General features: G+C 34.1%; 2 protein-coding genes across 2 annotated transcripts; both read left to right on the top strand.

The window, feature by feature from the left end:
- The first annotated feature begins 57,284 nt into the window (after nt 1–57,284).
- Nucleotides 57,285–58,429, top strand: LOC149778795 (uncharacterized). The gene has a single exon (XM_089938378.1). It carries the CDS (start codon nt 57,356–57,358, stop codon nt 58,427–58,429), a length of 1,074 nt encoding a protein of 357 aa, XP_089794504.1. The 5' UTR covers nt 57,285–57,355.
- Nucleotides 58,430–60,109: 1,680 nt separating this feature from the next.
- Nucleotides 60,110–62,119, top strand: LOC149778794 (latrophilin receptor-like protein A). Its single transcript, XM_089938523.1, has one exon. The coding sequence runs from the start codon at nt 60,464–60,466 to the stop codon at nt 61,757–61,759; it is 1,296 nt and encodes a 431-aa protein (XP_089794649.1). The 5' UTR covers nt 60,110–60,463; the 3' UTR covers nt 61,760–62,119.
- The last annotated feature ends 9,970 nt before the right edge of the window (nt 62,120–72,089 follow it).

The following is a 72,089-nucleotide window of genomic DNA, read 5'->3' as shown; positions in this document are numbered from 1 at the left end:
CTATCAAACTTAATCATCCCATATCTGATCCTAATCCAATGTAATCGTCCAGCATCTGATCCTAATCCATAGTAATCGTCCCATATCTGATTCTAATCCAAAGTAATCGTCCCATATCTGATCCTAATCCAATGTAATCGTCCCATATCTGATCCTGATCTAATGTAACCGCCCATTTCTGATCCTGGTCTAATGTAATCATCCCAATCTGATCCTGGTCCAGTTTAATCTTCCCAATCTGATCCTGGTCCAGTGTAATCTTCCGACCTCTGATCCTGGTTCAGTGTAATCGTCCCACCTCTGATCCAGGTCCAAAGTAATCGTCCCACATTTGATCTTGGTCCAGTGTAATCTTCCCAATCTGATCCTGATCCAATGTAATCTTCCGAATCTGATCCTGGTCCTGTGTAATATTCCCACGTCTGACCCTGGTCCAATGTAATCATCCAATATCTGTTCCTGGTTTATTGGGGCAGATGCAATTATCTGTGCAATGTAGTTAATACTTTTCTTGTCGTGTACCCTACAAATATGATAAATTGTTTCTTGCATACTTACACACAACAGATGTATACTGAAAGATATTTCACGTTATTGGAAAGCACTAATTATAGAGATAGACAGAGATATGTTCCAGATACATATATAAATTTCATGACATGGAATGATTTTAAAATCGACATCATCTTCATCATCGCCACCATCATCGCCAACTCAAATTGTTTCAATTCTGAAAACAGACTGTTTTGATTATATTTATGGACCTACATACCTTGCAGCAAATAAATCTACAGTACATTCAGGTTGTCACAGTTATCAACCTATAAGTGAATCACGTGATTAGTGTTTTGTCCACGCAAGCACTGGAAGACGACAACCCGATGTTGGGACATTTATATATGGTGAAATGTAATCATGAACCTTCTGAGTGAAATTGTGATTTAATTTTGTGCTCTAGAAATGAATTCTTATGTTATCAAGCAGCACGACAACATGTACACTTCTTGATATCACCTGACAACTGCAGTAACAGAGGAAGAAGTACAAAATACTCAAAGGCTTCCTATTGCCTCCAATTTACACTAGATCAAACTTTTGAATAGGGAGGATACTCGAGAAAATAATATCAGCAGCAGAAACAACAAATCATTCAATTAAAAGATAATTATCTCTATTCAAGTGCACCTAGCGTCCGAGGGGTCTAAAGCGCTCTCCGTTACGGATCACTACCATCTCACCTCTGTCTGCGTGGGTTCGAGTCTCAGATTCAGCCAATGTGGGTATGTGCGAAAGCTTGCCAGTAGCTTCCCGTGGGTCGGTTGTTCTTTCCGTGGTTTTCCCTGGTTCTTCCTCCACCACTAAAACTGGCCGCCATGTATGGTCTATCGTGTGCTAAAAAATGGCGTAAAACCCTACAACAAAAACAGCATTATCTTCACTCTTAGGATTGAAATTATTGCAATCAAGGTAACGGAAAGCATTTTTCTTTGATTTTGGTTTCTTTCTTCGTTTTTTTAAACAGCTTAAATTAAGGACAATAAAGTTTCGTGTAATGTGACATCCAACTAAATTCTAGGCGCTTTGAATCTCAGGTGCTTGTAGACCAGAAGTCTGGATGTTTTAGTCACATGCAAATTGATTGTGTGTGTGTTTGTGTGTGTGTGTGTGTGTTTGTGAGAAGAATATACTATTATTTAATTGCGTTAAATTAAATAAAAACGGGAACTGGTGTCTCTATTCAGAAATTTAGCAAACTATAAATCGTGTATGACAAATAAAGTAACAAATTTAAATGTCTATAATTGGCATAATGTTATCTACTTTGGAAAACAAAATTGAGTCGACACCGGTTTTTAAGCCGTAATAGGCAAACACCTTACCTAAATGAAACCTTGGAGCATTTTCCACTTTAAAAAGTATTCGTATTTCAGTTCTACCCAGCTGTTTTCTAGCGATGATTCAAAACTTTGGATTTCGGTTCGGTATCGAAAATGCGGAGTGAAACGATTTGTCTGTGTTATACATTGATACTTAGCGTGATAAAGAAACTGAAAGATAATATATTGATATGCAGAGGGAATATGGAGGCAAATGACTATAATTTATTCGTACCCAATGGAGACTAAAAGTTTTTAAAAAAATTAAATATAATTGCTTTGTATCAATTTTCCTCAAATTCACTACCTTTTGCATCGATATATGAATACAAAAGATAAATGTTGCTAAAACAACGAATCATTTTATTCCTATTCACGCGATCGTCTACCCAGATATTTAAAACAATCTATAGTATGTGCATAATATTTCACGGCATAAACCAACCCTACATTTATCGTATGGCATGAACCAACCATACATTTATCGCATGGCATGAACCAACCCTACATTTATCGCATGGCATGAACCAACCCTACATTTACTGTTATTGGCGGAAGGTTCTTTGATACAACCATTCATAGTGGTGGAAGATTCTTTGATACAATCATTCATAGTGGTGGAAGATTCTTTGAGACAATCATTCATATGCACGGAAGATTCTTTGATACAATAATTCAAAGTGGGGGAAGATTTTTTAATACTGTCATTCATAGTGATGGGCGATTCTTTTAGACAATCCTTCATAGGCACGGAAGATTCTTTGATACAATAATTCAAAGTGGTGGAAGATTTTTTATATACTGTCATTGATAGTGATGGACGATTATTTGATATAATCATTCATAAGGGCGAAATTTCAACCCTACAATCATTCATAGGGGCCTGGATTCTTTGATACAAATTTGATTGGCCATCTTTAGCATTTGCCATTCATCAACTTAACCACATTATATAGCACCCATAATATCAACCTAATCACATTATACAGCAACCGAAATATCAACTTTACCACGTTATATAGCAACCGAAATATAACGACTAACCACAATATATGACAACCGAAATATGAGCGAGTAAGCACAATATATGCCAACCGAAATATCAACGACAAACCACACTATATGGCAACCGAAATATGAACGACAAACCAAAATATATAGCAACCGAAATATCAACGACACACAACAATATATAGCAACCGAAATATCAGCGACTAAGCACAATATATGGCAACTGTGCGACGACCGATAAATCCAGTCTAAAATCACGTCTCTTTGGAAGTAATAACACCGCAACTTTAAGTTTACAATTGATGGTATAAGTCAGGCAAATTCGTCTAAAAAGACATAAGTAGAACCTGATGTTCAAAGAATGTCTGGTAAAGGGGCAAAAAGTACAAATTACCTTTTGGGATCAGGCGAAATAGTTTCCAAATGTTCCTAAACACAATTTGAAGAAGAAAGAACATAAGACCAGACAAGAAAATGCCATAGGAAAACACAAATCAGGAAAAAGACAAAGTAAATATAATGATGGTAGAGGCGGAAACTAAGATCTTTCAAGACGTCAAGATATAAAAGCAAGGCTTGTATTCTGGATCAGAATATTATATCATTTTTCATTAAATTAAGATGCTTATGAACCAATTCTGTACGCGCCATGTCAATCGGATTTTGGGTGTATTGAACTGACCATGATGGAGAAAAGGAGACAATAAACACAAAATCTCTTCACAGGTTTGAAATGGAAAGAAGACTATTTTTGTTCAATAAATGTGTCCACAGGAGAGTTTCTCGGGGTGCTGCAGGATATGCTTTGGAGACAAGTAACTAAGGAAATAAGGAATTAACATTTCAGCTGAGTTGGGAATAGTGGAAAGAAATAAAACTTGTAGGCAAAGTAAAATTCCAAAGTTGAGTACCAGTGTTTGAATTCCCATGTAATGAACATAATTTTAAGAGCTTTGATAGGTTTCTCACATAATGCAGTCTCAATCGATCATAAAGCAGTATCTTTAAATGAACTGGGTTTCTCTGGGGCAATATTCTTCGCCATTCCTTTTCCAATGAATAACGATAAAAGCAAACACTACCTGAACAGAGCCTATGCAGATTCAGCCACTAGGAATATTCGGGTACATTTGTAGTTTACTCATATTGCGCAAAAGAAAAAAGGGGATACCATCGTATTGCACATACATCCATATTATTATTATTATTGTTATTATTATTATTATTATTATTATTATTATTATTATTATTATTATTATTAATGAACTTATTATCAGCAATACTATTTTCGTATTCTATAAAATTCATTCCGGACATAGGGACAAATGCAAAATATACAGACAATATCTGCCAAAGGTTGCAAAATATTTTGTTTCCTCTCTGGATTTCTTCACGCAAATACAAGAAAGTACTCAGGTGATATGTGGTGTTTAAATATTATTTATAGTGTGTTATATTATTCTTCTCTACTGTATAGTATGTCTTATTACTCTAAAATGTAATATAAGTTGCTTTTTATTTTGTGTAATTTGTTCATTGACTGTTTGTGAGGATGTACTTCTAGAAATACTTGTCGATGGTATTGTCTTTCAGAATTTCATTAGAAGCAAGGGGAACATGTAACGATTATTTTTTCAAGATCGCACACTACATTTTATACTTATATCATTCAAAAGGAATAATATTTCTGTTCCACAAAGGAAAGGCAAAATTATACTTCAGCAAAATTGTCCTTTGTAATTTTTATATTTCAATGCTGTTTGTTTACGTTTCTGTGTGCGAGACAATACACAGATTATTCACAAGGAAAGCGAATATACATGCTGCTGAATACGATACAACCAAGCACAATGTTTGGAGAGTTTCATAAACTGCATTTTACTTGTTTATTTAGTTTATTTATAGAATAAAGTTTGCATTTGCAGCAAATTGGCTGACATAGATTAGTGGACATATTTCAAAATTTCAGCATGCAAAATAGGTTACTATCACTTTTCAGGAAGTGATTGGAACATAATTTTGTTACAGATGAACCACGGTCAATACATGACGAACTTTTTTCAGCATGTCCTGTCTCTAACAACACATATGCATGGATATATGTCCTGTCTCTAACAGCACATATGCATGGATATATGTTCAAACTAATATGCATCTGTGAACCGACTAATGTCCCTCAACTGTTAAATGGTAAATTTCACTCTTGGTTATATCCATATTCCTATGGATAACAATTATCAAGATTAAAAAGTTTCTAGAAGTTATATCCGTATTCAATATATTGCAAATTATAAAGTTGATTGATTTATTATTATTATTATTATTATTATTATTATTATTATTAATTCAGTATTTGTGTGTATATGCGTGAGATAATTTAACATGCTGCGGGTGGTGTCTGCCTGACGTATCTAGAGAAGTAAGGGTAGGAGAAGTTTTATCCATCAATAGTGTCATTCTGGTTCCTGACATGGGCGCGTATCTTTATGTGTATGTGTATGAGTGTATGTATGCATGTGTGGTGTGTGTGTGTGTGTGTGTGTGTGTGAGAGAGAGAGAGAGAGAGAGAGAGAGAGAGAGAGGGAGGGAGAGAGAGAGACAGAGAGACAGGGAGAGAGAGATGAGAAATTTTATATATTCCATAGAATCAAAATATTCCATCGTTGTCATGTTTGGTACATTTCTTTGTATTTTTGAATAATTTAAATATATTAACGTTCAGCAAGAAGCTATGCAGGGTCCATATAAATCTAGAAATAGCGGGAGATCAAATATCTTGAGAACAAGGATTAACAGTGTATACTTTCTTATAATGTATAGCAGTTTTCGACATTGTGAAATAATCTTTGCAGGACGTGACCGTAGCTATTAACACTTCCAAGTCTTGGAATGTTTAGATATGGAAGAGTAATGTCGCCCAAAGATTGAGAGAGAGAGATGGCGATAAATGTACATTATAAAATGTGCGTGTGAGTGCGAATATCGTATTTAGACTTAAAACCAACTCAAGACATGGGCACTTAATTTGTATATATATTCCTTTAAGATATCACAACATAATTTCCAAAACACGTAATGAAAACCACATCCACATGACCTCTAATCTTGGTAAAATTTCATATGATTCAACTGCATTACATATATAGTCTTATCTTTACCAAGAACAGACCTAGCGTTTTCAAAATAAGTTTCTTTCTTAACTGTCACAGAGTTGCTTTTTGCATAAGCCTCGTATATTTTGCATTTGTCGAATTTTGTACAAAACACTATTAGCTACTGTTTTGTAAAGTGGCAGACAGCCAACTTAAGGAAGGCACATAATGAACAGTTTTCGAGGCTTTCATGAAAGGCGGCACATTTAAGTCATCAGGTGGATCCAACGTCTCTTTAACCAATAGGGTAATACATTGTAATGTCCGGTCATTTGTAACATAACTAGTTATTACACACACACACACAAACACACACAGAGGTATATATATATATATATATATATTAATTGTAGCATGTTTATGGTATAGTTTGAAATATGAAAATCTTTGTGTGCCAGTTTTCAAAGCGGCAAAATTTAAGAAACATTGTCTTTTGCTTTTACATCAGAAATTTGACCAGGCAAATTTTAAATACAGTAAGTCATTACGCATACCAAACAATATGTAGATATGATGTCTTCTTTTGATGAAGAAATAAGCTCAATATTTGAATATTGTTCACACAGAATAGAATCCCATCCTTGTTATCTCACCTTTTTGAATTGAGTGGATACTGCATATTGTTCTATACGTTGATCGTATCGTCTTCCTGGAGTTAATCAATACAAATCATAATCTTCCACCTTTGTCACGCTTGGTACATTTCCTGCATTTTTAAACATTTTTCAGTTTCCCCATATGGATGATCCAAGATCATCAATTGTGTGTTCTTATAGAGGTAAACGTTCCGTCAGGCTATTAATGTAGTCACTAATAGTATTTATTAAAAATGAATCTTTTTGTCCAGACTTTTACATTAAAGACATATCTGACTCCTGATATTTGTGTCCGTGTGTCTGTGTGTCATTGTTTACCCTAATACCCACTTTTAAATATACGATAATGCAACATTCTCATTTGCACCTATGCTGCTCACCGATGTAGCCTCAACGTTAGAAAAAGTCATTTGTATCCTGCCCTACACCTATGTTCCTTGGCCAACTGTAATTGATAGAACTTTATGCTCAGTTTCTCCTTTGTCTGTGCTATTTCAAGCCATAGCAAGATCTTGTCCTGGTGTTAGATTCATTTCTCAATAAGAGTTCCTCCTGCAAGACCATAATAGTAAGCTGCTTCAGAGCATACAAAAATAGAAATAACTCATTGAAATCCGCTTTTTTTCCTTCTGATAACAAGTACTATCACAAATGTATCCTGGTATATTTAAAATGGTGAAAACAAACTAACACATTACATTATTCCTAGTTTAAGTAGTAGAACGTATTTGAACAATTTGCTAAGACACTAGAGATGAATTACAATCTCTATTAAACATATTTCCGTTTGAAACAATGGTTTCTTCTCCGACATCGAGAAGGACGAATTTGTTTGATTAGTTGCTGCAACATTTAAGATAATTACAATTTTGTCTGTATCGAGCAATACCAGAATGATCTACAATATTTTCTTAATTATGAAAACATTAGTTTCAGAATCAGGATCAAATTGCTATGTCGAACCAGACGATATCAGCGACTGAGACGCTCTATGCTGGGATTAGTGCCTCTTACCAATAATGTCTCGTTTCCCTAATAAAAATGACTGACTGGTTTTCACAGTAAAGGCAAATTGTTGACTTGACAGATTAAATATGATCTTAACGTAGTGGACTGTCAACTTCAGCATAATTGAAAATGATCATGGCATTAATGTAGATTTTATTTCAGTATGTCAACAATGTTTCTAATTAGTACTTTGTAAAATAGCACTATTTTTTTGCAAAAATACGATACGTTGCTATTTCTTAATTTTAATTTTATCCCTATCTTGTAAGCGAAAGTGTATTGTCCTATTTATTTTAAAAGATTGAAATCATTATATTTGAAGTTAAAATTTGTATATTTTAAACGGTTTACTAATTTCATTAACTTTGTTGAACTGACACCATGGTCAAAGATGTATGTTAAAACCAATTTGGTTGGATTGGAGAGACACTTTACTTTTACAAGAGCACTGAGTGACTGTTGTCGACACACTTAGCTCTCAGCTGACTCTCGGAGGAAACACATATGCAAGGTAAAGGTCATAATGACACGGAACGATATGAATAATAATTGGAATATAATATGAATTTGAATTTCCAATGAAACTTTGAAACGAAACACGATGTATTAGTTTAAATGTTAAAATTGCCTAACCTTTCGTGGACGCAATGAGCGCTTATAATAAAGATATGAGTATGATATTTTGTACAGTCGTTTATTTTATTCGGAGAGGGGGTAGTTTTCTCACAGATGAAAACATTTAGTATTGCACAAAAATTAAAAATTCATGAGAATTTGATTATATAAGTTTGCATTGTATCAGTAAGACTGTTATATATATATATATATATATATATATATATATATATATATATATATATATATATATATATATATATATATATATATATATATATATATATATAATGTGTATCTAATGTTTTTGGTGGTGAGGTTTTCCCTACTTTATTTTTGTCATGATTTTGGGATGTTTAATAAAATTTGATTTTAAGGTCAAGCTTTGTTTTTGAGCTTAGACTATTGTCTATTTGATGGAACTGAGCATTACAAATTACCCACATCTAGGGAATTCCATGGCATTATGTTGCAACATGGTCCAGGTTACAGTTTCAACATAAAGATACCTTTTGTTTACTTTCATAAAGTCTAGTGAAAATACAACATTGGTTAATTACGTAACAGATTTGTACGAAATCCATCAAAGTAAAATTTCTGATACAATCCACAATATAATGTTTCCTTTATGGAATAATATTCGCAAGAATGTTCCCTGGTCACTGAACTAGGTCAGAGTCGATAGTGTGTGTTCTAGGGCGGTATAAGTACACGATAAAATTTTGTTAACTGTAATAACCTCTGCAACATGATATAGATGCAAGATCGTCTAACAGTATTTCAGAGGACATCGCCACTGTAATTCAATGCTGAATCTAAAATTGTATTAATACTTCCAGCCATTCAACTTGATAAAGAAAATACATACTGTTAAGTTATTTAGCCATTCAACTGGATAACAAAACTTCATATTACGTTGGATGAAATTATTTCATACTGTTGTAAACAATATGCATAAGAGTCACCCTAGAAACTCCCATAATTTCCTAACTTTACCTTGTCTTCTCCGTCGCAATGGGTAAAATATTTTTCCTTCTGTTGACTGCAATTAATTGCGGCAAGGGCCGTAACAGATTTATTCAATATACGCCTTTTACTTCACCGCATTTGCAACATTTTATTACAACCATATCACATTGCTACACCCAAGTCCCTTTATATATACCAATCCATTTGCGATGTTAATATATTGGGTTGGTTAAGGATGGCCTCCATAATCTCCTTTTAGGTGAGTTTAGCTATATCCTTGCTCTGATTTGGTTGTATTTAAAGGTACCTGGTTATTCACCTCGCTCACAGCCTGGTCTACTTTCAAATTTGTAAGAATATTTGTTGTCCATTTGACTACTGTCGATCCAACACCATATCACTGCAATTATAATAACAAACTGGCATTTTGCAAAACGTTTCTGCCATCCTCGTTGATTTATTCTCCTTGTCTTATGATATGTCATGCCATGATATTTTGCAAATGTTTCTACCAGTCTCGCTTATTTGTTCTCCTTCGTTTGTGTCACTATCGGCTGTTATAGTAAAAACTTGTTTTGATGTTTGATAATTTGTAAAAGAAGTATTTTGTGCTCCATGTCTTTCTTAAATTCCTGTTTGATTTTATATACTTTTGGATGCCTTTGCATTTACCTTCCCGTTACAGATAGAAAATAATGTTTTCATTAATTTGTTGTCTCTTTTGAGATATGAACTCCATTATAGTCATTTGGGAAATTTTGGATTTGCACAGGGCAGTTTTTGAGCTGAAAATTGGTCTTTGAGTTCTTTCACCATCTAATCATACTCGCGTATGACATTTGAAATGTGATATACTCATTAACTTCTGCTCACTAATATGTATGGTGTGAAACTAATTAATATTTTCCTCCTGCGTGAGGTTTCATGGCACTGTTATGAGCACTTCTGCCTAGTTGATTATTTATCATCCTTTCGGCACCAAGGACATAGACAATACTAGCTCACACAGAGGGTTATTTCATTATTATTATTATTATTATTATTATCATTATTATTATTATTAGAAGTAGTAGTAGTAGTAGTAGTAGTAGTAGTATAAAAAAATAAAACAGCCTTATCAGTAGTAATTATATCATTTTTGACAGTGTTGTTCAAGAGGGAGTGGGAAAAAAGCAGCAGCAACAGCAATGTCTGCAACATAGATATTAACAGGAAGATTTGCAGTACTACAACTATGTAAACAAAGTGCTTATTTGCTTAAATCGCCTGGTGCACTAGAACCAAATGATTCAAGATGAACAGAAGATGTGTACTTCAGTCTCTGTCTTGTTATCGGTATTCGTTACTTGAATTAATGACTTTTCATTTCGTATAAATGTCGCAAAATTTAATAACAATATACTAACGACGGTACAAAGAGCGAAGTAGGCTCTTTTACACTGTTCACCTTTTTCGCAATAACGAAACACACTCATTAAACTCATTAAAGTCTCTAGTATATATTTCAGAGAAATTTTGAACTGCGAGAAAGTTAGTTGCCTTCAAAAGTAAAGAACTTGCTGACCATTCAACTAGTGCATGATCTCACTAAACTCATGTAAGACAATCTCTGTTGTGATGTTTACATTTAACTTTCCTTTCTTTCTTCAGATTCAAATACTTGTATACTGACTCAATATACAAAAACAGCACGTAACCAGGAATGCAGAAAATCATTGAAAATAAAAAGTTACATGAATTTTGAGCCGCCCTTCTATCGCTGTACATCAATTAACTCCTGCAAACTAAACCAAATAAATTTTTAAAAGGTACGATATCGTTGAGTCGAAATGTACAATATACAGAAATATTATGATTAACCATGTGCATCTTGGATTCGCAATGACAGTAGACAAAAACTCGCATTAATTATGAAATACTCTAATCTTCTACTACAAAATGGGATAAGTGGAAATAAAAGATATAATAGATTAACGCTCGCTGTTAGAAGCAAGTATAAGCTAGTACCAATAAATTCGCTTTCAACTAAGCGTGCAAATGTAACATTCAATAAAATAACGGAATATATATATATATATATATATATATATATATATATATATATATATATATATATATATATATATATATATATATATATATATATATATATATTTATATATATATATATATAATTATGAATACATGATTATTTTTAAAGGATTGTTGGCAGGAAATTAAAGTTAGATGATTATGTGTGGTTCCAAAAATACAGATGCCAATTGTTAAAATCGTAACAAAGAAAAGAAAGAAAAACAACAAAAAGTACTGGATAAGGAAGAAGTATTGTCAATACAAAATTTTTCTAAGAGCACAATTCAAATAGCAGCCTTGCTTGCAGACAACCTATTGCGATTGATATGTACTATGCGAATTGAAATTGGTATATAGTGACTTCAATCCAAAAGTAAATAGTATGAAAACATACCTCCTTGAACCAGTTTATTTTAGAGTCATTATGGGTATTTAAAGTTAAATGGCCCCATTCACTGTTAATGTAATAGATGTGTTTATAGCCCCATTCACTGTTAATGGAATATAAGTGTTTATGCTCATTTAATATAATTGACTATTTCCATACTATAGTAACCGTTAAAATTGGAAAGAAAAATATAATCAATAACCAAGATTTTTCCCCCTCAAAAACTGCAAAAACGATAGTATTGGATCCGTTAGCATAAATGTTATTGCTACTGCCAGGATGGTGGGGGCATTATGGTGTGAAGGTTGATTGTGATTTCAGATAGTTACGTTGTTTGCATAGAGCTTTCATTTGAACTGAATATAAATTAAATGTAATTTACTATTTACATTTAAATACAATTAAACTAAAATATGTCATTCTACTCTCTATCTTTCCACCCAAAGAATATATTTCTTCTAATCCGAGACCGATAATTTTTTTAAAGAGTTCTGCTTCTGTTCTGTAGGCTTCAAATTCACATTTAGAAATATTATCACCATTGCCTGAACGCAATATTTCCAGCTGTATTTTATTCAGTACCTTTGTTTATAAAGTTGTTATTGTATTCATATACTGAAATATTGAATTGTGTAATTTATCACCAGGTTTCACAAACATAGAAAATGAAACAAAAATCAATTTCCCACATGTTTTGTATCTCAAACTGTCTCCCCAAGGGTGGCCGGTTATTCAGTTTCATATGCAAAAACTAATTATTAAACAAGTTCCGAAGCTGATTCATACAAATTGAATGTTTATTATTGGACCAATTCAAAACTGATGACTGGAAATTTGAGGTCATGTCATTGTAGAGAAAATGCATAGAAACAAAATGTTTTCACCCAGTTCCAGGCAGGTAGCACAGGACTGTAAGGATACAATCTATCTGCCCAAATTAAGTCGAGGGTACCATCAAACGGGTGGACGGGAAAACTCTCACCAAAAACATTTTTTGAAAAACAGGGTGTCACTTCTAAGTTCTAACCAGCCATATATGCTGGGATGGAGCTAAGAGGTGTCAAAACAAGATAGATAGGTGCACTTCCCATGTGAAGTCATGGGTTGCTTATTATTATCATTATTATTATTATTATTGAGTAGACATTTGTTGCTTTCAACGATGTTTATTATCGTATATTTGATTGGAATATTTAATGGATGGATAAACGTTTCATTGAATAGCCCTTTTTGCACATGCATATGGTTTGTCAGACACATCAAAGTTGATCAGTAATGCTAGAGACTAAAGAAATGAGAGATACACATTAATGTTTAACTCAGGAGATGAATCCGATGCCCACAGGGACGTATTCGGATTTTTTGTCAGGTAAAACGATAATATTTTCAACCAAATTGTCATATTTCATAGCAGGAAATTCGATTAAAATGTCATCTGAGTTTAAAATGGCTCAGCGCCATCCTAAGCATATCCTATTAATTTTGTATCCTTAGAGATACAATTTAGAGTATGAAATGACTTTATGCGATGCCATCCCTATGAAGTGAAGTGTATAAAAGCAGATAGCGGTGACGTGGAGGAGATGAGTTTCAAGCTTACATTCAGGTAAGTTATCTATAATGTCGTCGATTCATCTATCTCTCTCTCTAACACACACACACACTCACACATACACACACACACACATATACACACACATAGATTGGATGACTTTATTTTCTGACTCGTAAAGCACATTCATTCTTTGACAGAAAGAAACCATAGAAAGATAGTTTCTCGCCGCACATGCTTAACAACTCGAAACATTAGAATAGAATGGTGGTTCTTATTCATTGGACTATTACGTTGTTTGTTTTTACAAAAGGGTAATACCGACAAATCAAAAATGTCTCAAACTAAATATATTCAACCATTGCATGAATAATTTACAATTAGAACCAATTTCATCGCAATAAAACATAAATACAAATGTAAGACACATTTTATTTGATCAAACAAAGTTATTGTACAAAAGTATCGACCATTATTGGTTCTTTGTAAAGTTTAAACATTATTACAAATTTGTTGAAATCTGCAAAACACTGAATTGAAATACTTAGTTCGTATTGTTTCCCTGAACTTTTCTCGGTTAGTGTTTATAATGTGATTGATAAATTATTATTTTAAGAAATTGAATTCTCGACAAAATATTCAGTATTAGTTTTGTTTATTGTCACAATAGTACCATTTCTGAATTCAATAGATATCTATTATTACTGACACGCAATCTAAAACTGAGGTCTTATTTTCTTTCTTCTCACACTGTTACATTTTCGTTAAAAAATATAACCGCACTACGTTCTAGGTATTTTGTTTGTGTCATCTGAAAAGACTTAAACATCTGAAATCGAAGCTCGAAATTGAAACCATGGTCATTTAGTCTAATGTTCATGAACCATTTAGACATAGTACACAAAATCACACTAGGAAGAGAAACAGATATTTCTCTTATTCAATAAATATTATTTTTACAATCTATCCTTATCTGTAAATTTCCTTGTCTACGGAGTTCGTCTCTCATTTCTAATCCTTTTAGTCTTTTTGCCTAGGGTCAAAGACTACTTTGTATGGTATTGCAGTTGTGTTTAACCTGTCTATAAAATATCAAAGGTGTTTACAAATTCCGTGTCCACTTGTCGTTTCAGATTAGGATTTATATTGTTTTTACGACACTGTGTGCAGTTTCCGCTTATATATGCAACATGAACAACTTGCTATTACCATATTTTTTCTATTATCTTCTTTATATAATTTTCAAACTTCTTCCTATTTCTGTTTGTTCCATCCGCCAGGTAAGGTGGCTTATCTTTCTTTTTGTTTCATCTTTTAAGTATGATGTCTTAACTTCCTTTTTGTTCCATCAATCAAATAAAGTGGCTCAGTGCTTATTTCATTCCATCTGGCAAGTTAGGTGTCAGCTTTCTTTCCTTATATCAAATTAGTAAGGTGGCTTATATTTTTTCGTTCGTTCTATCAGGTAAGGTGGCTTATGCTTCTTTTTGTTCTATTAATCAAGTAAGGGTCAACTTTCTTTTTGTTCTGTGTATTACGTAAGGTGGCTAATATTTCGGTTTGTTAAATTGATCAAGTATGGTGGCTAAGCTTTCTATTTGCAGATATTTCAAGTTAGGTGTTATCTATCTTTTCGTTCCCTCTTTCAAAAAAGGTTGTGTAGCTTTCTTTTTATTATCTCTTTCAAGTACACTGGCATAGCTTTCGTTTTGTTTCATCTACCAAGTAAGGTGGCATTGGTATCTTTTTGTTCCATCAATCAAGTATGGAATCAGCTTTCTTTTTGTTCTATCTATTAAGCAAGGTGACTTCTTAAGACATATTACAATCAATAACTAAGTGCCGAAATAGACTTACGAAATGCATTGAGAAGGAATGTCTATTTGAGAAATTATTTTTGTAATCTAACGATATTGTTGGAGAAGGCATATTGTTTCCCGAGCTATTAAAAATGGTTTCTAATGATATAAAAGTTCATGTACATTAAGTTTGAAGCCAACGGTTACGAATAGTAGACTACACTCCTCTGCTATCAGTGTAGCAATGACAATCACATATTAGAATGTTGTACGACTTGAATAATTTCTTTTATATTGGTCTATAAAGAACCTGTCTTTTAGTTTTGATAATTATACACAGGCTTTGGGTATGGAATATTCTAAAACAGTTTGACTCGCTGACTGACTGAACTTCTGCCCATCTCCTGTACGTCCGTCCGTCCGCATCTACCTTTAGGTAAGTTTGTTACAGACGTTTCCAATTTAGTGATCTTTGGGTCATAAATCAGCCAGCAGGAGAGAGCAGTATACTATTCTCCACTTTAATGTATTAAACAAAATGGCACATAGAAGTTGGAGGAATAAAAAGAAACGTCTAAAATAATATATTCGTGAAATTATAAAGAACACACCACAATCCAACAAAGCCAAATTAAAAATTACTAAGCGCACTAAATTTCAAAGAAAAAACCCACAAAAACACGATAGCATCTTACTAGATCGGATTGCCTTATTGTTCCTACTGCAAAGAGCGATTTCTGAGATAATTGACGTACATTCCAGATGGTAGCCAAAGAGCCCGAACTATTTGTGGAAATATCATTTACCGGAAAAATTGACATTGCCGAAAAAACAATAGTTTTCCCCGGAAAAAATTACACCAGCTGATACTTCAAAAGATCCCTAAATGGCAAGAGTATGGTGTACACTCGTTCAAATCGTCCATCCCAAATGCCCAGAGGTTCTCTCCTTTCTTTTGGAATTGAAAATCGTTACAAGGAAGTTTTACTTTGACTGCTAGAGACAAAATGGATCACGCCGAAAGTGAATTATAACAGGTGGTAGCCCGAGGAAAGATGTAGGACCCAAAATTGGCGTAGACAAGTTAAAATGTCCACCCGGACTGACATAATTATCCAATATTCTTCCGACCATCCCACCCTAATCAAATTAAATGTGACACTGACTAATCTAGATAATATATGCGAGGTGGCAGTCTAAGGACCATGTAGGTCACGGGTATGATGCAGACCCGTTCTAATCGTCCACACTGACCTTCATAATTTTGCATGATCGTTCCAAGCCTCTCATTCTGATCAAAGGAATTGTCGCGGTCAATTTTGACATTGACTAACAGGAAAACATTAACTTTCCATCAAGAGTATGGTGTACACTCGTTCAAATCGTCCATCCCAAATGCCCAGAGGTTCTCTCCTTTCTTTTGGAATTGAAAATCGTTACAAGGAAGTTTTACTTTGACTGCTAGAGACAAAATGGATCACGCCGAAAGTGAATTATAACAGGTGGAAGCCGAGGAAAGATGTAGGACCCAAAATTGGCGTAGACAAGTTAAAATGTCCACCCGGGCTGACATAATTATCCAATATTCTTCCGACCATCCCACCCTAATCAAATTAAATGTGACACTGACCAATCTAGATAATATATGCGAGGTGGCAGTCTAAGGACCATGTAGGTCACGGGTATGATGCAGACCCGTTTTAATCGTCCACACTGACCTTCATAATTTTGCATGATCGTTCCAAGCCTCTCATTCTGATCAAAGGAATTGTCGCGGTCAATTTTGACATTGACTAACAGGAAAACATTAACTTTCCACCAAAGCGACACACGCCACTTCGCTAGCATCGAAGATCTTAAATGAGTGTATTGCGGTGAATTCCCATATAATAACAAACAATAGTGCCCAGCTTGGTTCCATCGTTCAAGTATAAACTGTGTACGAGAACGTTCCATTGTTCGTTGTGTCTTTGATTATAAAATCAAGCTGAGCCTTGTCGATAATTAATCGTGTACAACTTCGTCGATGATGCGATGAGGCTCCTTGTGTAAATTTGCCAATGATTTTCCTGTTTTCACTTCCTGGTGCTAGCACCTGGGGTGCTGACATCATAACTTCTTTTTGTGGCCGATACGAAATTATTGCTTCACTCACTGTCAGCAATAACAGTATCTCCGCATCAAGCTTATATCGTAATAATACTATTGGAACCCAACCACGTTCATATTTTGCACAGTAATCGTTAGGTTTTATCTCTAGATCGGGTTTATTAAAAGGTAGGGCAAACCAAGCAACCACAACAGGATGAATCCCCTTAGCAAATTCAAATGACTCAACGCATGCAAATCCTATAAAATCGAAATAGGGTTGGGGTCATTTTATATATACCGTAGTCATCTCATGATCTCATGGGTATACATATATAGATATATATATATATATATATATATATATATATATATATATAGAGAGAGAGAGAGAGAGAGAGAGAGAGAGAGAGAGAGAGACTCTAATATAATGAAAATGTTGTAAATGTTGACTGTGCTAGAGAGCTAGATGGACAATGAAGGAGGATAGAAAACAATCCCTGGGGTAGGGTCGAAACAACAATACCAGTAAAATCAATATTTTTATCACAATAATGAAAACTTCTTTCTATCATTGTCTCAATGATTTTATTAGATTTGCATCGGTTGTCTTTACAAGAAACAGGCACATTTTATCATTCGTGGAGCACATGAGTTTGCAATCCATTGGTTACAAAGGCGTCAGGACCCAAATATCTGAACCCACTGCATACAAGGGCGTAAAGATCCACACATCTTGCCTCCTTGCTTATAATGACATTGGACGTATCAGTAATCGCTTTGTTGACTGGATGCGAGGAAGGTGTGTTTGGAAAAGTTTAAAACTTTTGCTGTCAGTTAAATTATGACACCAAAATTAACATATTGCTTTTAATTTAACATTTATTGATTTGGATAGCTCCACCTCCATTAAATTAAATGCCAATTAATAAGATTACCAGACATGCACAGTATGTTAAATGGCGTGTTTGAATAAGGAAAACGTGTTGCATGAGTGGCACGTAACTCCAATTGAAGGCCAACAACCAGCATCTGAAATTATATATGTATACACGTACATACTCTCTAATAGCTGTAGATAAGTGTTTTAAAATGGCTACCACTGAAGCACGTATGTTGCTTTTGACCAATATAGTTTTGAAGTTTACATTCGTGTATGTCAGATGGTTCATAGCATTAAAAATATAGATATAACCCTCAAGATCCACAACAGTAGTGAGATGATACTCGAACAGCCACTGTGTAAATGCAAGGTCTGGTTATGCTTCTGTTATAACACTTTTATCTCGAACAGCCGTTATGGAAAATGCATGGTCTGATGAGGCCGCTTCTATTACAGGTCTGTTTTAAAACTACATGCGAAATGACAGCAATTCCTTGAAACATTTGAATAGCGGATGGAATGAAATCTCAATAGAGTAGATTTAAGTATCTGATAAAAGAACCAGCAGCACATTTTCAGCTGACAATGATCAGAGAACGTACTGTGAACCTAAGTCGAAAATGTAGCTCTTCTTTCTGGCCTAATCCCGCGCACTTTGATTGAATTAGATGTATAGAATAATGACCGGTATAACACTGGATATGGGATATATGTAAGACAATTAGATCCCAATTTAAATATGACAGATTTCATCACCTTTATCAATGCCAGTTTGCAGGTGAGAATACTAAAGATCTGCACGAATGAAAAAAGAAATAGAGGAAAACCCGTCTCTACTGGGCCTGATATTAAGTATCTCAGTTGCCTGTATATCTCTGTCTCACGTATACTTTTGTTAACCTTTCTTATCCCTCTATTCCTTCATAAACACTAGACTGATACTGGAAAGAACACTGTTCCTGCTTCTTATTTTTGATATGTTCATGACTCGGGTGATATTTATATCGTTTCGTATGTAATCAACTTAAGGTTGAAACAATACAACATGCAGTAAAAATATCTTCCAACGTAATACTAACTTTTCATATGACCTCTGTCTTTGCAACGCGAACGTGTTTGTTTAGATCGTTCCCTTGTCGCTAGTGGAGGAGGGGAACCTTCCTATCTACTTTCTTTAGTTTTTCATTATTTGATGGTACCGGTTCACCCATGCCGCTCACTGCTGTAGTCTAAATGTTAGAAAAAGTTTATTTGTATTCTCCTATTTGCCTAAGTTCCCTGGACAACTGCTGTCGATTCAGCTATTGTATCACTCTACTGTTCAAAACTAACCAGTTAGCCGTTGAAGAAATGTATGCTAATCAATTTATGCTAATGTCTTATTCAGTTTCTCCTTTGTCTGTGCTCTTTCCAGCCATAGCAAGATCTTGTCCTGGTGTTAGATTCATTTCTGAGTGAGAGTTCCGCCTTCAAGACCATTTACAATAAGATGCTCCAGAGCATACCAAAATACAAATAACTCATTGAATTCCGCTGTCTCCTTCTGATAACAATTGAGAATTTCCTACGCTATGACAAGTACTATTCACAAGTGTGCCCTAGTGTTTTTAATATCGAGAAAACAAACTAACATATTACATTATTCCTTGTTTAAGGAGTATAAATTATCTAAGCAATTTGCTAGGCCACTAGAGATAAACTACAATCTCTGTTAAAAATATTTACGTTTGAAACAATGGTTTCCTCTCCAATATCGAGAAGGACGAATCTGTTTGATATTTTGTCTATAAAATTTAAGATAATTACAATTTTGTCTGTATAGAGCAATACTAAAATGATCTACAATAATTTCTTAATCATGAAAGAATTAGTTTCAGAATCAGAATCAACTTGGTAAGTCGAACCAAATGTCTCGGTTCCCAAATAACAATGACTCACTGGTTTTGACAGTACAGGCAAATTGTTGACTTCACAAATTCGACATAATCTTAACGTAGTATGTCACTGTTTAAGTTTTGATTTTCTCTGTTTTATTTCACTTGATACAAACACATGCTGGCTAATCTTGTCATGTGGTGTATCTCGATGATACTGTAAAAGTGCATAGCTTAACACAGGTTTCGAACCCTTGCTATGAGCAGCAGCAGAAAACATGGCATGTACCACGAGAAATCAACTTTTTTTCTTCTTGGCTATATAATCATTAGGTACTAATGTGTAAATTATTAAGTTGGTAATTTTTTAATATTATTGTGCAGATTTACTAAACGTACTTTTGCGATACTAAGTCCCATGTTTGTTTAACGGTTCTAACAAGCTGCGGTTTTTATGCAATATGTCATAAGTATATAACGTGTTGTGGGCTGCATGTATGAAGAGAGCTCAGCAGCTTTTTAACTAATACTGCAATTACTATGAGCTTTTTTAAAAGTTATTTATTTTCTTTACGTTGTTTTTTACTGTTCTGTATATAGTTTAGGAATTTTAAGCAATATTTTGGACTAGTCCGATAACATAAGACACATCACGCAATATTTCTGTTGGGGGGCTGATTGGTCTTACTGCCTAACGAAGGGTGCTGTGTGGAGCGTTTTGATGTCGACTAACAGTGTAATGAAAGTCAAATTTTCAGAAATATCACACACAACTGGTAACCAATAACAATGCATTTCTACAAAGTAAAGTTATAATGTTTTTGTCAGACTTTACGTACCCTGATGTCTTTTCTCTAATAAATTCAAATTCTCCCAAAAGAATCGGACCTGTTTTCAAGTTTTGTTGGCCTACATTTCAGTTGGCTGGAAAGCTATGAAAGTCAGGAATGCCAAAATCGGGTTAAGCTGAAACATTATTCTTTAAGGAAACAAATAAAAATATGTTTTGCCTATTGGAACTGTAAGCAATGTTTCTTTTCATTCAAGAAACATATCCCCCACATGAACCTACTTAAACATACTTTGGCGTACCTCGACTACCGTTGCATTGCAACAAATTCAAATGTATGTCAATGGAACATGAAAATGTGTCCATTTGCTAGTGTCATATTTTCACTCCACCAGGATAAAGACAGCACTGTAAGTATATTAATTACACATAAATTAGTGAAAGAGTATCGATATAGGCTGCCAAGTGTGTGAGATATTCCTGAAACTTGGACTACTCATTCCGATGTCAATCGACATTGGAACACATATACATGGCCGTTATTTGGGTAGTAAGACATAGCACTAAAGCAAAAACAACATGTGCCATGTCTTACATTCTAGAACTATATTTTGGACTTGTACATTTTTGTTTAAGATTTTATTTAAGCACAAAGTATTTATTGATGGAATTTAATGTGCTTTTCTCTATTCTAAATTATATAATTAATATTCATTCCTCACTTATTTTACAAGCAAACTACATATAGTTATATCGTTTGTTATAAGAACTTGGCTATATTTTCAAGTGAGTGTTATCTTCACATACCAACACGTTTATTTTGTATGTACTGATTTTCTGTATTTAAGACTCTAATTCCATGCCTGAGAAATGTTTCTTATGCTGCAATACATGATTCAATTTCTTATACAGTATAGATCCAAAAATGTTCTTAGGGATATAGAATACCCACGTCATTGTGAGTGTTATCCTTGCTGATTTGATCTTTGCAATACAATTTAATCATTACTTAATCCATGATATGACTGAGTTTTTTTAAAACTAGTAATTGTTTTAATTACATTACCTTTTTTGTAATGTAACAAATCCAAATCACACACACACACACACTTGATCTAGCACTTTATACACATAATTCCAATGTCTTCACAAAAAGCTCAAAATGTCAAAGTCACTGTGAGTGTTATCTTCACTGACATAATATTCTAACTTCAAGTCAACAATAACTTATTAATCTAGCAATCCAGAAAAGCATAATTTAATGACATTTTTCTTTCATAATTTACTAGTTGTCTAAGTCTGAGGTGGGCAAACTATTTTTCAATGTAGCCACAGGTGTGGTGAATGAGAAGTGAAAAACATCATACCATGCCACAACTGAGCCAAACTTACATGGCCAATTTGCCACTTGTGGCAATTGGTGACATGGTTGCCCACCCTGGGTCTAAGTCAGTGTGACTGTTTTCATTACTAGCCTGAAACCCAATTTAATGCCATTTGTATAAATTCATTTCAAATAAATATTATGATATAGTTGAAGTGTAAAGTCAAGCAAGTATTCTATTTGCAGATTTTACATTTTAGATATTACAGTAAAGTCATATTTTCTCTTGTGTAGTAAACTTTGTTGCAACTGGTTCCAAAATAGTAAATCTTATTCAATTTTCATTCACCAGAATAGGTATTAATACAATCCTGAATTAACTGTATGGTACTAAAATATACCCTGATCTTGTGTGAGATTGTAATATACAGAACTATACCTCAAGACAACAATAATATATTGAATTTATATTATATCAAGACTGTCATAGTTATGAACTCCAACTTTATTCAGGTTTTTTCATAATAAATGATCATCTTGTGTTATGGCTAAAAAGAAATCAAAGTTCATTTAACTCCATTCTCTCCACATTTGTCAGTTGTTAAGAGGCATACTCATCCTCAGTGTTATAGTAAAATGTAATCTTATCTGGATCAATCTTGGTGGTGTAATATATGAATGGAGAAAGAATATTATCATCCAGATTAAAATATTTTTTATTCAGACTCTACTGAAAATTTTAGCTGGATATGGGATACGGAGCCTGATGTGTACGAACAAAGCAATGTGTACCATGACCTTTTAAATTTAACATTTTAAACTCCTGCAGAAGAAAGAGATTTTTAGATCCATTAAACTGTATTAACAAAAACATTTCTTCAGTATGATTTTCCTTTACTTAGTAGTGACAAAACTCATATTTTAAAGTTGTTGTTTTGTGTTTGGTTTGGCTTTTTATGGTAAAGCAACACAAGTAAGTTATTTAGTGCCAAGGCACTTTAAGTATAGTGCCTTGCCCAAGGACACACCATGGTAGCTAACCCAGGTTGGTCCGATGGTAGAATTTGAACCTACCTTATTTCACAGGTCCAGAAAGCTAACCACTGAGTCACTACAGCTCCCCATCTTATAGTGGAATGCTGGTATACTTTATGATCAAGAAGGATGGGTGGTGGTATGCATGTTGCATCTGAAAAAAGTGATGGAATTTTTGTTTACATAATATTTTAGTCATACAATATGAATCATTTTCTATAGATTTAAGATGTATCAGATCAAGTTAAGAAAAATCATATATTCTGTTTCCTGGGAATGTACTAAAATTCACTGTTAGTGTTTGATTTTTTTGGTATTAAGCTTGATTGGTATTATTTTCTTTTTAACTTGAATACCTAATTTGTTAACATCCTGTCCTAAATCTTCATGGTTCTGTCTCTAAAGTGACAACTGTTGATACATGTAGGGAAGTTTTTGTTTATATCTTTTGATTTTTGTGGTTCTGGAAGTTGCAGTATTTGTTGTTGTATTATTAACCATTTCAGTAATTTAATGAATGCAGAGTGTACTTCTCTATAAATGAAATTTAAGGGAAGATAATGTAAAAGTATGTTTCACTGCAAATATAAATTGTTTAAAATAATAATATATCATTTATCATATGACTATTCAATTGTGGTAACTAGTATTCCATCCAATATCTATATATTAAAATATGTCTTTTCATACAGCTGGTGATCATTTAGATACAAGTCCAATTGAACATAATGAAATTATCAGTGCAGGTGTTTTATTAGTAGTAGTATTGCAAGTATAAGTGTTAGAATTAAGATATCATATACAGGTATGATAAGTGTATCATAATGTTTAAATGATGCTCCTTGTTACAACATAAAATATGTTCATTGAAACAAATGGTTCACTGGTAAATTGGCAGTAAAGGTCTTCACTGAATTATGTTGCATAAACTATTTTACAATAAAACATATATGATGCATCTCAATTATGATGATGTGGAGGAGGAGGATTAATAATAATGCAGTTTAAGTTATCTCCATCACATAAGTTCTAGCAGATGTGTAATTTTTATGTGGCTCATTATCAGTTTGAAACTGGTCTATGATTCCTGGATCTGGACATATATGGTTCCCTGCTGTTGTGCTGCTATGGTCTTTACAGTTCATTAGGATATCAGTTACACTTGGTTTACATTTAGAACCCCATGGGATGGAATGCCCAGTTTGAATCTGAGAGAATGGTTAATTATCCATAATATAACTCCTGCAGTTATTATTAGGTTTGATATCAAGGTCTTTCATTAAAAGCTTTTCAACTCATGTTCTGTTCTACCATACAGATAAATAAAGTCAAATTCAAGGCTTTCAGAATTGTCCAGTTTGTTTCATGTGTTGTCAGTTTAATGGGCAGGTAACTAACTGTGCAGCAGACAGACTGTATATTGCCACTGTACCATATAAATATCATTGATTATTATGCTCTCAGTGGCTGTGGTTTCATTAGTTACAAGTGTCATCACATGTGACTAATTATTAACCAATGTAATGAAACTTATATAACTAGAAGGCTGCATTTAAAAACTCTAAAGATCTTAAATGTGTGCTAGAGGGTAGGGTTAGCAGTTATACTCCCAATTATGTTTGTGATGAGCATAAGCAGCTGCACAAATTTGAGCTTTTAGATTGGTTCTGGTAGGGTCAAAACATGCAGGTACATTTTGATCTTTAAAAATTAACATAATTCCCATGTAATACTTTCCACCCCTAAGTATGCAATTGATTTGATAAAAGTTTGGAGATTACTGTTTAGGTTCTGCTCTTACAATACTAGATATACCTGACTACTCCTTAGTGAAATGGCCAACTGTTAAGTTATATAAGCCAGATGAATAATGTTAGCCATTTGTTTAAGTGTTTTCTCATTAATTTCATTTGTGTCACAGAGTTGCATGCAATATTTCTTTCTAGAATAAAATTATTTTATTTTCTTATTGTGTATTTTATGGTCTCACTGGACAGTTTATCTGGTGAATTTTCATCCGACAATGACCAATTACAGAAAAATGAGAATAATTTTACAGTGAAGATACTAACAAAAACAAACTAATGATTTTTGTAGAAAGCATACATGTGAGATTTTGACTGCAGTAATCAGGTTAATTCCTGATGCAACTATTGGTTTCTATACTGAACCATCACTGCCACCATCTGATAAATTTTACGCTCATTTTTGACAAGAAATAGCTATTTTCAATATTTTTCTGTGACAAGCCAGCTGAAAGAATCAGTATGTGCCTTATGCATGAATAAATTTCACTAGTATTATAACAAATTAGCATACTTTTCATCACCCCTCAACCATCTAGATTTTTTTATATTTGCCTCTGTAGCAGACACACATAAAGGTCGGCAGCTCATTTGCAGACCAAGTTACGCATTTGATCTCCAATGCTCATCTAACTGTGACAGACAGTCATCAACAAGACAACCTATTTCCATGCCTAACTCAAAGTAAATCTAAACCACATTATAGATTTAGCTTATGTGTGAATTTAGAAATGCTAGGCTTGTGATAATTAGGTTCATGCGTTCTACCTTAAAAATTAGGTGTATGTCAAAATACGAAACTATCCAGTGAGACCTATGATGTTAATTTTAAACCCTATGGGATTTGTGACACAAAACCCCCAAATGCTTTATGTATTAAAAGGTAACTAACGGGGGCAGGATCTGCAGTGAATCAATGGTATGTATGCTAGACTCCTGATAAAAATGTCTGTGTTACAATCCTGTTATCAAGTCAACCAGGTTACCTACTGCAATGTACCTTTGCCTTACTCCAATTCCCTCAGTACTCAGTAAACAACTAGTGTTGCTGTACATAACAAAACCAGTCCATATTGATTTTACCTATTTTACTAAATCCTGACAAAAATAATTCTCTAAATAAAGCATGATTAATATGTGAAGGTCTTGCATGTAATCAAACTCTTCCAAGCTTTTAATGATATGAACCGATTTATCAATGTTTATCAAATTTACATGAAAAACTATTTCTTATTTGTTATCAAATATGTTCGATGTTTTGACCATATAAGCATTTCTGCTACATTAGATCGAAATAATCTTTTTGTCAGAAATAGGGCCCTTATAGTATTTGCAAGGTCAACCAATCAGATGCAGAATTTGAGTTTAATATGAATGAATATTTTTTTTACAAAATTGCTCTTTTGCTATATCTTGATGAGATAAATCTATTTACCAAGTCTGATAAAATTAATGAGAAATAGTTTTAAGAGCAGTAGCAAGAATGGCTAGTGAGATGTAGAACCACCACATTATATGCGTAGAATTTGCTTACAGCCTCAGACATACAAGCAAATAATTAAACAAGTTAGATCTAAATTGGATCATAAACACTGTTGTGCAAGTCGTAAGAAACTCTGCCAATCAGATGCAAGGTCACTTCATTAACATACCGTTATCACACTCATAATAAGCATCATTGTGAAGCTTGACTATATAAGCCCAATGGCCAAGTATGATCAAACTTGAATCAGCAGTAGTGATTATAACCTCGTGTATTTGTATGCATGTTCACTTCTTCAATCTAGATCTCATTTATATAAGCATGTATTCTAAATTTAGTAAAAACTGCACTATATGTATAAATATTACATGCGGTGGTAACATGCTCAGTCAGGTGAAAGATCACTTTATTATTATTAATGGTTAACACTCATCAAACTTCGAGGACAACTTAATGATTTTAGTCTATATTGTGGAAGTATGGCTTTTAGGGTGGTTAAAAAAACTCAACTAATCTTATACATGATCACCTCGTGTATATACATGTACTTGGATTTTGCCCATTATTAGATTTATCCAAGAAGTTGATTTAAGCCCAAAACCAAGTTTTATATAAACGAATTGATCAGAACTATGAAATCCAAAGTAGCTAATTTCTTACTGTTGAAAGACAGAAGGGGATGTGAAATAAATAACACACTCTGGACCATTACATAAACCCACTTAGCCTTTTGACCAGTTGAGATAAAATAGCAACAATAATGTTAATTCAGATTGATAAATTATGTTTTCTCACATTACCTCTAGCCCTTTTCAACATGGATGGTATTTTTCTTCCACATATGTCAGCTCTTAATTAGTGGCCCTTTCCCATCATGAATGTTGTAGGTGAAACTCTCAAAATTAGGCTTTTTAATTTGTATCTGTAGAAGAAAAAAATATTGGTCTGCATATATCATTGTCACCTTTTCTGTAGTAGATTAAAATACCATATGTATATGTGTGTGTGTGTGTGTGTGTTCATTTTAGAATTTAAGCATACATGTCGCCATATGTTTATTTTACAATTGATGATGATAACACATAACTGGTTCAATTGATAAAATGTTATGTCTTACTTCTTACAACTGCTCATTATATCTGAATTTACATTCAATGTTTGTTTTAATTAACATATTTGGGATAATGGGCAAATTATTTATTTTGTAGTTTATCATTATATCATTTAACAGTAATTTATCATTCAAATATGTAAAATATAGTACCATTATACTGACTTCATATTCTATATCATATCCCAGCAATACATGTTAAGCAGATAAGTGCAAATAAAAATGTTTAGAATGTAAAAGTTACTCCAAGCTCAAAGAAGATCTGCAAAAGATAATCTCCAACATATTACCAAACAAAAAGCGAAGTTAACGCAGTTAACTTTTTTATGATGTCTCAAACACCAACGGTACTGTACAGCTACGTCTTCTAAGTTTTACCGTCATCTTGTCTTTCAAACCAGAATTAATTTCTTGAGCTCTTACAAAATGAAGAAACTTTTAAATACTATAATTTAAGCAGCTTCTTTACGTGACGTAAGATAAATTATGGCACAGTGTTAAGTCTTTCAGCACGACGCAACTTCACATTTGGACGGCGTGCTGTGTGGGCATCCCTGACACAGCAACTGACATGAATTCTCTATTAGCAGACAATGATTCGGAATAAATCCTTCGCAAATCTAACATTCTCGATTTTTCATAGTTCCACTTTTTCATTGCTGCATTTGTTTGATTGTTCAATTGCTAATGAAGTTCAATGAATCAAGTTCATCTGCTGTCTGAAATCCCGGTTCAGTTGGTATTTTCTTCTGCGCATGATGCCGTGTGAATAAAAGTTACGGTCGACATTCAAAGTGGTTTAGGTTAATTTATTATTTTCCTTTATTAAGGTCATTTGCAGAAAGTATTTCGCAAGGATAAGATAATTTAAAAAAATATAACAAAAAGAAAACTTTCTTTTCCAACGCTAATACTGGGTATATTTCAATTTGTGATTGATACTATAAATAAATATTTAAAAAACATTTTAGCCCGTGGCTTCGGCGAGCCACTCGTTTTTGTGAGTTTTTGAAAATGTTGTTGGTGTTGTTTTGGTTTTTTGTGTGTGTGCCACACTAAGAAACATACCAGGTATTAGGCCTAACGTAGGAAAAGAAATTATCCTCTATTTGTTACTATTCTTACTGTAAAATGACGCAAAAGTGATCAAATTGCTATTAAGATTTTGTTTTATATAACACTTACCGCTCGTTTTCCTCGAAATAAAGCAGCCACTTCAAAATGATTATAAAATCTGTGACAGATGAAGAACGTGTTTTAAAAAATTCGTAATCGCCTGCCTTAAATACTGTAGGGATTTGCTAATGTATTTCATGGCCCTCGTTTGAATAGATACCAACGATCATGTATATCGACCAAAATTTGAATATTCCTGCCCACGATCATGTATTTTGTTTTAAACCGTATATTACATGAGCGCTCTGTGGCCAACTCGGGGGTGGGGTGGGGGGGGCTCTATTATACCCGCTATATCAGTTGAGAAATATATTGAACAGATCAGGCCCCAATACTCTCGCTCTGAAAAAACATTAAAATAATTATATGCAGAATATCGGTTTGTCTCCCTCTTGCCGAAAATGTCAGCACCATATATATTTTGCAAGTAATGTAATGGGGATAATAACACACACACGCATACACACACACACACTTTTTTTTTTTGGGGGGGGCACCGGAAATATGCCCCCCATTTCCAAAAAATTAAAAAGTATTTTATGTTTGTGTGTTTCCTCCTCAGATGTGTTGTATGTTTTATTTAAAACAAAAGTTTATATAAAAAATTTAGTTTGTAGATATTTTGATGGGGTATTTATGTTTCCATAGTGTTATCTAAAGGGTTGTTCGTCCGAGTCTGATTTCCCTCACCTTGCTGGAAGTTCCTTCTCTTGAAATATCTTGTGACCTTTGCTATATATCGCCTAGGTCTCAGTGTTTGTAATGGTGCTATATTGTATGTATGCTATATTTTCTTTATGTTTGAGACAGCAAGTATAGATCAACTATCTTTCCCAGTTGTATTTCTTTATGATGTTATATTGTATCTTTTAATTTGTTTTATGATTTTCTAATTTTGACGATGGAATGGTGTACTATTTAGATTTTGTTTAAAAAAAATAATTTCCCATTTTATTATTCGAGTGATAATATGTGTCGTTCCTCATAATAGGTTTTAAAGATGTTGATAGGTAGGTTACGTTCGATCCAAGTTTCACGCTTCTTTATTCTCTATGTGTTTCTCCTGGGTCGCGTTAGGCCTCCTTTATTTAGTTTATCTGATTATGCTTTATTGAAAGATCCAAACGTATTTATGAGACCACATTATTGTGCAGTGGTCAACCATGCAGTGCGGGAGCTGTATGGATTTTAAGATACAGAAGTTATTAGGGTTTTAAACTAAGTGTTATACAGTATGTATTTGCGTCTCTGTTTTGTCTGTTGATGTTCTACATGGGGTGTTTTTAAAGACTCTTGATGGGCCTGTCCACTTTGCTTAGCGCCATGTGACTTAGCCCCATGATGTCATCGCTATTTACTTCCCCCTTATATTTTCCCTGTATCCCTTATTATATATGTCTTTAGAATTTTTTTTCATAGAAAGAAAAAAAATTAAATTACAAAATTCTTTTATAGTTTTCTTTCTTCCTTTCTTCCCTTTTCTCTTTAAAAAAAAGTTATATGGGTTTCTTTGAAATATTTGAAATATAATTTGAAATTTTCTTTAAAATATGGCTGTTATGGGGTGCGAGGAGGGGGTATGGGTATGGCATCAGCTCGCAATTGCGCTACGCGACCCTTCGGTCTGTCATACCTATTCCTCTCTCCCCCAATTCCAACATAAATTGCGTTATATCAGCCTGACGGTAAGTATCTGTTCGTCGTAAGACGTATTGAGTTCGTATTGTGGTTAATATTCTTATGTTTACCACGTATCCTATTTAAAAAACTTTATCACCTGTCCACAGGATATCATCGTAGTTACTATATACTCTATACATTTTTAGAACGATTTTGTTTTCGTAGTCTACATCTATGAATAAAATGTTATTTTTGTTATACTTATATTTTTTGAAAATTTCCATTGTTAACTTTATCCTATTATATTTAGTTTTTTCACATTGGGCAATCGTATGTAGTTTGGTGAAGTTCGCTGTTTTATATAAAGAGCATTTCGGCATTATCCTGAGCATACGACGTTTGATTGCTTCTTCGTCTGTTAGCCAGGTGTTGTGCAGGTATTTAAAAAATTATACTTTGTGTTTTGACAGATCTTATTTTCACCAATTTTTCCAAGTTTTTGTCCAATTTACCTCCCAGTTGTCCTGCTCTAATCTACATTTTATATTTTTGGTTACCTCCTCCCTAATCCAAGCGTCACTTTTACTTATTTCTATTTTCCATAAATCTGTTTTGTCTCTATATTTTAAAATTAGTTATCTTATATGTTTAAATTTGAGTGGCACTTCAATTTTTTATATTAATTTGTTATTTTTGTATATCTCTGGTCGGTTTCTCAAGGTGAAGCCGAACCAGTAGATGTACAGTGCTTCCCACGCTGAAGCCGGGTCTGATTGCAATTTTTTTAATCTATTGATTATGTTAGTTAATTATGGTAGTAGGGGGCTCGGCAACCCCAAGCCCCCTTTACTTTTGGCCCTATATAATGTCTCTTTTTCTACATAATGCATTTTATGATTCCATATATAATCTATTATTTTGTTGTCTGTTTTGTTTAAAATTGTATTATCCATATATATGGATTTAATTATGTAGTTAATATTTGAGTAGAAATAAGTCTTGGCCACTGGGGCCCGCTCCATGATACGTAATGGCGCCATGGCCAGATTTTCACATTTTCTCTTATTTTGTTGATAAAATGTTCATAGTTTTCTACAGCTTCTTTATTTTTTTTTACCAAAGTAAACCCTTAGAGCCTTTACCGTGTCTCTCAGTAGGTGTGTGTGTGTGTGTGTGGGGGGGGGGGGCAATTCAGGGTGGTTGCCCCTCCAGTTAACTATTTTTAAGATTTCGTGCTTGTTGTGGTTTATTTTGGAACCCGACGCTTTATAAAAATTTTCAAATTCTTCTACTAGATGCTTATAGCATTTCCCGTCTCTTATAAAGTTGGTGCAATCATATGCATGTTAGAGCATTTTTTATTCTTTTTTAGGTTTGGTATTTGTATGCCTTGCATTCAGGGGCGGATTAAGGCTCACTTGTGCCCTAAGCACTGACAAATCTTGGTGCCCCACTCCTTTCCACGTACACCTGGGAAGATAACCCTAGGGTGTACCATGATCAACAAACAGAACATTATGATCAGTTGGCACTAGATTTATCAAAAAAATTTAAAAATCTTCATTCGCTTTTTTTTCTTTTCACCCTTTTCTCAACTTTGTGGTGCCCCCTTTGGCCCTGGTGCCCTAAGCAAGTGCTTAGTCTGCCTAATGGTTAATACGCCCCTGCTTGTATTTCTGGGTTGTTTCTTATCGTGTGACTTAGGATTTCTATTGCCATTACGTATTGTAGCATTGATAGTGGACATCCTTGTCTCACTGATCGTTGTATTTCAAATTCTTTTGTGCATTTCCCGTTTAATTGTACACATGAAATTATCCCAGTTTGTAGGATTTTGGTCCATTTCGGAAATTGGGTCTGAAACCAAATTTTTTAAAAACATTCTTTATATAGCTTTCTCCTGGTCGAAGAGTACCATAGCACTCATCATACCAGTTTCATTTATGTAGTTAATTACAGTTTTAATGTTTAAAATATTGTTTTGTATATCCCTCCCCCACAAGTTTGATTTACATTAATTATTTTGTTTATCCTACCCGTTACTCTACTCGTTAAAATCCTACTTAAAATCTTATAGTCCGTGTTTAAAAGTGATATGGGCCTCCATTTTTTAATCTCGACCCTATCCCCTTTCCCTTTGTATATAATTGTGATAACTCCCTCCCTCATAGATTTAGTCTTTTTACTTTTACTTAAAAATATATTATTATACAAAGCGTTTAAGAACGGCGTCAGTTCACCGTGGAACTTTTGGCAGAATTCCACGGTGAGTCCATCGTTCCCTGGCGATTGTTGTGAGTGTAGATATACTTTTTGTGATTTCTTCATCTGAGATGACGTCATCACATTGGTCTCTATGTTCTGTTGATGTCATCTCACAGTCGACATTTTTTAAGTAGCTGTCGATTGTGCTGAAGTATATGTTTTGTGTGGTGTATAGTTCTTTTTAATATTGGGAAATATTATTTAGGATATCTTCTTTTACAGTATGGGTTACATTGTTTATTTTTTAAAATTGTATCAACCCCTTTTCTAAATTCTTCTCGTTTATATACGATTTTTGCCTTGTTGTAGATCTCTGTAAATTTTCCCGCCCTTATTATTCTCCCCTGATTTTCGTCTTCTTCAACGATTTTAATTTTGTCTGTCAATCGGTTTTTTTCTCCATCGTCGTTTGTTGTTTTGCTTAGTTCGAATTTGAGTTCGTGTTTGTCTTTTTCCTGTTTTTCCGCCCTCTATTTGAGTACTGAATAGATATTCTTTTTATTATGTTTTTCAAAACATTCCAATCAATTATTATATTAATATTTTCTTCATTTTTGAAGATTTCAATATCTTTTTTTATTTTATTATTTCGACATAATCTTTGTCATTTAAAATCTTATTATTTAGTTTCCATAGTCCTGGCCCATATTTTTCTATTTATTTTTCATTTTTAGGTCAATAGTGACCATCAAATGGTCTGATAGTTTTGGGTTGATTATTGCAGTATTAATATATATTAATGGATCATAAAAATTCCCGTAAAATTTATAAATCCTGCTAGACTGGTTTTATTTATAGTTAAAGGTAAATTCTCTTCTTAAAATGTTCACTTTTCTATGAATGTCATTGTGTTTATTTAATAAATTTACCATTTCAGTTCGGTATATTTTGTCACTTGTTAGGTCACTTTCGTCCCATACCCAGTTGAAATCTCCCCCATGATTAGATTTTCCATCGAATATTGTTATAGGTAGGTATATAAGTTTTCTTTAAAATTAGTTTCTTATTTCTATTAGCTGGCTTGTACACATTTATAATATGCCAATTAAACATTTTAACATGTAGCTACCGTCCCTTAAAAAAATTCCCCCACCTCAAACCTTTCCTAGCTTACTTCCTGTTTTTTTAAAAAAATATTATTGTTGCAACCCACTCTAATATCATTATTTGTAAAATTGTTGCATATCTTTATTGCGTTAAGTTTGTCTTCTACTAAAATTTTGAATTCTGGTTTAATTCCATAGTGTGTTTCTTGTATCATTATTATATCAAAGTTTGTTTCTTTGGCTATTTTGTCTGCTTTCGCTTTGTCTATCCCATCACTGTTGATAGTAGCGATCCGGAAGTTTGTTTCTTCCATTTTTGCTTTGCTCCCATGTGCCGCATCACTTTTATATAGAATTTAATTGTATATATTTCAGTTAAAGTTATTATATTCCATTTTGTTTTACACACACACACCAGCACGCTCGACAAAGAGCGCTTGAGAAATATACAGTTTGATACATCCTACATGGTAGTGGGCAGGAATACATATATAGGTCGCTATCCTTCTGCACCGAAGTAGTAATATTGTTCCAATGTTGCCACTCGACGTCCTCGATTTGTGCTTCATCGTATTTGCAGTCTATACACTTAAAGTTACAATGGAAAAGTGTACATGAACATATTTATACCATAGACAGAGTCTTGAAGTACTACTTATTTCGGTTTAGAAAAGTAAAAAAAAAATATAAATAAAATAAAAACCTACCTTGTGATAGTTCATTTCGATACATTTGCACAAGAACATTTGACGTTCATTTTGATGTCAATATATATTTATATCGACTAAGTGCGATTTGTTTTCAAAGTTGCTTTATTGCTGGTAGTGCTTCTGTTTTCAAGTTCGATATATGATATATCCATGGAGCAGTAGTAATAAAACAAATCATGAACAGTAACCATCATCATCATCATCGGGAGTATTATTATCGTATATGTTGGTCACAGCGATGATCATTAATAAAAAGCGGTTGAAATATGAACAAGATTCCATCTCTTCAAATAGCAAATACCCGAGCAAAGTGTGTGTGTGTGTGTAATTTTTTACGTAGCTTTCAAAAATTGCAATCATATCGCTACCATGTCTGCATTGTGACAGTTTATAATGACGTGTAGCAATGTGGCATCATGCCACAAACATACAGCGTTTTGTCCCACCCAATCACATTATCCTGACACCAGGCCGACCAATCCAAACACTAACCTCTTAATGATGGGCGCCAAAAGAGGCAGCTGCTAGTACCATTTTCACAAGTCTTTAGTATGATTCGGCCGGAGTTTAAATCCGCGACCTCTCGCATCCAAGGCGGACGCTCTGTAGAGACACTGCACCACCGGAGCGATCGCTTAACAAAGAATGTACGATATTGTTTCCTGTTGTTCATGAAAACTCGACCTGGAGACCTACCTGAGGGAAAATGAAGGCGCATTATAAGGTTATAATATACGAATCCAGAATCTTTTTGATAATTATAATTTTCAAGAAAGTTAGTGCCTGTTAGCATTTGACAAAGTGTGCTTGCAGTAGCGTACTAAGGGGAGGTGGAGTTTACAACATACTTCGATGCTGACACTACTGATTTCAAGCATAAAATTAAAGCTAAACAACAGCATAACATGTTAATATATCTTATCAAGTACGTCTTCATTTGTCTTACCGTGCGCCAAATGCCTTCCTACACGAACATGTTCTACATAGGTAAATAAGTTGTACCAATCGTAAACGACCACCGATTTCGACATATTTGATATCAATTTATAGGTTTCTCATCAGTTTAAATCGATCTATGCCACACACACAAACACACACACACACACACACACACAAAATGGCGAAAATGAATAATAAAAAAGTTGCTATTTGTGACTCATTGTCGCTTGCGACTTTACCGATCTTCGTATCATTGATGCTTCCACCCTTGCCGTTTAGGATGGTAGCACATAATTGGATGCTAATACTATAGATTTGAAGCATATAATTAAAGCTGTACAACAGTAAATAATATGTGTATGTATCTTATTAAGTACGTCTTCATATGTATGTTCGTGCGCCCAACGCCTTCCTATACGAACGGTTTCGATATAAACGAATAAGTCATACCAATAGTAAACAAACGCCAATTTTGACAAATTTCATATTATTATATAGGTTTCTCATCAGTCTAACTCGATCTGTGCCAATAGACATGTGTGAACATGCAAAATACAAAACGTGTACTTTTTACTGAATATTGGGTTCGACTTTACTGATCCTCATATCCTTGCTACGTTCATACAGCGTTCCCGTTCTGCGATGGTCGCACATACTTCCATGCTAATACTATAGATCTGAAGCATAGAATTAAAGCTGTACATAATTATAAAATATGTGTATGTATCTTATTAAGCACGTCTTTATCTGTCTTTCCGTGTGCCTACATCTGACCTATACGAACGTTTTCCATATGGGCGAAAAAGTCACACCAATCGCAAACAAAGAACGATTTTGACACGTTTGATGTCAGTTGATAAGTTTTTCATCAGCCTAAATAGATCTGTGCCAATATAAATGGGTGAAAATGCAAAATAGAAAAGTTGATATTTTTCACTCAGTATCGCTTGCAACGTTACCGATCATTGATTCCTTGCTACGTCCATCTGCCATTCCCGTTCTGCGATCGTATCACATTATTTCGATGCTAATTCTATAAATCTGAAACATATAATAAAAGCTGCACAACGGTAAATAATATGTGTGTATGCATCTTATGAAGTACGTCTTCATTTGTACGTCCTTGCGTTTAGTGCCTTCCTAACCAAATATTTTCCATATAGGTGAATAAGTCATACCAATCGCAAACAACCAGCGATGTTGACAAGTTTGATATCAATTGATACGTTTTTCATGAGACTAAGTCGATCTCTGTCAATAGACATGTTTGAAAAAGCAAAATAAAAAAGATTGTTCTTTTTACTGAATATCGGGTGCGACATTATCGATTTTCATATCCTTGCTACGTGAAACTACCATTGCCGTTTTGCGATTGTACCACATATTTCGATGCTAATACTATAAATTTGAAGAATATAATTAAAGCTGTACAACAGTAAATAATATGTGTGTGTATCTTATTAAGTACGTCTTCATTTGTCTGTCTTTTCTCCTAATGTCTTCTATACGATCGTTTAACAAACAGGTGAATAAGTCATTACAGTAGTAAATAAACCCCGATTTAGAGAAATTTGATATCAACTGATACGTTTCTCATCAGTCTAAATCGATCTGTGCCAACAGAATTGTGTAAAAATATAAAATAAAATAGTTTGTAATTTTGACTCGATATCGGTTGCGACTTTAACGATCTTCATATCCTTGATACGTGCCTCTACAATTGCAGTTTGCCACGGTACCACATATTTCAATTTTAATATTATAGATCTCAAACATATAAGGAAAGCTATACAACAATATATAATATGTGTATGCATCTTATAAAGTGCATCTTTATGTGTCTGTATGTCCGCCCAATGTCTTCCTCAAAGAACCTTTTCCATATAGGCAAATAAGTCATAATAATAGTTTTAAAAATCCGATGTTGACAAATTTGAGATCAATTGATAGGTTTCGCATCAGTCTAAATCGATCTGTGCCAATAGAAATGTGTGAAAATGCAAAATAAAAAGTTGGTATTTTTGACTCTGTTTCGATTTAGACCTTGCCGATCTATATCCTTGATACTTGCTCTACTATTGCCATTTGCCACGGTACCACATACTTCAACGCTAATACTATAAATTTGAAGCATATAAGGAAAGCTATACAGCAGTATATAATACGTGTATCCATCTTATTAAGTACGTCTTTATGTGTCTGTCCGTGCGCCCAATGCCTTCCTCAACGAGTATTTTCCATATAGGCAAAAAAGTCATACCAATCATAAACAACCACCGTTGTTGACAAATCTGATATGAATTGATAGGTTTCTCTTCAGTCCAAATCGATCTGTGCCAATATAAATGTGTGAAAATGCAAAGTAAAAAGGTTGATATTTTTTACTCGGTGTCACTTGCGACATTACCGATCATCATATCCTACCTACGTGCCCTCTACCCTTGCCGCATTGCGATGGTACCATATAATTCGATGATAAGCATTTGTCTGTTTTGTGCACCTAGCATTTTACAACACGAACGTTTACCTTAGAGGCGAATAAGTCATGCCAATCGTAAGCAAACAAAGATTTTGACAAATTTGATATTAATTGATAGGTTTCTCATCAGTCTAAATCGATCTATGCCTATAGAAATGTGTGAAATACAACCTAGAAAAGTAGGTATATTTTATCCCGTATCCTTTGCGACGTTACCAATCTTCATATGCTGGATACGTACCTCTATCCTTGATCTTTTGCGAAGGCATCGCATACTTCGATGTTTATACCAATGATTTGAAGCATAGAATTAAAGCAATACAACAGTAAATATTATGTGTATCTTATTAAGTACGTCTTCATGTGTCTGTCCGTGCGCCAAGATCCGAACGATACGAACATTGTCCATATGGGCGAATAAGTCCTGCCGATCGTAAACAACCACGGATGTTGAAAAATTTAATATCAATTAATATTTTGTCCATCAGTCTAAATCGATATTTGCCAATCGAAATGTGTAAAATGCAAACTAAAAAATTGGTATCTGTTTATTCGGTATCGATTTCGACTTTGCCTGTCTTCGTGTCCTTGCTACGTGCTTCCACCCTTCACGTTTTGCGATGGTAGCACATGCTTGGATGATAATACTATAGATTTGAAGCATATAATGAAAGCTGTACAACAGTAAATAATATGTGTGTATGTTTTTTATCAAGTAAGTCTTCATTTGTCTCTCCGTGCGTACAGTGCCTTCCTATCCGAACGTTTTCCATATAGGCGAATAAGTCATAGTAATCGCAAACGACCAGCGATGTTAACAAGTATGATATCAATTGATAGGTTTCTCATGAGATTAAGTCGATCTGCCAATAGACATGTGTGAAAATGCAAAATCAATTGTTTTGTTCTTTTCACTGAATATTGGATCCGACATTACCGATCTTCATATCCTTGGTACGTGAATCTACCATTGCCGTTTTGCGATCGTACCACATATTTCGTTGCTAATACTATATATTTGAAGCATGTAATTACAGCTGTACAACAGTAAATAATATGTGTATGTATCTTATTAAGTACGTCTTCATTTGTCTGTCCTTTCGCCCTCTCTTCCTATACGATCGTTTTCCATATAGGTGAATAAGTCATAACAATAGTAAATAAACCCCGATTTAGACAAATCTGATATCAGTTGATATTTTCGCATCAGTCTAAATCGATTTGTGCCAACATAAATGTGCGAAAATGCAAAATAAAAAAGTTTATATTTTTGGCTTGGTATCGGTTGCGACTTTAACCATCTTCATATCCTTGATACGTGCATCAACCATTGCCGTTTGCCACGGTACCACCTACTTCAATGTTAATAGTATAGATTTGAAGCATATAGGGAAAGCTATACAACAGTATATAATATGTGTATGCATCTTAAAAAGTACATCTTTATGTGTCTGTATGTCGGCTCAATGTCTTCCTCAATGAGCGTTTTCCATATAGGCAAATAAGATAGAACAATAGTAATTTTTTTTAAACACGCGATTTAGACGAATTTGATATCATATGATAGGTTTCTCATCAGTCTAAACTGATCTGTGAAATATATAAATGAGTGAAAATGCAAGTAAAAAAGTTGATATTTTTTACTCGGTGTCGCTTGCGATATTACGGATCATCAACGGATCATCATATCCTACCTACGTGCCTCTACCCTTGCCGCTTTGAGATGGTACCATATAATTCGATGATAATCATTTGAATGTTAGTGCTCCTAGATCTTTACAACACGAACGTTTATCTTAGAGTCAAATAAGTCACACCAATCGTAAGCACACAAAGATTTTGACAAATCTGGTATTATTTCATAGGTTTCTCATCAGTCTAAATTGATCAATGCCTACAGAAATATGTGAAAATGTAACCTAGAAAAGTTTATATATTTTACCCAGTATCTTTTGCGACTTTACCATTACCAGTCTTCATATCCTTGTTACGTGCCTCTACCATTGCTGTTTTGCGATGGTATCACATACCTCGATGCTGATACTAATGATATGAAGCATATACTTAAGCAATAAAACAGTAAAAATTATGTGTATGTATCTTATTAAGTACATCTTCATTTCTCTGTCCGTGCGCCTATATCCTTGCAACATGATCGTTTTCTATAAGGCTAAATATGTCATGTTAATCGTAAAAAAAACCCCAAAGATTTGGACATATTTGATATCCATTTATTGGTTTCTCATTAGTCTAAAACGACCCGTGTCAATATAAATGTGTCAAAATGCTACCTTGAAAGTTGCCTTTTTTGTCTCGGTATTGCTTGCGACTTACCGATCTTCATATCTTTGCTACCCACTTCTACCCTTGCCGTTTTTTGATGGTTTGTATATAATCAAATGAGTCATGCCAATTGTAAAGAACCACCGATGTTAACACATTTGATATCAATTTATAGGTTTCTCATCCTCCAAATCTTTCTGTTTTTACGAAACGTTTTTCTAATTCAACTAACGGGTCATCAAGCTAAAATTATGCTACTGACAAATGTCATCTTAATATCCTTCATACTAAACTTAGACAAGCAGGTAGTCTCCTGAAATCCGACCTTTACATGGTGAATTTAGTTAACTCTTTCACGTGTGCATGTGTTTATGATAATGAAGAAGTTGAACACTTTGTCTATTGCCCCTTACCTAATGCCAAAGATCCCAGCTCTTTCGCTCTACCTTTCAACACACTTCTTGGTTAAGTCTAGATTTATCATTGAAAAGTGACGTGACTATCCACCAACAAAAAGATGTCTTTCTGCTTGTGTGATGACCCGTTAGTTAAATTAGAGAAACGTTTCTTAAAAATAGAAAGATTTGGAGGATTTCGGATATCATCAGGGAGAGAGTTCTAAAGACGAGTCGTATATGGTAAAAGGTCATGTGAAAATATAAAGTTTGGTAGAGATTGGTGTGATACTTTGAGAGTAACGTAGACAATAATTAGATGCCTCATATATCCTTTGTGGAAGAAGTTCGCTTAAATAGTTAGGTACTTGAGTATTTATAATCGAATACATAATGCATAATCTCTTCCTTTTCCTTCGTTGTGCAAACCAAACAGTTTCCGCATAAAGAGACTATCAGGAAGAATTAATGGGTATAGATCTGGAACGATCCGTGCATCTTCCATCTGATTTTCCCCCCTTTATTCTGATCTTTCCGAATCTTTAATAGAGCAATTATCCCAGACTTCAGAAGCATATTCTAAGTTTGGACTTATGAATAGTGTATATAATTTAGCCGAAGTCAACAATTAGTCTGTATTTAGACGGTAGTGTTTTATCTCCTTTCTTATACATCGGTATGTCATGCGCTAGCTTGCACTGTGTTGGGAACACGCTGGCTTGGAGTGATTTATTTAAAAGTATTTGCAATGGAACATACATTTCTTCAACTATACTTGTACAAGTTTATTACTTATTGGATTGGTTCCAGCGGTTTTGTTTAGGTCAAGACTAGTTATTACATCTATAATTTCTTGTTTATATATAATGATGGCAGAAATAAAAGTTTGATTTCTAACTTCAAAATGCGGTAACTGTTTATCATAATTTTTTAAACGTGTAACATATCAAACTTGCGAGTTCAACAGGTCGCACTTCTCCTGATCACTTGTTGCAAATTTAGATGATCATTTCGTACGTTTCAGTGGAGGCAATAGGTTCCATGTCTTTGTAGAATGTACTTGTTATCTCATTATTTTCCAATAAGGTCGAGGATTTGATCCGATGGCAGGGGTTGAACCTGCATCCTTTCGGTCGCAGGTCTGAGACGCTAACTACTGAGCCAGTGTGGCTCCTCTTAAGATTAATATACCCATATGATATTTTCCAGTATCATACGTAACTATATGATACGTTTAATAACACCCAATAACTCAGCAAATGCCGGCATGACGACATATGAATTGAAGGTGTAATGACGATTGTAATTTAAAGTCAATTATGTAACCTATTTTATGCTTTTTATTGAATATCATTTCTGTCACGTGATACACATAACATAATCTTACATTTAAGATTATTTAAAATGAAATTTATGAAATTCGTTAAATAGTTTCAATCTTTTGCGACTCTCGTAAAAGATCCTTCATTGTTGTTCATGTAATTTTACATGTCATTATATTCCTTTATTGATTTGCACTTTGGTTACAAAAGAGACAACTTTTGCAATTTAAAACTTATTTCATCTATACTACACTAGTATAGCTCATGAAATGAAGGCAGTTTACTTGGCCTCTAATTCATCTATAGGGAATGATACCTGCGGGAGACTGCTCTATCTGATCAGTGTGTAACTATGGAAACGGTAATTTAGTGACCTCTTCTCCAGCATCGAGCTTTAGGTTAAGACTGAAATTCGCTGTCTTCTATAATGTTCTGTATCTGCAGTTTAAAGCTGGGAGAATTATACAAAGAGAATAGCAAGTAAACCTTCTGTAAATGGAGCAAACTCGCACTTTTACATAGTAAAACTGATTTCTCTTACAATCATTTATGAATAATTAAAAATTACTGAGTAGTAACTAATAATATATAAATTCTTTAGTTGGAGACCCAAATTTCATTTCTTAAATTATCGTATTTTTTATGTTTACTTTCCAGATACATTTTTAAAAAAATTCTCAAGAAAATATGAAATCTAACAAAAGATGAACGAAAATCTTATTATTTTGATTTTTTGTAAAGAGCAAAGAAGAAAACTATTGATGACATAAGCTTTCATCATGACATATACACACTAGCCTCCACAGAAGTACCTTTATGACAGTACGGTTAAAATAGAAATAAATATGCATATCCAGTTGTAAACTTTCCCAATTTATGACTAAACATTTATACTGTGATAGGGTATTCTTAGTAAGTAAAATGTGTATTATACAATGAATGAATAGGAGGTATTCGATGAATGGACTGCATGCTTTTCAGGTGCAGTGGCTACTCAAGATTATTTACTGATGCACAAACTAGTTAGAGTTGTCATTCCAGGGATACTGACAGTCAGCGATTTCCACCTTGTAAACTCTTTCCTCTATGGCGGACAATAATAATAGTTTCTGAAGCTGATTTTATTAGCAGTGGTTTGCAAAACAACAACAAATATCCTTGTGTTTTATCAACTCATTATGGTTCCGCTGCTTTGATAAAACAAAAAGGAATGCTCTTTATTGTTTTATGAATGTTATGCCCTTTGACAATGGCCAACATTTTGTAGGTCACGATCACTTTGGCATAAACTTATTTTATGGATGGCAGTTGGAAACTACGAAAATCTTCTTAGAGGCGAGCTGTATAATCGGCAATTACATTGCTATTCTGAAAGAGTTCTGATAACTAAATAAATAAGTAAATAAATAAAAACACCAACTTTTATCATTAAAAGTTGCCAAGTGTTGTTTATACATTTTACGTGGCGTAATTCGTAAGTTTACTCGGCATCTTTTCAGCTCAGTAACGCCAGGTAACGGTCATAATTTTACCTAAATATGTGGGTCTTTTGAGAGCATCGTAAATGTATGAAGGAAAAGAAATAATTGTCTTTTATGCTCAACTCAAAAGATTTGTTTGTATTTCTGCGAAATAGTCATGCCTAACCAGAGAATAGCACAGAAAATACTCCCCCCCCCCCATTGTAACTACAAAGCCTTGAGCAAGTGCGAAGTTACCAGTTAATTTTATTGTTTGTTCCTATTTTTCAAGTTGTCTTCTTGTGTGCCGCGTAAATTGAAAGCTTGTTATTACTAGTCAATATCGTCAATCATATTTGCTCCATTATTCCATGCAGATAAGAAAGGAACTAATTTTGTGTTGAATTTGTGCCCCCCCCCCCCATCCCACCCCACCCCGGCACGGTACATTAAACAAACACTTGATTGAAAATAAAATAAAAGAAACTAACCTTGCATTGTTATAATGTATTCCTTCTTTTTTCATCATGCGAAATTTATAGAACAAAATATATCAACGAACTCCCGTAAATGTAGCGGATGCCGGCATGCATATGCATCCTTACTGTGTGTGTATCGCCAATGTCAGATTAAAAAAATATCGCAAAAGAGACGAAAATATCACCAGATTGCTTGAAGGCGCCTGCCATTCACGCATGATAAGTTACAAGGTGCAAACGGACCAAGATTGTATTGTATCCAGGTTAACTATACGACGATATCTCGCAAATAAAAAAAAATCATTATTTTAAAGAACATGCAATGTGAGTGCAAATGATAATCTTTCGCTAGTATGGGTTACGAAAGTATTATTTTTTTTTATTTTTTTTTGGGGGGGGCACCAGACAGATTCCCCTCCCCCCCAAAAAAATAAAGTGTTTTCATGTACTCTTGTATACCCCAAGATGTGTGTGCTTGTTTAAAGTTTTAAAAAAAGAATTTTGATCAAACTTTGAGTTTATAATTAGTCCTAGTGTTTTCTAAAGGGTAGTAGTCTGAAACATGGGTCTTATTCCCATTTTCAGATTTCATATCCTTGATTTTTAGGCATCTTTGTCAAGGATTTCCTATGTTACGTGCATGCTATGTGTATCAATGCTATAGTGTGTGTATGCTATATAGTCTGTGTGTAGGGACAGCAAAACTATGTCAAATTTGTCCCTGTTGTCTTAATATATATTTTTCTATGGACTTTTCAAATTTATTTGTTTGTCCTGGTATAAAAACTATTTGCTTTTGAATTAACTTGCAATTTAGAATTCCGGCGTGATGAACGGTATACTACCAGTTGAAATTAAAATAGAACCTATTGTTTTATGTGAGTGACTATGGTGTGGCGTTTCTCACATTTAAGTCTATTTTCAAAATGAGGCAGGCTGTATTCGAGTCAGGGTCCGCACTTTCTTTCTTAATTTATTTGTGTTTCTCCCGATTCGAGTTAGGCCTCCTCTCTAGTATTTAATTTATAATGTAAAAGAAGTAAATATCCAACCCAAAACCCGTTAGGAAGCTTTATACATTTACTGGTTTGGTTTTAGCATGAAAAACATAAGTGACATCTACAAAAATAATAAACTGGTAAAAAGACTAGAAAAACCAAGGACCTTTAGAAGTATAAAGGAACTTTTATGTAAATATAGGGAAAATGAGGAACTTTGGGGAATTGAAACTAAGGAAACATATAATTGGATAAGGGAAAATTTAACCTCTAAAATTAAAAATAAAGTAGAGGAGGAAATATCTCGATTAATTGGACAGACCTTGGAGGTACTGGACCAACATCAGCTCTCCAAAAATACAAAGTTTAATATTCAAATATCTACACGACATATGGCTGACTGGTAAAGTGGCACTCCGAAGGAGAATGATACGCATACATGTAAAATATCTCATGTTCAAATGTGCGAACTTCACAAAATATAATGCGATAGCACAGTGCGAGTTTAGGAAACAAGACAGGATACAATTAATTATGGAGATATCCAAGAAATAAAAATACTGAAGAAACCAAATTTTATATCAAGACGGCAACTTTAACAAAAATTTAATAGGAAAAATAACAGATTACATAACTAAAACCATGATGGCGTGTGACCAAGTCATAAACATAAAAAAATGAATAGGCCAATTTTTTTGTAATCCTTTCAAATTAATTAGAAAAAAAGAGCTTATAGGAAGATTTGTGAATGGGAGTGACGGGGCTGCAAAGGGTGAAAAGAAGGGGAGGGAGATGGGGCAATGGATAGTCTCCCTTTAAAGGGGACCACCACAAAGTGAACCCTTGCCCCCATACCCCTACCCCGGATTGGAATCTGCTGTAGCCACCACCCTTTTAATTTCTTATAAATTTTCCTAAAAAGCTTCAGTTTCTTTTGATTATCCATTAAAATTAAAATTAAATAATTAAATAGACTTTAATTATATTACGCAACCTATCACAAATCCTAATTATCGGGACAGAAAAACTATATGGGAAAAGTACGAGATAATGACGTCATGGGGCTATGAAAGAGTCGGGGAAAACACCCCATATAGGAAACTTTACATACAAACACGAAAACAAAGGATCTAATAAGTCTCTCTTCTAATTCTATTCGCTCTAAATGTGCAGCTCTCTCACTGCACGGTAAATCCCCACTGTGTGTGTGTGTGTGGGGGGGGGGGAGAACAACCATTTTTAGAGATTTTGGCAGAAATCCAATAAATAATTTGAGACGGCCTCACTCTAGGTGGGAGAAATACAAGCAAATAAAAAAGTGTATGGACTCCAATTCGACTACAGCGGATTTCAATTTACAAATCCAATATGCGAATAATGACACAATATATTTGCACACAGAACACATTAAGTTATTTTCTTCTTAATTAAATTATAATACACCGTTACTTCGCCAAAATTCAAAAATATATTAAATAAATAAAAATAAACCTCTTCTTGATCCGATTATAAGGTCCTAAGTTTACTGGGGAGATTTGGGAAAAAAATATAGGCTATCCCTACATGGAAGCAAAATATAGCATACACAAACTATAGCATATATACATATAGCACACACGGGATATAGGCGACCTCTAGCCAAGGTCAACCAAGAGTATAGGGAAGGGATTTCAAGTCAGGTGATGGAAAGATGGAAACCTACTCGGAAAAAACAACCCTATAGATAAAACTAGGTTTAAAAAAAAATACCCCGTTAAAAATTAGAATCAGTTTTTTTTTACCTAAATTCTTTTGCATAATATAAAACATACAACACATGGGGGGGGGGGAATAAATACACATAAAACACTATAATTTTTTGGAAAAGTGAGTGGGGTCTGTCTGGTGCCCCCCCCCCCCCCCAGTACTTCGTCTTGTGGGGATAAACGTACGTCATTTCCTGCTGGCGTCCTCTACAGGTGGAAAATCGTAGCTAAGTAACAGTGATGTATACTTTTATTTCGAGAAATTAAATTATTTTTTCTGTACACTTGATAGTTTTTTTTTGGTTCTTTTTGTTCAAGTATAACTACTTTTAATCATGTTATGCAAATCTGATGTAAAAAGAAAAATGTTGGTGCATGGTAACTTTTATACGTCATGGCAACGGAAATTAAATTCCGCGCATGCGCATTTTGTGTGGGAGCAAAAAAAAAAAAACCCACACAAAAACAAGCAAGTGAATTCAAATATCTACTAAAATAAGCCATTACGTGAGGACTTGGCCTGAAAAGAGCAAATATAGGTACTATAAAATGTTGTCTAGTCTCGGATTTGACAATCCTTAGTTTTTTATGCTGATGAAACATTTTTCAGTAGAATTTTTTTTTCCTACAGTTTAAATGCCTAATTTTACTGTTTATAATCATACATGTTCAAACGTACTGGTCACATATAATAATATCGTCGAAACATTAACTAATACCATGCTGAATTTATATAGAATGTCTAAATAATCATAAAACTAAAGGTGTAATTGATTATAACCAATATATATTTTTTGCAATAACAAGATAATGAGCTCCGAACATTGACCAAACAGCACTTAGAGAAATTCAATATCGATTAGTTCATCCTCAACCTCCAACTGATATACTTTATTGCAAGGGGTAAATGGTACCATATTGAAATGGAACCGTATTGAAAGACGTGTTAGGATAAAAGATACCGTTGTTAAAGAATATCCTGACCGACTGAGATCTCAACATCGTACATCATAGATGAAAACAGTGCAAGCCAGTATACATATTTTCATTATGCTCACACAAGAAATATTGTATCAACCAAAGGGGTTTCTTGACCGAGCGATGTCAAGTCCTTGCGCGAATCCCGCTACGAGTCATAAGTTTCCCCTGATTCAAAGGAATCCTGTACAACTGCTTCTGCAAACTGGAAAGTCCAACGCGTCCATTCTATCAATAATGTTACTCTAATTAATACATGACCACAAATCCCAACTTCCCAAGTGTATGTCAAGGTCACAACTGCAAAGCCTCTCTTCGTTAACTTTCCGTAACTTACCGCCAGCATTTCACGCCGTGAAACTATACAACTCAACAACCTAATACAGAGAACCGTTTTTACTACGCCACCTTAGGCCATTTAAATCATGATTTTTAGCTTCATTTCGACTGTAACTTTGTAACATATTTACCACCATAGCAACAATAAACGGCGCCTGCCGACGGCGGAACAGTCATTTCCTGTTGATTGCATTGTATAATTTACCAATCTCCAGTCATAAATACTGCACCTGGAGTCACACGATCAATTCACGCAATTAGAATTGAATAGGGACTACTGAGTGACAGGGACACTCATGCGGCTCTGACCTGAATTCACCAAAAGTAAACCATGTCATATAATCCCAGCACCGACTTCCCATATTCAAGCAAGTATATAAGGAATCCTTAAAATGGAGAGCTATAAACAAATGCGCGTACTCCAAAATATATTACAGTATTATACATACCTTGGAATTTTATTAACTATTTTTGTTTACATATTTTCATTGTACTCGTGGATGGGCAATGAGATTTTGCGTTCTGACTTGCTTATAAAATGCATTGTCTTTGGTCAACAAAAGTTGATTTAGATAGGATAAGAAAAGAAGTTTTGTTAAACGATGATGAAATTAAATAAACACTGGGGACAATATCGTACGTTGCATCAAAACGATAACACATAAATCGCAGAGATTAATTGAGATTTTGCTTAACGGTCAATCAGTTCGCACTCGAAGTAGGGAAGTAAGTGAATAATGCAAAAGCCGACCATTGTCTGATAATCGTCGCACATCTGCCACTGCCACATATTGTAAAAATCCCATTACTACAGGTAAAAAGGAATTAACTACAACTGCTTCTTTGGGGCGTCATGTGTGACCAGTGTATATTAGTATTGTGTTAGAAAAATATTGCGACAAACCAAAGTAAAGAAAACAGTCACTTTTGTCAATCAGTACATATCGTTTTACAAATTATACTGAATAATTGACTTCAGTAGAATTCAAAAGAATGTATTCCTGTAAGCACATCACGATTGCGGTGCTTGTACATTTATATAAAGTGGGATCATTTTACAAGCAAAGTATACATTTAAAAATTAATACTACAAATGAGACAACACATAAGTACATACGGATTATAATCATGAGATGGCAAAGAATGGTTCATATGTTGAGAGGTAACCAATACACCAACAAAATAAGAGTTTGTAAGAACATCTTATTTCCTTCTTAGATATACTTAGCCATAATGCAAATTGTTTCCTAATATGAAACATTTAAACATATTCCGACCATGCTGGAAACAAAAATAGTAAATTTAATTAGTTTAGCGTAAACTGTAAGTTAGTTCTTTCCTTTTGGCATGGTGTCTGAATAAAAAAGTATATTTCTCAAATTTGCTAACCACTACACTGTCATTATGTAATTAGATGCCTAATTGCTGTACCATGGTTGTATACATATATCTATAAATATATATAGTTTTGTGGACATGTACGGTTGAATAATACCATCCCGTGTTTGTGTAGGGCAATCGCACATCACAATCGCACTCGTAAATTTGAATCAATACCATCTCATGAATGGTTGGGGCCGTCCATTTAGTATGTACGCATAGAGGGGGGAGGTGGGTAACCCAAATGCATAGGCTTGCGTATGGAGGTATACTGATAATATATGTACGCATTTAAAGGGGGGGGGTGCTGAAACCTCGAAAATAAGTTGTATAATACGTAACCTGTTCGACTTGGTCCAGTAGGAATTTGCATTTTAGCGGACACAAGACAAACTTGTCCCACCCAGTCACACTATCCTGACACCAGGCCGACTAATCCGAACACTAACCTCTTAATGATCGGTACCAAAAGAGACAGCAGCTAGTATGTCTTTAGTATGATTCGGCCGGGGTTTGAATACGCGACCACTCGCATCCGAGGCGGACGCTCTATAGACACATTGCACCATCGGAGAAGTCGCTTAGAAAAGAATGTACGATACTGGTTCCTGTTTTTCATGACAACTCGACCTGGAGACCTACCTGATGGAAAATGAAGGCGCATACGAGTCCATAAATATTTTTAAAATTATAATTTTCGAGCAAGTTAGTGTCTCTTAGCATTTGACAAAGTCTGCTTGCAGTAGCGTACTAAGGGGAGGGGGGTTACAACATACATCGATGCTAATACTACTGATTTCAAACATAAAATTAAAGCTAAACAACAGCATATAACATGTCTAGATATATTATTAAGTTCGTCTTCATTTGTCTTTCCGTGCGCCAAATGCCTTCCAACACAAACATTTTCCATTTAGGTAAATTAGTTGTACCAATCTTAAACAACCATATATTTCGACATATATAATATCAATGTATAGGTTTCTCATCAGTTTAAATCGATCTGTGCCAAAAAAATGTCCAGAAAATTAATAATAAAAAAGTTGGTATTTATGACTCATTATTGCTTGCGACTTTACCGATCTTCATATCCTTGATATGTGCATCTACCCTTCCCGTTTTGCGATAGTAGCACATACTTGGATGCTAATACTATAGATTTGAAGCATATAATTAAAGATGTACAACATTAAATAATATGTGCATGTATCTTATTAAGTACGGTTTCATATGCCTGTTTGTGCACCCGATGCCTTCCTATCCGAACGGTTTCCATATAGGTGAATAATTTATACCAATAGTAAACAAACACAGCTTTTGACAAATTTCATATTAATATATAGGTTCTCATCTGCCTAAATCGATTTGTGCCAATAGACGTGTGTGAAAATACAAGATAAAAAAGTTGCACTTTTTACGGAATATCGGGTGCGTCTTTACCGATCTTCGTATCCTTGCTACTTTATCACACCCTTCCCGTTTTGTGATTGTAGCACATACTTCGATGCTAATATTAGAGATCTGAGGTATAGAATTAAAACTACACAATATTATAAAATGTGTGTATATATCTTAATAAGCACGTCTTTATTTGTTTGTCCGTGCGCCTAGATCCGACCTATACGAAAGTTTTTCATATGGGCGAATAAATCATAACAATCGCAAAAACAACGGTTTTGACACACTTGATATCAGATGATAAATTTGATTTTAATTGATATGTTTCTAATCATACTATATCAATCTGAGCCAACAGACATGTGTGAAAATGCAAAATAGAAGGTTTTGTTCTTTTTACTGAATATCGGGTGCGACTGTACCGATCTTCATATCCTTGCTACGTGAATCTACCATTGCCGTTTTGCGATCGTACTACATATTTCGATGCTATTGCTATATATCTAAAGCATATCATTAAAGCCGTACAACTGTAAATAATATGTGTATGTATCTTATTAAGTATGTCTTCCTTTGTCTGTCATTTCGCCTAATGTCTTCCTATACGATCGTTTTCCATACAGGTGAATAACTCATAACAATAGTAAATAAACCCCGATTTTGACAAACTTGATATAAATTGATAGGTTTCGCATCAGTCTAAATCGATCTGTGATAGTAGAAATGTAAGAAAATGCAATGAAATTTTTTGTATTTTTGACTCTGTATCGGTTGTGAATTTAACGATCTTCATATCCTTGATACGTGCATCTACCATTGCCGTTTGCCTCGGTACCACAAACTTCAATGTTAATAGTATAAATCTGAAGCATACAAGGAGAGCTATACAACAGTATATAATATGTGTATGAATCTTATTAAGTACATCTTGATGTGTCTGTATGTCCGTCGAATGTCTTCCACAGCGAGCGTTTTCCATATTGTGTATTGTTCCACTTCCTATTTTTACACAACCTAATTTTGACCTAGTTTAATAAACACCCATTTCTACAGATGACACATCTGTCGCAGCCTCGACATTTTTTTACACTTATCAGCATTGAGTCACGCAGACAAAAAGATTTGTCAAAAGTCATATCATTATTATTAATGAAGTGAAACAAGGACACATACGATGAAAAAAAAAATACATTTCTCCAATTCACTTTTTCCAACCAGGAAGTCCTCTTAAAATCTTTACCAACTATTCTGACAAGGCAAATACAATTCCTACCATACCAAGCATCCAGTCTGCTACTCAACATGTGTTAGCTATGTGACTCACAGCTGATAACTGCATCTCCAACACTTTTTTAGAATTGTGTTTTGTGTTTTACATGAATATGTCATTACTGATTTTCTGAGGTGGTTCTTGGGTATTTTACTTTGGAGTAATGAACATGAAACCTCACGTGTATGGTATATTTCATAAATAAATCAGCATCCTCTACATTACTGCTAATTTAAATAAAAGTACATGTATTACTATTAGAATTTTTCTCTCAAAAATAGGCAATTTTACTTTAATAGTAAATTTTCAAACGTCCATTAAACTAATCTTGATATTTAACTTATTTTGACAAATTAATTCTTTCTAAATGTCTTCTGTCTCCTATTATTTGCACAATTAGAGAAATAAGTTATGAAGTATGCAGAACAGTTTTGTACCTTAAACAGTACATGTACATTAAAGAATTGGGGTTCTGCATATTCACAATGCCAATTAATTATTGCAAAGATGTTGTACACTAAATCTAGTATTCTTTTATTATAAGTAAACAATTGTATTATTATGCCATCATGATTTTCCCCCAATTTTATTCTTTCAGCTTTTCCAACAAAATCTGTTCCAAAACAAATTTTTTGATAAATAAAGGAACAATTTCTGAGTAAACACCATTTTTCTTTTGTTATTGTTGTTAATAGTAGACTGAGAGAAGAAAATGCAGCAGCATATAATATGAACTTAAGTGAAGTTGTGAACTTACTAAGCCTGGATGTAAATAAATGGCATCACTTGTATTTCTAATGACAGCCACAATCCTCTTAGTTTGGGCTCAAGACCAGCAACAGTGAATAGAGGTATTTCAAAAGACATATAACAGCTGACTCATTATAATGTTACTAATTAACATTATTGAAAACTTCTTAGATATCATAATAAATAGTATATATGTATGGTGCTTGTTGGCGACATTGGCAGATTATTCACTCCACATCCTGGTTCCCGGGCAGTTGTGATCTCTCACAATAATAATCACGGGCACAGTGGCTCGTTACAAAGAAAATCAACAGATGTTGGTTCTAAACTGTAACAATATTAACATATTATATTGTTACAGGTTAGAACCCCATCCCTTGATTTTCTTTGTAACGACCCCTGTCATCATGGGCAGTAAATTTCAAACATATTACTTCCGGGTCAATCTATTATTACGCTGCAAGAAATGCTAGTACATAATGGGAGGTAACTCAAGTTGTGCTATTGAATTCAATTCATTAATGAAAAATGGAAATAAATAGGTAAAAAGGCAATTATTTATTTTGCAGATGAATATTTATCGAATATTTAACATTCAGCAGCGTAAATATGCATTTATTTTATTGACATTTGTGGCAAGAGTGCAGAAAAGGACGACGTGCTTCGTGGACAGATTTCCATCTGCCCACGAAACCAGTCCAAGGACGACAAAACTGCCCACGACCCACCTTAAATAATAGTGTGTATATATATATATATATATATATATATATATATATATATATATATATATATATATATATATATATATATATATATATATATATATATATATATATATATATAATGTGTATCTCATGTTTTTCGTGGTGAGGTTTGTCACTGCTTTATTTTTGTCATGATTTTGGGATGTTTAATAAAATCTGATTCCAAGGTCAAGCTTTGTTTTTTAGCTTTGAATATTGTCTATTTGATGGAAGTGAGCATTACAAATTACCCACTTCTAGGGAATTCCTTGGCATTCTGTTGCAACATGTCCAGGTTACAGTTTCTACTTAAATATAACTTTTATTTACTTTCATAAAGCCAAGTCAAAATATAACATTGGTTAAGTATGTGACAGATTTGTACGAAATCCATCAAGGTAAAATTTCCGATACAATCCACAATTCAATGTTTCCTTTTTGGAATAAAATTCGCAGCAATGTTCCCTGGTCACTGAACTAGGTCAGAGTCGATAGTGTTTGTTTTAGTGCGGTATAAGTACACGATAAAGGTTTGTTAACTGTATTAACCTCTGCAACATGATATCGATGCACGATCGTCTAACAGTATTTCACAGGCCATCACCACTGGAATTGAATGATGAATCTAAAATTGTAATAATACTTTCAGCCATTCAACTTGATAAAGAAAATACATGCTATTTAGTTATTTAGCCATTCAACTGGATAGCAAAACTTCATATTACGTGGGATGAAATTATTTGATACTGTTGTAAACAATATGCATACGAGTAACCATAGAAACTCCCATAATATCCTAACTTTACCTTGATTTCTCCGTCGCAATGGGTAAACTATTTTTTTAAGTAAAAGCAATTATTCTTATCGAACAAAATGAATTCTTAACACAACTATCAAAAATATATCGATTGAAAATAGGTAATATATATATATATATATATATATATATATATATATATATATATATATATATATATATATATATATATATATATATATATATTATACTTAAACATCGGGGATCTTGGATGAAGTCGGATCATTAAATTTTACTAGACGAGATGGGTACAGTACATTTGTGATAAGATTCGTCTGATGTTTCGTTTCTTGCAATACATACGCTTCTAAACTAGAATGTAGGAATCATAAAAATTATGCCGCAACTCTAAAGAAGCAGCAATCCCTTTATGAGACGAACCACATTTTGTGGATTGATAATATCTTTATAATCGTCAGAAGCAATATAGAATATATTGACCTGCTACACTTAGAATCGTACATGCTTTTTCTATTCGAATATATTCTCCAAAGTATGTTAATATCCAACCATATTCCTTCTTTTGAAATAGATTGCAATTAAATGCGGCATGGCTGTACCAGACTGATTCCATATATACGTATTACTTCAGCGCATGTACAACATTTTATTACAACCATGTCACATTGCTACACAGTAGTCACTTTATATATATCGATCCCTTTGCAATGTTAATATATTGGGTTGGTTAAGGACGCCCCCCTGCATCTCGTTTTAGGTGAGTCTAGCCATCTACTTGATTTGATTTGGTTGTATTTAAAGGTACTTGGCTATTCACCTAGCTCACAGCCTGGTGTTGTTTCAAGTTTGTAAGAATATTTGTTGTCCATTTGTCTTAGATATTTGGTCAACTACTGTTGATCCAATACTATATCACTGCACTTATACGAACCAACTGGCATTTACAAACGTTAATACCATCCTCGTATATTTATTCTACTTGTCTTGTGCTATGTTTGGCCATGGCATTTTGCAAACGTTTCTGCCATCTTCGTATATTTATTCTCCTTGTCTTGTTCTATGTCAGGTCATGGCAGTTTGCAAACGTTACTGAAATGCTCGTATATTTATTCTCCTTGTCTAGAAATATTTCAGGCCATGGCATTTTGCAAACGTTTCTACCAATCTCGTATATTTGTTCCCCTTCTTTGTGTTATTTCAGACCATTATTCTAAAAACTTTTTCTGATGTTTGATTAATTGTAAACGAAGCATTTTGTGTTCCAAGTCTTGCTTAAACTCCTGTTTGATTTTATACACTTTTGGATGCCTTTGCAGTTAACCTTTCTAGTACATATACAAAATAATGGTGTCATTGATTTGTTGTCATTTTTTAAATATGAACTCCATTATTGTCATTTGGGGAATTAGGAGTTGCACAGGGAGGTATTTTGAGCTGAAAATTGGTACCAAACACAAAATTTGTTCTCTGTGTTACGTTTCACTGACTTATTCTAGTCCAACATACCAATCCGACCTCACCCATGTATACACACCAGCAAGATACTTACGCTCCTCTTCTGACAATCGTATTCTCATTATTACCACTATAAAAACAAAGTCATATGGACAGCGTTCTTTTGCATACCAGATCAACGTGGAATGAATTGCCCACTTAACTTAGACACAAAGACACAGTGACCACCTTCAAGCGTGCTCTCAAAGCTCACTTATTTTGAAGAACAAACTTAAAGACCTAATAATGTTTCCTACCTTAACAATTCTCAGCATGTTTTTTATGTTTTCTAATTTCATGGTGTTTGTGCTTGTAATCATATCATTATGTATGTTTGTTATTGTATAGGTGTTGTCTAATGTTGTAAAGCGCTTAGAGCTTCTAAAGATTAGGCGCTATACAAAGTCCTCATTATTATTATTATTATTATTTAGAGTATTGTTCTTTGTGGTTGGCAATCTTCATGGATTCTTTGGATCGATCTTTAGTATGTCCTCGTTCTTCTTTAAGAGTTTCACTTTCTATCCTACTGACTTCTAATTCTTATTTTAACTGGTTGCTTCCAATGTTCATTCACTCAGTTTTGAACTCTAGTTCATTTCTTATGGTTTCAATGTATATGTCTATTTCATAAATCAGTTTTATTTGAAATTTCTGAAATAGTTGGGAGACTAGTAAAAATCTTAAGGCACCTCTTCTTGGATGCTAATAAATTAATCCCAGATTTAATTTCAAGCCTATCTCTGGATTTTGGTAACAATTCTCACATCTTCGTTATCGCAGGTAACATCCCCAAAATTAGAGCGTATTGCGGATCAAGTTGGTGGCATGCCGCTCTCTTTCTTCGCACTCCGAGAATTGGTGCACAGTGTCAACTGAACAATTTGTGATGGATTGCTCATTCTGTTATAATTATTTTGATAAGTTCGGAAACTTCTGCACTGCTTGTTGTGTTCCTAACGAGTCTCGGGGAAATTATGAAACATGGAGAGTAATTAGTGCAATACAATTAGTACACTTTATTAGTGATGGTAGTTTTATCATAAGTTGCATATTAACACAAGGATACAGATACAAAATAAGACAAATACATTTTCGAAATTAAGAAAAGCAATCATTGTGTACGAGCTATATAATCTGCAAATGAACTGAGACTATGTTTAAGGAAATATTTTTCAAATAGAGATAGAGTGTACAAACTACTGGTTCTGAAGGCCCTCTGATGTCTCCCTTCCTCACGAATTTACGACAAATTCTAAGGTACAATACAGATCACTTAAACTTTGGTGAATGATATATGAAATGTCATACATTGATCTCACCGTAGGCAATATTAAGACAATTGCATCACTATATAGTTTGATTTTTTTTTCTACAGACCAAGGCTTCAATGTACGATTGTATGAAGCAAATACGGTCTAAATATGCGTTGAATCAGGCATTAACCTTCAAACTTTTCCAAAGAAAGAAGAGCTGTTTTCATAGAAATATGCTACCAACATTTCTTGCATTCAATAATTCTTGAATGCGACTTTTCTTCTTGCCAAATTTAGGTATATATATGTTTATTTGCTTATATGTTTATATGTTTCAAAAATGAAAAATAAAGCAAATCTATGTCATTAACATATTCTTTTATAGCATGAATTACATTTATATTGAGGCGTAGTTTGCACGTTCAACTAGTGTTTTTCAGATAAATTTAATGTGTATCATCCGGGTATTGCACAAGTACATTGCGTTTTGAAATCAGATTTGTGTCTTTAATTTCAGGTATTGCTCGCTGACTGCAACACGGATATAAATTTATTAAAGGCTAGAAACGGTATATAATAAATTTTCTAGGAAATGAAGGATTGATTTTATTTTGAAATGAATACGTTTTCCAAAGTGTCACAAACGATTATGTCACCAGCTACGCTATTAATGATCGCTGCAACAATTCTCCATTCATTCAACCTTTGTGCATTTGATTCAGTTGAGACATCGTCTACTCCTTCGAAAGACTTCTGGAATTATTACGATAGCATTGAAAATCCAGTTCTCCGCACGGCTGTCCTTTATCACTATAATTTTTGTCCCACTACTGATATTTGCAATATTTCATTTGGTTTTGAAGAGAGCAAACGAGGGTCTTCTATCTGTGGAAAATGTAGATGTGACGTTGACTGTAACAGAGAATGCTGCCCTGATTTTGTTACAGATTTAGATCAACTTGCTGCAGCTGAGGGAAACGAGTTAGAATGCCAATACCCGGTATTGCAACCTTCTCAACAAAACACACATAACTTATTCTGCCCGTCTCAACGTTCCGGTTACTACTTCATCAATGATTGTCCACCTGGATATGGCATGGAAATGAGGAAGGCGTGCAGAAGATTGGACAACGATTACGTCATATCAGATGAGTTTGACTTTTCCAATGTAACTCCAGTTACAGATATTAGATCTCAACTTAACTATTGGAATGCATTTTGCGCTTCATGCCATGGCATTGTAAAGGAGAATCTTCTCGCTTGGGATGTTTCTTTGAATTGTATCAATATTTTGATCTCCGAGTTCTCCTTAATAGAAAACAACACACATATGATCAATAAAAAAGAATGTAGCATAACATTTCAGCCACCAAAACCGTATACACCAGAGAAATGTACACCACTTATTTCTAGCTGTAACCAAGCTGAACCTTGGTCTAAATATGATGAGGACATGGAAAGACTATGTCATTCGCCACTTGGGTCTTCATTTAATTCTACATATAAAAATGTCTACTGCATGCTTTGTAATAATATGCAGATGCTAGAGGGAAAAAAGTATTCTTTTATGGAAATATTTGAACAGCCAAATCTGATGGAGGACGATCAGGAATCGACACAATCCCCTACTGATTCTGTGTTTGATCCATACTTGGTAAGATTACACCTATTACAATTACAACAACATTAATCGCTGATACTGCAAGAAAGTCTAAGCAATAACAGCATCTACATAAAGATTATTGTGCACATATTTCAAAACACTTAGCCATTTGATCTTACATAAACTTTACCGCTGCCCATACTGCGACTACTACAACTACTACTACCATTGCTTGTACGATTATTGTTCATGTTTTTGTTGTCGTTTCTGACAATGTCACAAATAGCTTTTTATTCATCGCCTCCTCCTTTATGCTTTGAATACCACAACTACTCCTCCTCTTGCAACTTAATAAATAAATATAACATAAAAATACATAAATACAACATAACAAAAAATAAATATAACATAATCATAAAAACATAACATAATAATAAATTTAACATAATAATAAATAAGTATAACAAAATAATAAATACATCTTGATTATCCTCCTCATTATCACCTTTATTGTCATCGTGGTTTATATCGTCATCATCAGAAACCAAATAGTATTACTATCATTACTAGCACTTTTACTGCACGTGACTGTATAGCTTCCCCGCATGTCGAAAGCACTCGACTTTTGCGACTACTTTCATCATACCTCTGTCCGCGAGAGTTCGAGTCTTTTTCTCGACCAATGTATGTGCGAAAGCTTGCCAGTGGCTTTCTGTGGGTCAGTGGCTGTTACCGGTGTTTATCCTGGTTCTTCATCAACCATTTATAATGGCGGCCATTTATAGCCAGCCTATCGTGTGCTGAAAACGGCGGTATACCCAAAACAATAATAACATTGGTCAGTATCATTCCTGAGACCTTTGGATGACGTGTCCTACGCTCGTCCACCTTAACTACAGCGACTAATGGTCATCATTTGCTTTAAAATTGCAAACAGTTAAATTCCATTTAGAGACGACTGTAAAATTGCATGAAACTAATTTGCGAAAATAGCAAACAAATTATGATCAAATGCAAAGATAGTTTAATTTATTTATTTATATCGACAAACATACCGACTTCTTGAATAGTTTGCAATAAGAGGTCATAATTTAGTAATTAAATTAATTGTGTGGTTATGAATTTTAAATAAAGAGCACAATTTAGTGATGTGTGATTTGGATTTTTAACGTAACTTTAGCAATTTTTCAGTCATATTGCTACGATGTCTGCAGTGTGGCAGTTAATATTGATGTGTAGCACTTTGGCATCATGCCGCAGACATGTAGCATGATGTCCCATCCAGTCACATTATTTTGACACCAGGCCGACCCGTCCTAACACTAACCTCTTAATGCTGAGGTCCTAGCGAGGCGGCTGTTAGTACCATTTTTGTAAGTCTTTGGTATGATTCGGCCCGGGATCGAACCCACGACCTCTCGCATCCGATGCGGACGCTTTAATCACTAGGCCACCAGGGCGGTTACAATTTAGTGATTCATTTATTGTAGCAATCAATATTTGTTCACATGGATAATGTATCATCAGCATCCCATACAAGAAAACTTGAGACGCGTTGTTAATCTTGCGACTCACTTTATAATACCCCTATTTCTCCCTCTCTGACTACAGTGACACGCAGACACACACACACACACACACACACACACACACATATATATATATATATATATATATATATATATATATATATATATATATATATATATATATATATATAATAAAATATATACTCATTTTGCTTACTTATTTCAGATGAAATTCCGATACCTGTACTGTTCTCGCACCAAGACCCTCACCAATGGTAAATGCATCAATAATAATGCTTTCAACAAGTTAGATGGAATCTTTTTTGAAATAGAAATTACTTTCTTCCCATTGGAGAAGTGTCCGGTATCACTGGCAAGTGAAGTTGCAAAGAAAATTGGCGTATGGTTTCACAGTTTGCTACCGTATTTGGAGGATTCGAAATACGATATCTGTAACCGTGATACAGTATATAAAATAAATAACTACAACAATGTTGTTAAATATGATTACATTGCCCGGGATTCTCAAGAGTTTAATTCAACTGTAACATTCATTTCTTCAAAGTGGAATTTAAAATTGACTGGATTTCTCATGTTGGATCCCATATACGAAATGATTCTTAATATCGCAAATGTAACTATCAGCTTTCAGTTGGGCAACAACATAAATATTACACTTACACCCCGTCTATCGCGTGTTTTTGTAATAGCTAATCCATCAGATGGTTCATCGTCTTTTACTTTTCCTGCTAATCTATCAGATGGTTCCACATCTATTACCGTTCCAGCTAATGATACCAGTGATTTCGAAAGCATGTCTGGTGCGTGTTTAATATCGAAAGCATTCATAACTCTGTTTCTATCTGATTTGATCCCATGCTCTATGGTAGAACTTGATGAGCAGCTATTTAAATGGAGCTACACAGAATATGGTGTATATGTACCAAAGTTAAACTTGAGTCTGAACATGACAGACTTCAATGTCGTAAATGATTCTCAGGGAAGAAGTTTGAGGATCTGTACTCATGTATATATTCCACCTCAGATTGTAACAGGAGAAAAATTTCAAAGACATGTCTCTTTTGAAGCTGATACAATCCTTTCGATTATTTGTACCTTCATGTCGCTTATTTGTATCCTTCTGACTCTTATAGTTTATATCGTTTTTCCAGAACTGCGGACAATTCCTGGACAGATCAATATGCTTCTTGTCATCAGTCTAATGATGGCTCAAATAATGTATATAGTATATGAATTTACTCCGACTTCCACAGGTTCCATCTGTAAAGGTGTAGGTGTATTGCTTCACTTTTTCTGGTTATCTGCAATATTTTGGATGAACGTGTGCACCTTTCACATGTGTAAAAAGTTCGTTAAGCTGAGTAAACCGCAACCAAAGAAAACCAGTTCAAAAACCGTCGTCATTTACACAGTCATTGTAATTGTATCATCACTCATATTTGTTCTAACCAATGTCATTATGGCTTTGGTCGAGTCTGACATGGTGGAAATGGGTTACGGTTCTCAGAAATGTTACATTTCCAGTAGGAAGATGGTTGTTTTTACGTTTGCCTTCCCTGTCGGTTTCGTTGTTCAGTCCAATTTGGTTATGTTCTGTGTGGTTGTATACAAGCTCCGTTCCTTACCCCATGTCGAGTTGAATGTTAAACATCGCAGGAATAAAGCAGTGGTCCTTGCTAAACTTTCGTCTCTTACAGGAATCACGTGGATTTTCGGATTTCTTTATATATGGACAGAGGAAATAATTATTTCCTACTTTTTCATTGTTCTAAATGCATCTATAGGCATTTTCATTATGACATCGTTTATTCTTAACAAAAGAGTAATTAACCTCATCCGAAGCAAATTCTCGATCAAAACACACTGAATAATGGGTCCGATAAGGAGGTAATAATTTTCAAAGATGAAAGCGTTGTTGCGCATTACAAGGACATCAACTGTATTTGTTATAATTATTACGATTTAAATACTTCCATTACTTTATGTCTATTGTCTAGGCATCATTGTATATTGAAATTTTGATATTTACCTTCCATTTTTTTTTTGGTTTAATTTTCCTTGTCGAGCATAAAGGCTATGTCTCTCAAAACAAGTGGGCATTGTTCGGACTACGCGTTGTAACATTCTTCATAAGTGTAATATATGTAGTACCTGTATGTATGTATATATACAGTAATTTCTCCTATATTGTTACGTCAGTTATGTAAGTAATTACATATATTAGGTTATTTTTAGGTTAGTTGAAAAGATGTAATAGTGTTGGGAAAATCATGAACTTTGAGGTCAGGTGACGTAAACTTGTACCTACCTGCTAACACTTCTGGACAAAGAATTGCTATGCAATGATGTTAACTTCACAAATAAAGGTTACGTCTATGCGATCTAATCCATAAGCATTTTTGGGAGCCAGGATTGGTGCATACTCCATGGCAGACTGTATATAAGCAGTTGCCCAGAGGTAGAGTAAGCAGAACCGCAACTGCACACATAATTTTGTCTCTTTTTTGTAGGTAAGAAAATCTAAGATTGTATTAATTTATGCATTAGATTGTTTTCTTCCTGACAACTGCAATATAATGATTTGATCTTTGAATGTATTGTTTGATTTCATTTCAATTTCCCCTTTTAAATAAGCTGTATTCTTTTCTTTTTTTATGGTGTATAGTGCAAAGTATGCGATTGTACAGATTGTTTCAACGTCTTCATGCAATTCTTATATTACTTGTAGTTTTAATATTAGATTTATTGTTGCAAATGATTTCGCTGCAAATTCCAAATAAAATATTTTCAAACTTACAAATCTTGATGCCTCAGCATTTAGAGTGGAATATTCAAATGATTGTATTTCCTTTAAAAATAGTACAACATTATTTAGAATTATTGGCTTCTCACTAAATTTCAAATCTAAGTTTCCTATTTTTATCCAAATTGATATTTTACCATTTACCTAATACTTTGAAAGACAAAAGTAGTACTAGTATCATATGATGGTAAGACCCGATTAAGTATAAGAATTTTAGATGCAATGTTATATAACAAATGTATAATTTCATATGCGTAATTTGTATTTGAGTGTTGCTTAGTTTAATAAAGGAAGACCACATCTTCAGACATCCATAGTTTTGTCTCTTTCTTTACCGATTTAGGTCAAACCTGGAGTCTTCTCGTACCCTAACAATGTAAAACCTGTTGCTCATAGTAACAGAGAGGCACTTCCCTTGTGACCAGGGGGACAAAGTTGACATAATGATCAATTTCTTTTCTTTCGATATTATAGTTTTCCACCAAAACATATACAATTTGTCAACCTGAAAAAGTAACATTAATGGTCAACTAGCAACAAAGCAAAATAATATCACAGCAAATTTTCTTCCTAATAATTGTTGGTGGATTTCATACGTCATGGAATAGTTATTTTTACAGGACTAGCTTGTAGAACGATCGATAATGAAAGACATCAAATACAAAAATTAATTTGTGTCTAAGGTACCAGTGAAATGCACGACCTCTTCAAAATGTGGGACCATTGAATATTTTACAGTCAGAGGACAGGTCAAGCAGTGGGGAATGTTTTAGAATACTAATTGTTGTTGCTTAGTACCTTCTATTCAAGGCTGAAAAATATTATATGACTATAATGAATGGAGGTCTGTTTGCTTTTTGAATTTCAATTTAACGACGAAATTGACTTTATTTTTATACATTAGAAATGGGAAATAAATTAGTGGTCCGTCCACTGCTCAGTGCTCATATTTCCAGATGTAAATGCTTGAAACTATTTCTGTGTTCTCTTCCTCGGTTTCATTCATCGAATCTTAAGCATTTAGATATGTTTTTGCTGGCTATATCATTTTGCTTTCGCTAATAAATAACAAAGATATTAAATATATAGAAAATGTCTAGAGAAACAAAAATATGATTAACTTAGTTTATTCTACAGCACTTACCGAATTTAATTGCGTATAAGTCGAATCCAACTGCTAAATTGCACACACCCAGATCTTTTGTCACATGATTTGTATTTAGATCCCTTTGGACACATTAATTTTATATGTTAATAAGTCAAGCATCCAATGATGATGGTAATGAAATCTTGCAAGTAAAAATTTGATTTTAACTTATTTATTTTACTAACTACATAAAAGCAAATTGTCATTTACTAGAAAAATGTATGATTTTGGACTTATAAAAGTACATTAAATGTGTGTTGCCGCAACATTTTTGTTTGACAAACAAATTGTAAAGCTTTTACGTACACTGATACAAAAAGCACTATGAGCATAACTTATTTTTCAACATTAAAGATTCTGGTCCTACAGTTTCAAACAGCATTATTTTGAAAATCTATTAATGTTTACAAGAGGTATACCATAATACATTGATATTAAGGTAGTTGTTATGCTAATTATTACATTTAGATTTAGCCAATTCACACGTTACAATCTCATAACTTAAACGATACCAACAGACAAAACTGTTACACAAAAAATAGTACTTCTGGTCCAAAGAATTATATTTCAAATTTGAAACCGAAGCCATACAGTAGTATAGCCTCAATGATCTACAGATTAAGATACATCAGTTGCCACCACGAAGTCCAGTCTGTATCCTTCCTACCGACTCAACGACACCAACTGTTTCAACAAGACGTCCGACGGTGGAAATGGTTCTAATTTGGCATGGTATGATGACAAGCATCCTTGTCACTGAATGCTGCGAAGCATCGATGTACATATTGAAAATTCCGAAAATGTTAAAAGACTAAAATTGATTTCGTCCCTGATATCCAACACTATGGATATATTGGACAAATGTAAATTGTATAACGAATGCAAAACATATATGAATATAAAAATGTATGAAGCATACATTACACAAATTAGAAGAGGATTGGAAGGAAATAACCGGTCTTTTAGTTTTGATAATTATCCAAAAGCGTTAGGTAAGGAATATTCTAAAACATTTTGACTGACCAAACTTCTGCCCATCACCTGTACGTCCGCATCTACTTATGGTTAAGTGTGTTACAGACTTTTCCAATTTAGTGACCTTTGGGTCATAAATTAGCCAGCATTAGAGAGGAGTATACTATTCTCCACTTTAATGTATTAAACAAAATGGCGCTTAAAAGTTGAAGACACACAATGAAACGTCTATAATAATATATTCTTGAAATTATAAAGAACACACCACAGTCCAACAATATCAAATTTAAAATTTCAAAGCTCACTAAATTTCAAAGACAAACTAAAACAGCGATAGAATATTACTAGTGTTTTACCTTAGTGTTCCAGCTGCAAACAGTGATTTCTGAGATAACTGACGTATATTCCACATGGTAGCCAAAGAACCCCAACTCTATGTGCCAATAACATTTACCGGAAAAAATTGACATTGACTGCCGGGAAGACAATAGTTTTCCCCCGAAATGATTACCCCAGCTGATACTCTAACAATCCTTGACTGGCAAGTGTATGGTGTACACTCATTAAAATCGTCCACCTCAAACGCGCAGAGGTTCTCCCTTCTCTTCTGCCAATCGAACATCGTTGAAAGCAAATTTTACTTCGACTGCTGGAGACACAATAGATCAAGCCCCATGTGAAGTATAACAGATGGTAGCCCGAGGATCCCTGAAGGACCCGGGAATAGTGTAGAGAAATTAAAATGTCCACCCGGGCTAACATAATTATCCAATATCCTTCCAACCATCTCACCGTTATCAAATGAAATGTGTCATTGACTAGTCTAGATAATATATGCGAGGTGGCAGCCTAAGGACCATGTAGGTCACGAATATGGTGCAGACCCGTTCCAATCGTCCACCCTGACCTACAGAATTTTGTATGATCTTACCAAGCCTCTCATTCTGATCAAAGGAATTGTCTCGGTCAATTTTGACATTGTCTAACAGGAAAACAAGACATTTCCCCCAAAGCGACACATGCCACGTGATAACTCAATGTCCATTGTAGGGCCATGATATAATTTAGACCTTTCAAATCGTCTATCCAAATTGATCAGAGGTTCTCACTCAATTCCATCTAAACAAGATGATTTCCTGAAGTTTGACATTGAGTACCTGGAAAACAAGTTTTCCCTCCGACGTGGTATCCCAATTGCAGATCGAATGACCAGGCTATGGTGATAGGCACTTTATTAGTCTGCATTTGACAAGAAAAGGAAAATCATAGATGTATACATGGTTTTCAATATACAGATTAAATATTATTCAAATTTGTTAAAATATCAAAACGTTACAGACCAACACGTGTCTTATTACACTGGAGTTCAGAACAATGGACAGCTCTATTACACTGTATTAGTTTTATTCTGTTGAGTTTACATAACCAACATAAATCGTCAGATGTGTTCATGTCATCCTCTAATTCATCTTCACTATCGAATGTAATATTCCCACATCCGACCCTGATTCAAAGTAATCGTGCCACATATGATCCTGGTACAATGAATTCGCCCTACGTCTGATCCTGGTCCAATGTAATCGTCCCACATCTGATCATGGTCCAATGTAATCTATCCACGTCTGATCCTGGCCCAATGTAATCTACCCACGTCTGATCCTGGTCCAATCTAATCGTTCCGCGTCAGATCCTGGTGTCGCTAATAACCAATGTATTCGTCCCACATCTGATGTTGGTTTCCTTTGCAGATGTAATTATCTCTACATTGTAGATATTACTTATTACGCAATTTAATTTCATGGCATGCTCTGATGATGCAAATTATGATCACTGTCGTCGCCATCTCTTATCATTTAAATTTTGACCATAGACTCTTTTAATTATACTTTTGGACTAACATACATAGCAGCAAATAAATGGTAGGTTATTAATATCTTCAGTATATTCATATTTTCACAGTTATCAACAAAAGTATCGGAAGGAGAGGACGAGAGGCTGGGGCATTTATATAAGGATGATTGTTATTATAGAAATTCTGCGTGATATTATGATATGATTATTGGAGGGAAAAAAGTGTTCAAGTAGTAAATGTATTTAGTTTGCATTTGATTTGCCCGTGTCTTCTGCTCAGGAAACGAATTCTTATGCTATAGAGACACGACAAATGTATGCGACTTGATATCACGTGACAACTGCAGCAACGTAGGCACAAATAGAAATTATGCAAAGGATTCATATTACCGCCAATTTAGCCTGCAGCAAATTACGAATAGAGAGGATAATGGGAGAAAACAGCAACATAAAGAATAAATCATTAAAATGAAGAGAACTGATTTTTTTAATTAACTCAGATATTTCATTATCTTCACTCTTTGGACAACGAAGATCAATTGATCATGAATAAATTATGGCTTAGCTATTAAGATAACGGAATAATGCTCTGTGAATGATTACCTTGTCTCTAATGAATTTGCGAATTAAACCTAAACATTCAATCATCAGAATGATAAACTTACTCTGACAGAACTCCTCGTCAGTAACCATATCAGCAACTGATATTAATGATACTAAACTATCGTGTAATTAATCATCCAACTAAATTCTAGGCGTGTGAATATCAGGTGTTTGCATTCCAGAAGTCTGGAATGTCTGGTCATATGTGATATATTATTGTTTGTGAAAAGAATATGCTATTAATTAATTACTTTTAGTTAAATAAAAACGGGAACTCGTGTCCATAATCGGAAATTTAGCAAACTATTTGTTGTTCATGACAAAATGATATTTAAAATTATATTTGTCATTAATGGCGTAATGTTGTCTACTTTGATAAAGAAATAAAATTAAACCGGAACTGGTTGTAATAACATAACAGGCAATCTTCTTGCCTTACAAACTTATTTGAAGCTTTTGTCACTTTAAAATATAATCGAATTAAATTCAAACTCATTGTTTGCTACCTATGATTCAAAACTTTTAACTCAGTGTCGAAAAATGTCACGTGTTAAGTGAAATGATTTTTCATTGATACTTAGTGTGATGCACATCATGCGATATACTACATTGATACACGGTGTTACGTATTTAGGCTCTAATAAACCCTAACAAGAAAAGATTGAAGACAAACAGCATTTTAAAATTTAAAAAATAACTTATTTCCCTAGAAAAACAAGGTAAAAATAAAAAAAGATCTTATGGTTTTAAGAATCAATTCCAAACATAATCCAAGAATAATCCAAGAATTATAAAGTATTAGTCCTAGTAATAAAATGTTCTAATGAAGTTGAGTTCGAGTCCCGACGAAAATCCAAAATGGAAGGCGATGATGTATGCTATAGCCAGTGTAGTATTGATGTGTTAACAGTTTCCCGTTGATCCACAAGCAACAATATTCCGGTGTTTGAATTCCGAATAAAATTTCAATAAATGTCTTTGTCCAAGAATTCTGTATGAGTACATAAATATTCCAGAGAAAAATGAATCAATCTTTTGGAATCAAAATAATTTCAAGAAAAATGAAGATGTAACTCCAACTGGTCACAAGAAAACGAATACCTTGATATCAAGTGTTTAGAAGCCCGACTGACTAAATTCTCTACAAACAAATGTTATACACTAACTTGAGACGCAAAACAGATTCCCGCATGAGGGTCACGTGATCACTTTCTAGAAACAGATCGAGATTTCAATACTTAAAATCACGTACTCCCAGTCAGCCCCGATTTCACTCTAATCAATCCCACATTACGAATGAACAAAAAAAGTTTACTTGATTCTCAATCAACGCTTTTAGATACAAAGTTCTATTATTAGGTTTCTACGAAAAACAGTCAGGTCAAAATAATTTTTGGAACATGTCAAATTCCAGTAAACAAAGTTACATTACTGTAACACGTATTGGAAATATATATATATATATATATATATATATATATATATATATATATATATATATATATATATATATATATATATATATATAACAGCGGAAGGAATACGAAGGTAAATAGCCACTATTTATTCGTGTCGTGTGGATATTAAAATTTACTTTTAAAAATTAAGTATAGTTGCTTTTTATCAATTCTCCACAAATTCATCATTTTGTGCATTAACATATCAATGAAAATGGAAAAAGATGCTTAATCAATCAATCGTTTAATTCCTAGTCACGAGATGGTTTTCTAGAAAAATTTTAAAATTGTATAATACATGCACAATATCACAGGATATGGACGAACCCCACAATCATTCGTACTGACAGAGCAATATTTGATACAATCATTCATACGGGTGGAAGATTCTTTGATACAATCATTCATTGAGACGGAATACTCTCTGACACAATCATTCATTGGTATGGATGATTCTTGTATACAATTAATCATAAGGGTGGGTGATTTTTTGACGCAGTCATTCATTGGGATAGAAGATTATTTAATACAATCATTCATATGGATGGAAGGTTCTTTGATACAGTCATTCATATGGATGGAAGGTTCTTTGATACAGTCATTCATAGGGGTGTAAAATTGTTTGATGCAGTCATGAAAAGGGACGGCAGATTCTTAGATACAATCATTCACAAGGGTGGAAGAGGCTTTGATATAAGTTCTCAAAGGGATTGAAAATTCATGAGTACAATCAGTCATACGATCGGAAGATTCTTAAAAGACAATGATTCATGGGGACGTAATATTCAGCCTACAATAAATCATATTGATGCAATCATTCATGGGGACGGACGTTTCAACTCTACAATTATTCATAGAGATGGAAGATTATTTGATACAGTCATTAACAGTGATGACAGATTCTTTGAAACAATCATTTAAGGGAACGGAATATTCAACCTTACAATCATTCGTAGGATGGAAGATTTTTTTTATACAATCCTTCATAGGGTTTGAAGATTCTTTGATAAAATCATTCATAAGGGAGGAAGATCTTTGTTACAATCAACCCTACAATCATTCATAGGGAAATAACAATATCAGATACAATCATTCATAGCGATGGACGAATCCTTGATACATTCATTCTACGGTATTAGATCATTTTATAGAAGTTTGGATCACCATCTGAAGCATTAGTTATTCAACCTCTAACCACAATATATAAGAAACAAAGTATCGGCGCGTAACCAGAATATATATCAACCGAAATATCAACAATTAAACACAATATATAATAACCGAAATGAATCTCGGAATTTTGGTGTGATGGAATTCACCACGATAATAAAAAGAAGGAAACAAACATTTAAGCTCTTCATGGAATTGAAGTGTAAATGCTTGAGAAAGAAGACTATGTTTGTGTAATCAATAGTGTCCCCAAGAGAAACCACCACAGGCGATGCGGTCGAAAATGAGTAAATAAGGAAAGACGTTAAGAAAGAATTTACATTTCAGCTGAGCATGGAACAGCGGAAATAAATAAAACCTGTAGGTCAGAGTAAAATTCCAAAGTTATAGTCACATTGGACTCAGATGTTTTCAGGACATTTTTCAGGACATTTTATAAAGTTGTTCTTTTATATGTACTAGAATTCGAATATCAGAGTATTACTAGGTGCAGTTAGAGGTATTCGGCATCAAAATTAATCAGCGCAAAAACTTACAGCAAAGCCAAAGGCCATGCAGAAGTTCTTCTGTATCATAAGAATGAAGCTTTGAAAGAAATGTTAATAAATTAGTCACTATTATTTCCCAGGAAAATATTGTCTATATTGGATGATTAACTTTTGTCCGTAATTGTGGGTATGAGCCTGCCTGACTAATGTCTCTTTTTATTAACAATATATTACATATTAATTCTTGCCAATGATATTACATTATATATTAACATAAATATTGTGAGGAAAACATATTGATATATGTTGAGTCAAAGCCAATCGTTTTAGAAATCAAGATGTTAAAGGAGCCTGTGGTTTCCAAATTTGATGGGAATATGTCCTTTATCATGGTTCTGCTATTGTGTCATAGCGTTTTAAATAAATGCTGTTTATTTCAGAGTTACTCATTCATATCTTAACATCAGTCTTTATAGGAATCAATTCTAGTTGTGTTCCGTTTTAATTTGAGAGGATTTATTTATTGAAATTATTGACTGGGATTAAAAAGTGACCAATAATACTTTTTTAGCTAAATCACAACTTGGGGATTATTGCAGATATGGACTAGACTAGTTCCAATTGTAAACCCAGACCTACGGAATTGTCCAAGATCCCTCCAAGCCTCTCACTGTGATCCAAGAAATCGTAGCGGTCAATTTTGAATTTGACTAACAGAGCAAATGACCCCTGCCAAGAACCAATGAATATTTGATACCCAAACCGCTCAGAGGTTCCACCTTCAACTCCGTCTAGATAAGATGATTCCCGGGAATTTTTACATTGACTGTCTGTTAAGCAATACTACCCCCCCCCCCCCCCCGAAATGACGTTTGCAACGTGGTAGCGCAGGAGATCCGGTAAGGCCTAAGTATGGTGTTTTCATGGATCTTTGTAGTGCTAGGGTCTAATGTAGACCCAACCACCCAAAGGTGGTCAACAACACACTGTCACTCGCACCGGGAACTTTTGACGTTAACTGCCTGGAGAAGGTGTTTGTGTGTGACATTGAAACTAGAGATTTCTGCCGGACGTAACGGATGCCTGATGGTGTCCAAAAATACCACCGAAGGGCACACGTATGGTGTAGACCCCTCTAAATCGTCCATCATAACGTAGATATTTTCCAGTATACTTCCCATTCTTCTGTAAGTATGAAGACAAATGTTGCGGAAATCCATTGACAATGACTCTCCGGAAAGCAAGAGCTTTTCCTTGGATGTGATGCATGCTTGGTGGTAGCCCCTGACCCAATTAGGCCCGGGGCAGAGTGTACATTTGTTTAAATCGTCCGTACGGATTTTTTTTGTTGACTTCCAAAATCCCGTTATGATCATCAAACGACATACTTTGATGTTGACTGCTTGGAGAAAACAATAGCTTACCAGAAATGACGCTTACCAGGTCTTTGGTCGAGGACCATTGCAAGGCCAAGATATAGTGTAATTTCTTTTTTTTTCTCCATCCCATCGTCCATATAGTTCTTCTTCTCCTCTTGCAAAGGCCTGGCTTGCAAATCATTAAACTGAAGGGAATTAACTCTTTTAATTAACTGTGATACTACATACCTTCAAACTTTGTACCGTGAAGAATTAGAATTGATAACGAATGAAAGTATTGCATGGCAATTAAAATAATTTTTCTTGTTTCTTTAAACAATTTGC

Source organism: Sinohyriopsis cumingii, chromosome 17 (assembly GCF_028554795.1).
Source record: "Sinohyriopsis cumingii isolate HCF-2022 chromosome 17, ASM2855479v2, whole genome shotgun sequence".
NCBI classification, from domain to species: Eukaryota; Metazoa; Mollusca; class Bivalvia; order Unionida; family Unionidae; genus Sinohyriopsis; species Sinohyriopsis cumingii.
Note: the sequence above shows the minus strand (reverse complement) of the source record. Positions and strands in the feature narration are given on the sequence as shown.

Bases quoted from the DNA above. Each gene is read 5' to 3' on its own strand.
- LOC149778795 (XM_089938378.1), top strand. From the start codon at position 57,356: ATGAATACGTTTTCCAAAGTGTCACAAACGATTATGTCACCAGCTACG.
- LOC149778794 (XM_089938523.1), top strand. From the start codon at position 60,464: ATGTTGGATCCCATATACGAAATGATTCTTAATATCGCAAATGTAACT.